This window comes from Globicephala melas, chromosome X, assembly GCF_963455315.2.
Source record: "Globicephala melas chromosome X, mGloMel1.2, whole genome shotgun sequence".
Classification (NCBI taxonomy): domain Eukaryota; kingdom Metazoa; phylum Chordata; class Mammalia; order Artiodactyla; family Delphinidae; genus Globicephala; species Globicephala melas.
This window is the reverse complement of record NC_083335.1, coordinates 19,918,242-19,990,330: the sequence shown is the minus strand read 5'-3', so window position 1 is coordinate 19,990,330 and position 72,089 is coordinate 19,918,242. Positions and strand designations below refer to the sequence as shown.

The following is a 72,089-nucleotide window of genomic DNA, read 5'->3' as shown; positions in this document are numbered from 1 at the left end:
AACTGAGATCCCCCGTGCCGCGGGGCAACTAAACCCGTGCGCCGCAACTAAACCCGTGCGCCGCAACTAAAGAGAAGCCCACAACAAAGAGCCCACGCACGCAACGAAGACCCAGAGCAGCCCAAAAAAAAAAAAATGGACATTATATATTACATTTACATTACTGACATTAAAAATTTGTTAATGGCTGGAGAAAAAAAACAAAAATTTGTTTTTGCCTCCACATCAGCACTGCTCAACCGCCAGTTTCTTGACTTTCAGTGTAGGGCTTTTGAGTTGTCTTCATGCCTTCAGATCCAGGCCATTGGGATGTGCTCACCTCCAGAGGCTAGTGTGCTAATAAGAGGAGAATCCAAAAAAGAACCTTCTTTCCTAATGTCCAGAAACTCTTCTCCCTCCCTCTAGGCCTTTCTGAAGCCCAGAATAACAAAGCCTGTTGAGAAAGGTAAACTGGCCCAGAGCAGAGAAGTGGCTCATATCACAGAGCAAGAGTGCCCATCCAAGCTCTAAGGTCCTGTTTCACCTGCACACCATTTTCACACCAGTTCCCCCTACTCCTCCACAACACTTCACCCCATCCAAAGATCTTGTACCCATTCATTCTTAAAAGACTTTAGGGCTATCCCTGGTGGTGCAGTGGTTGAGAGTCCGCCTGCCATTGCAGGGGACATGGGTTCGTGCCCCGGTCTGGGAAGATCCCACATGCCGCGGAGCGGCTGGGCCCGTGAGCCATGGCCGCTGAGCCTGCGCGTCCGGAGCCTGTGCTCCACAATGGGAGAGGCCACAACAGTGAGAGGCCCACATATCGGAAAAAAAAAAAAAAGACTTTAGAGATAGGAAAACTCACAGTCAAGTTCCTTCATTTTATAGATGGAGATATTTCGAGCGAGGGAAAGCATCTTCTCCAAGGTCACACAACAGTACAGTAAATGTTAGATCTGACGCAAGACCCATGTAATAGGTAAAGGGTTAGAAAACTGGGTTCTGTAATGTGATAGACACAGGTTCAAATCCCAGCTTTTCACTCCCTGAACCTTTGCTTGCTCAGTTGTAAATGGAGCAACCTAAGGTTGAACTGAGGACAAATGAGATCGTACGGGTACATGCTTTAGTGTACAGTGCCTGGCACATGGTACACACCAAACAAATGACAGTTGCATTATTATTATTATTACCATTAGAGCTTACGGAAAAACCCGAACAGACTTTTTGGCCAACCCAATACTAACACCTATACTAACACTAATACAACAGTACTATTATATTGTGATGTACATTTGCTGCTTTTAAAGGTACATCAGCTTCCTCTAGACTCTTGCTGTAAGTAGCCCTTTTCTAAGATGACCTCACATCTTTGAAGGTTTTTGGTCACTCTGGCCAAATTAAATATCACTCATTAACCTTAAGTGCCTTGTGCAAGACCTGTCAATTTACAGCTGACATACTGACACTTGCTCTAATTTCAGTTGTGATGCACCCACTGCAGTTCTTCTTTTTTAAAGCATTTCATTTATAGTCACTTGAGTACATTGTGACACCCTGTGATTTTTAAAATCAAATAAATAATTGATCAATTTCCTCCTGAACTTTGATGAAATGTCAAAATCAGTACAGAAATTGATGAGAATTTGTGAAGGTCTTGTCAATAGCCCACTGCATCACCATTACTATCATCCCTAGTCAAACTCTAGGTGATTGGGCTTCCCTGGTGGCGCAGTGGTTGAGAGTCTGCCTGCCGATGCAGGGGACACGGGTTCGTGCCCCGGTCCGGGAAGATCCCACATGCCATGGAGCAGCTGAGCCAGTGAGCCATGGCCGCTGAGCCTGCGCGTCCGGAGCCTGTGCTCCGCAACGGGAGAGGCCACGACAGTGAGAGGCCCACGTACGGTAAAAAAAAAAAAAAAACTCTAGGTGATTTAAAGAGCACATTTTGACCCAAATTCAGGTTTTAATTATAATAATTGGGATACAATGATACATTGACTGTTTATTTTTGTTTGGGATTAATTTGGATGGCACAGTCAGTACTAAATTAGGACCAGGAGAACGTGGAGGGGGGAAATACCCAGATAATTTTAAAATGAGTGCTTGTCCAATAACTTCGACCTCTTCTCTAAAATATTCTATGCAGAGTGATGAAAAAGTATCACATTTTAGGACTGAAATTGGTCACCCTCTCTTCCCCTTGCTGGGTTTCCTTCTGATCAGAATTCTAGCTCACCATGACATGTACAAAAAGTGGGCCATAGCAGAAAGGGAAAAGACCAGCCCAACAGAGACCCTGGAAAATCCACAATTTCAAAACTTAAGAATTGGCTTCATTGAAATGGAGAAATCCCAAACCACGCATCGCTCTGGGCAGGTGCCATACTCTAACTACACTCGCTGTTATACTGAAAGATAAGATAATGCTGTCAAAGGTGCAGATGGAACCGGCTGTAAAGTAGAGAATCAATAATGTCACTCCCAGAAGACTTACATAGTTTACAAAGTCAAATCTCTTCTACAACCAGAACTGCATGAACTACCTAGACTAAAGTACCTTTTTGATAGTGCCCAGATTACAAAAGGTCTAATCACACAGTGAAAAGAGCCACAGACTGCAAACCTGCAGACTTGTGTAATAGTTCCAACAGCTCCACTAACTGTATGGCCTTGGGAAAGTCACTGTTCCTCCCGAAATCTCAGTCCTGTGGCAATATAAAAGCGGAGGTACACCATGGATAATAATGTATGTGAAAATGCTTTAGCAACTATGAAGCACTATGTTAATGTAATTGATAATTATAAAAACAATAACTGCTCTAAATATTTATTATACACGCAGCACTGTAAGGAGATTAAAAAAAACTTTAAAGTTGATCTTTATCCTCAAGGTGCTTACAATCACATTGGGGAGACAAAAGTGCTAATGTCAATGAAACAACTAAACTTCAATACTAGACAGCATGTAGCTGCTCAGTGCCTTGAGTTTCCAAAAAACATTTGTAAGAATCATCTCATTTAACCCTCATAACAACCGTATGAGGCAGGTAGAATTATTACTACCATACCCATTTAACAGACAGGAATCAGAGTAAGTGAGTTACTTGCCCAGTGGGGCCACATGGGCACAAACCAAAATCTATGTCTTTGAACTCCTGATAAAGTACACTTCCTTGAGTCATACCATTCAGTCTGCTTATTAAGCTAGGTTAAGTAGTGTGGGCCCTATAACTTCTGTAGAAGTTCAGAGAAGGGATGAATGGTCCATGAATAAGAAATAACAAAGGTCTGAGAAGTCTTTATGGAGGCACTCCCAAAAGCTAGGTAGGATTTCAGTAGCCTGAGAAGCTATGAGAAAGCATTCATATTAAATTCCGGGCTTTTCAAGCTACACACCTGAGACCCTTCAGAATTTTATACGGCTCCATTTCCACACTGACTCTGCGAATCACTGCATTGTGAACCATCATTACTAAGAGGAATCTTCTACCTCAGGTCTGTTAAAGTACAAAAAGGCAAACCACCTAATCAGAGTCTAATTCCCTTGTCTGTCTCTCTCACACATTTATCCTTCCCCACAAAATAGGTTCGATGCCCTTTTCCTGTAAGCCTGAACTTGTACATTTTACAACAGTAAAAACAACTTTATTTCATTGAAAAAATATTAATATAAAGACAAATAAGCATTAGTGACAGATCCTTCTGAGAAATTATTTATGCAGTTATTAAGTTAATGAAGCCAAATGACCTAATTTAATCACATGGCCTTCAACTCTTGACATTCCAGAATCTCTCCTTACAGACTGATGATAAGCTAACTGGAAAGGGAAAGAATATTAACAACACTATAAAAATTCAAATATTCCTTCAGTTCCCCAACCAAATTTTGATGAACACAGCAATTGCATTTCAACTGGAGAGCAAAAGGCTATTGCTTTATTTCCAGGGGCTGTGCCCGAGATAGTTGGCAAAATGCACATCCATGTCATGAACATTGCAGGAAAATTCCCGTAATGCCTCATTGCCAGGGCTATCCAGGCCATACCTGCCTACACCACCAGAAAGTCAGCCCACCTAAATTTGAGGTAGTTTAGGGTGAAGCATAGTGCTAGAGGGTTTGGATTACCAACAGAGTTTTACAGAACCCTTGGACTGCTTTGAAGTGCTTCAAGGGTACAGATATTTTGGATTGAATTTAATTTTAGAAAAGCACTTTAAATTGTTTGTTAAACTATAGTAAACGTAATAAGCTCACTCAAATGCACCATGTTTGAGCATATTGAAAGCCATAGATGTATTTCCTTATGTAGTACAGAACAGGTTTTGGGGGCAGATCTCAGAATATAACTCTTCCTGTCACATCTAGCATGGATTTGAACTTCTTGGACATATATCACTGACTGAAGAAGTTATAGGTTTCCACTCACCATTTTATTTCAGGCCTGTGTGGGTTCACTCACACAAAATTGTACAAATAAGAAGTGGATCATAGAACACACATACTGGACCCAATGAAATGCAAGACAAGGCACAGTCACGTCATCAGTGCTTGGTCTCACTTTCCGCATGGTAGTCAGTTGTGCAACTACAAAGGTACACATAACATGTTGCATTATGAAAGTATTATCGTACTTATAAGTGCTGCAGCAGGTTTTCCATACGGGCTTCTTGTCAGACTTTTATATTAACGGCACAGCATGGCAGTTAACAGTTAGATGTTGTTAGTGATTCAAATTTAAAATAAAGATATCCTTTCCTAATCCTCAGGATCAGTCGAGTTTAAGCATACTGAGATGGCTGGCACACTATTTAACACCTGTTACCATTTTCAACTATTATACTTCGTAAGGTTCATCTGGATTTTCTCAATACTGGGCATTCAAAACAAAATTCCTTAATAAATTGGATGGTGAGACTGTCTTATGACGGCCACTATCATCCAGGCACATGATGTCTAATTTCTGTGTCCATCAAAACAACTGTCATCATTCTCAGTGACTGACATAATAAATCCTATAACATTGAATTTATAAAATATTTATAATGTATTGATAACTGAAGTTTTTGTTTCCATATCCAAGTGAAAAAAATTTTGTTTGAAAACAAAGGGTTTTGCTGCTTGAAGGAAGGAAAGAGAAAAGGAAGGAGGAAAAGGAGGAAAAAAGGGAGAAGAGGGGTGGGGGGGTGGGGAAGAGACTTGAAAATCACTGGCCAAGTTATAATATTGGCCCAGGGGATGAGAGCCATGAATTCTAGATGATTCTGTCATGGACATGCTGTGTTCCCTTGAGCATTTAAGTCCTTTCCCCTCAAAGCCTTGAGTTTCCAATCTGTTAAACCCATGCATTCAACAAAGATTTACTTAGTACTTCTCTGAACTCAAAGCTGTGCCTGATGCTGGGGGTGCAGTGGTAGGAGAACAGGTATGGCCCTGCCCTCATAGCGCTTATCATCAGGGGAAAGAGAGAGAAAATAACCAGGTTAACTAAGCACAGTGGCAATAAGAGTACCTGCCTCATCGGGCTATTGTGAGGACCAAATAAGGTGATTCTTGCAAATGTGATTTGAAAACTCAAAGTGCTGGTCAACTACATACTGTCTAGTATTGAATTTTAGTTGTTTCATTGACATTAGCATGTTTGTCTCCCTGATATGATTATAAACACCTTGAGGATAGAGATCAACTTTAATGCTTTTTCCTTATCTCATATTTAGAGCATTTATTGTTTTAGTATAAATTGACCAGTTTCCCCATTTTGGTCTCCTTGCATTTCCTGGAAAACACCATACTCTTTCCTGCATTTGAGTTTCTGGTCATGGTGTTTCCAAAGCCTGGAATTCTGTTTCTCACTCCCCCCATCCTCACCTTCACATGGCTTGCTCCTCCTTATCCTTTAGATTTCAGCATAAATGTTGCCTCTTTAATAAGGACTGCCGTCTCATCCGTAAGTAGGTGTTCCCCTTGATTGTCCACCAAGTCTGTCTGTTAGGCTATAGTTCAAGTCTCATTTAATTTCTTCTCTATTCTTTTAACCTTTAGCTCAGCTGCTTTGAGTCTACCCTGCACACATGTGATTCAGCCAGAGATGCAGAGGCTGTAATTGCCCAGACTCTGTACTCTAATTCTTTAGGCTGGAAAGACTACAGGTTTTCAGTCAGAGTTCTAGCCACTTTGTGGTGCTGCATTCAGCCTGCTCTTGGGCTGAAACCTGAGAATGGGACTCTCACCCGCCCTGCCATTGCTTTTTCCAAGTGTCAACCCCTCCAACATGTCCCCCAGCCCTGCCTTTTGTTCACTTTCCTGTGCATTCAATTTTTTCCAGAGTTTATAGTTGTTATGGAGAACCCGGTCCAGTAGGAAGTACTCAGGCTTACCAGAAATAGAACTCCCAGAGTGATCCTTTTAGACACAAATCAAGCCATGTGATACCTCTGCTCAAAACCCTGCAATAGCTCCCCAAATTATTCAGAATAAAAGCCAAGTGACCTATATAACTCTATACAATCTGGCCCTCTCGATTACTACTATGCCTTCATCTCCTTTTACTCTCCCCTTTATTCAATCCATTTCATCCTCATTGATTTTTGTTGTTCCTTCATGATATCAGACATTTTCTTTATTTCTTTTCCCCTGCCTATAGCAGTTACCCCAGCTATCCAGAAGGCAGACTCTCTCACTACTTTAAACCTTAGCTCAAATTGTCACCTTTTCATTACCTTCCACCCCTAACCTTCATTGCTCCCATTCCCCTTCCCCACTTTACCTTTTGTTTTCTTTGTAGCACTATATCACCTCCTAACATACTATTTGTTATTTATTATGTTTATCGTCAATTGTTTATCTCACCTCTCCTTTCTATAAGCTACATGAAGGCAGAAATCTTTGTGTTTTTTTCTTTACTCCTGCATCTCCAGCATCTAGAGGAAATCTGGAAAATAGCTATCAGTATAGTTTTTCAAGTAACTAAGTGGATGAATAAATGAATAAATAATACACATATTTTTTACATGGGGAAGCTACACACATTTCAGGGAAGCAACTACTGCACAAAGTATTTGGGGGGATCTTCATTAGGATCTTCAAACACTGGGGACATAGTTTGACCTTCTTTTGTTCTTAAGGATGAATTTACCTTTTGGAAACTACCAAAAGTCTTTCAGAGCCAAGCATAGTCAAAGAGAAAGTGAATAAACCAGACATTATCTTTTTAGGTTAAAAAAATAAATTATATTCCAAGACTACGTTTAATTCTTTAGCTCATAGGCATTCTATGAAGCAGTTCTCAGGAAGGAATTCCAAAAATATTTCATTTGCCTGCTGCATATTTTGAATTAGAACAGTAAGCTTTCTGATTTTTTAATTTAAGTACCATATTTGTCCATTGCAACACCGCTGAGATAAACGTATTCACCGAATTTATATAGTCTACCAAAATCCAGCTCTTGATTTCCACCAGATGTGAGCACCCATTTATGATAAAAAAAAAAAACCCTCCAGAAAGTAGGCATAGATAGAGCACTTTCACCTTAGTGTGCTTTCAGAAAGTGTAGGGCTACTGAGGTTGGTGGAGCTGGAAAAGACAGCTGGATCAGAAAAGTCTTGATTCCATTGATGTTGATGGTTAGTGACATAGTTGTTGTAGCTCAATAATGGGTAAGTAAAGCTTATTTAGGGTTAACATTAAAGGACATTGTTGAGTTTGGATTATTTCTTGCTTCTGGTATACTCTTTTTTTGCAACGTGGCTTGTGGTATCTTAATTCCGTGACTAGGAAACGAACCTGGGTCCACGGCAGTGAAAACAGAGTCCTAACCACTGAACCGCCAGGGAATTCCCTGGCTTCTGGTATTCTTTTTTTCTTTAAACATCTTTATTGGAGCATAATTGCTTTACAATGGCGTGTTAGTTTCTGCTCTATAACAAGGTGAATCAGCTATACATATACGTATATCCCCATATCTCCTCCTTCTTGTGTCTCCCTCCCACCCTCCCTATCCCACCCCTCTAGGTGGTCACAAACCACCGAGCTGATCTCCCTGTGCTATATGCCTGCTTCCCACTACCTATCTATTTTACATTTGGTAGTGTATATATGTCCATGCCACTCTCTCACTTCATCCAAGCTTACCCTTCACCCTCCCCATGTCCTCAAGTCCACTCGCTACGTCTGCGTCTTTATTCCTGTCCTGCCCCTAGGTTCTTCAGAACCTTTTTTTTCTTTCTTTAGATTCCATATATATGTGTTAGCATATGGTATTTGTTTTTCTCTTTCTGACTTACTTCACTCTGTATGACAGACTCTAGGTCCATCCACCTCACTACAAATAAATCAATTTCGTGTTTTTTATGGCTGAGTAATATTCCATTGTATATATGTGCCACATCTTCTTTATCCATTCATCTGTTGATGGACACTTAGGTTGCTTCCATGTCCTGGCTATTGTAAATAGAGCTGCAATGAACATTCTGGTACATGACTCTTTTTTTTTTTTTTTTTGCGGTACACGGGCCTCTCACTGTGTGGCCTCTCCCGTTGCAGAGCACAAGCTCTGGACGCGCAGGCTCAGCGGCCATGGCTCACGGGCCCAGCCGCTCCGCAGCATGTGGGATCTTCCTGGACCACGGCATGAACCCGTGTGCCCTGCATCGGCACGTGGACTCCCAACCACTGTGCCACCAGGGAAGCCCACATGACTCTTTTTGAATTATGGTTTTCTCAGGGTATATGCCCAGGGATTGCTAAGTCATATGGTACTTCTAGTTTTAGAATTTTAAGGAACCTCCGTACTGTTCTCCATAGTGGCTGTATGAATTTACATTCCCACCAACAGTGCAAGAGGGTTCCCTTTTCTCCACACACTCTCCAGCATTTATTGTTTACATATATATATATATTTTTTGTTTTTTTTTTTGTTTTTTTTTTTGCTGTACGCAGGCCTCTCACTGTTGTGGCCTCTCCCGTTGCGGAGCACAGGCTCCAGACTCACAGGCCCAGCGGCCACAGCTCATGGGCCCAGCAACATGTGGGATCTTCCCGGACCGGGGCACAAACCCGTGTCCCCTGCATCAGCAGGCAGACTCCCAACCACTGCGCCACCAGGGAAGCCCTGTTTGTAGATTTTTTGATGATGGCCATTTTTTGATGATTTTTTGATGATGGCCATTCTGACTGGTGTGAGATGATATCTCATTGTAGTTTTGATTTGCATTTCTCTAATGATTAATGATGAACATTCTTTCATGTGTTTGTTGGCAATCTGCATATCTTCTTTGGAGAAATGTCTATTTAGGTCTATTGCCCATTTTGGGATTGCTTTCTTTGTTTTTTGCATATTGAGCTTCATGAGCTGCTTGTAAATTTTGGAGATTAAACCTTTGTCAGTTGCTTCATTTGCAAATATTTTCTCCCATTCTGAGGGTTGTCTTTCCATTTTGTTTACGATTTCCTTTGCTGTGCAAAAGCTTTTAAGTTTTATTAGGTCCCATTTGTTTATTTTTGCTTTTATTTCCATTTCTCTCGGAGGTGGGTCAAAAACGATCTTGCTGTGATTTATGTCAGAGAGTGCTCTGCCTATGTTTTCCACTAAGAGTTTTATAGGGTCTGGCCTTACATTTAGGTCTTGAATCCATTTTGAATTTATTTTTGTGTATGGTGTTAGGAGGTATTCTAATTTCATTTTTTACATGTAGCTGTCCAGTTTTCCCAGCACCAATTATGGAAAAGGCTGTCTTTTCACCATTCTATACTCTTGCCTCCTTTATCAAAGATAAGGTGACCATATGTACGTGGGTTTATCTCTGGGCTTTCTATCCTGTTCCATTGATCTATATTTCTGTTTCTGTGCCAGTACCATACTGTCTTGATTACTGTAGCTTTGTAGTATAGTCTAAAGTCAGGGAGCCTGATTCTTCCAGCTCCATTTTTCTTTCTCAAGATTGCTTTGGCTATTTGGGGTCTTTTGTGTTTCCATACACATTGTGAAATTTTTTGTTCTAGTTCTGTGAAAACTGTCATTGGTAGTTTGATAGGGATTGCATTGAATCTGTCAATTGCTTTGGGTAGTATAGTCACTTTCACAATGTTGATTCTTCCAATCCAAGAACATGGTATATCTCTCCGTCTGTTTGGATCTTCTTTAATGTCTTTCATCAGTGTCTTATAGTTTTCTGCATACAGGTCTTTTGTCTCCTTAGGTAGGTTTATTCCTAGGTATTTTATTCTTTTTGTTGCAATGGTAAATGGGAGCGTTTCCTTAATTTCTCTTTCATATTTTTCATCATTAGTGTATAGGAATGCAAGAGATTTCTGTGCATTAATTTTGTATCCTGCTACTTTACCAAATTCCTTGATTACCTCTAGTAGTTCTCTGGTAGCATTTTTAGGATTCTCTATGTATAATACCATGTCATCTGCAAGCAGTGACAGTTTTACTTCTTCTTTTCTGATTTGGATTCTTTTTATTTATTTTTCTTCTCTGATTGCTGTGGCTAAAACTTCCAAGACTATGTTGAATAATAGCGGTGAGAGTGCAAAACCTTGTCTTGTTCCTGATCTTAGTGGAAATGGTTTCAGGTTTTCACCATTGAGAATGATGTTGGCTGTGGGATTGTCATATATAGTCTTTATTATGTTGAGGTAAGTTCCCTGTAAGCCTACTTTCTGGAGGGTTTTTATCATAAATGCGTGTTGAATTTGGTTGAAAGCTTCTTCTGCATCTATTGAGATGATCATATGGTTTTTCTCCTTCAGTTTGTTAATATGGTGTATCACGTTGATTGATTTGCATATATTGAAGAATCCTTGCATTCCTGGAATAAACCCCACTTGATCATGGTGTATGATCCCTTTAATGTACTGTTGGATTCTGTTTGCTGGTATTTTGTTGAGGATTTTTGCCTCTATGTTCATCAGTAATATTGGCCTGTAGTTTTCTTTTTTTGTGACATCTTTGTCTGGTTTTGGTATCAGGGTGATGGTGGCCTCGTAGAATGAGTTTGGGAGTGTTCCTCCCTCTGCTATATTTTGGAAGAGTTTGAGAAGGATAGGTGTTAGCTCTTCTCTAAATGTTTGATAGAATCGGCCTGTGAAGCCATCTGGTCCTGGGCTTTTGTTTGTTGGAAGATTTTTAATCACAGTTTCAATTTCAGTGCTTGTGGTTAGTCTGTTTATATTTTCTATTTTTTCCTGGTTCAGTCTCGGAAGTTTGTGCATTTCTTCCAGGTTGTCCATTTTATTGGTATGTATTTGCTTGTAGTAATCTCTCATGATCCTTTGTATTTCTCCAGTGTCAGTTGTTACTTCTCCTTTTTCATTTCTAATTCTATTGACTCGAGTCTTCTCCCTTTTTTTCTTGATGAAGCTGGCTAATAGTTTATCAATTTTGTTTATCTTCTCAAAGAACGAGCTTTTAGTTTTATTGATCTTTGTTATCTTTTCCTTCATTTGTTTTTCATTTATTTCAGGTATGATCTTTATGATTTCTTTCCTTCTGCTAACTTTGGGGTTTTCTTGTTCTTCTTTCTCTAATGCTTTAGGTGTAAGATTAGCTTGTTTATTTGAGATGTTTCTTGTTTCTTGAGGTAGGATTGTATTGCTATAAACTTCCCTCTTAGAACTGCTTTTGCTGCATCCCATAGGTTTTGGGTTGTCGTGTTTTCCTTCTCATTCATTTGTTTCTAGGTATCTTTTGATTTCCTCTTTGATTTCTGCAGTGATCTCTTGGTTATTTAGTAGTGTACTGTTTAGCCTCCATGTGTTTGTATTAAAATCTGCCTCCATGTGTACAGATTTTTTCCTGTAATTGATATTTAGTCTCATAACATTGTGGTCAGAAAAGATACTTGATACCATTTCAATTTTCTTAAATTTACAAAGGCTTGATTTGTGACCCACGATATGATCTGTCCTGGAGAATGTTCCATGAGCACTTGAGAAGAAAGTGTATTCTGTTGTTTTTGGATGGAATGTCCTATAAATATCAATTAAGTCCATCTTGTTTAATGTATCATTTAAAGCTTGTGTTTTCTTATTTATTTTCATTTTGGATGATGTGTCCATTGGTGAAAGTGGGGTGTTAAAGTCCCCTACTATGAATGTGTTACTGTCGATTTCCCCTTTTATGGCTGTTAGTATTTGCCTTATGTATTGAGGTGCTCCTATGTTGGGTGCATGAATATTTACAATTGTTATATTTTCTTCTTGGATTGATCCCTTCATCATTTTGTAGTGTCCTTCTTTGTCTCTTGTAATAGTCTTTATTTTAAAGTCTACTTTGTCTGATATGAGAATTGCTACTCCAGCTATCTTTTGATTTCCATTTGCATGGAATATCTTTTTCCATCCCCTCACTTTCAATCTGTATGTGTCCCTACGTCTGAAGTGCATCTCTTGCAGACAGCATATATATGGGTCTTGTTCTTGTATCCATTCAGCCAGTCTGTGTCTTTTTGTTGGAGCAATTAATCAATTTACATTTAAGGTAGTTTTTGATATGTATGTTCCTATTACCATTTTCTTAATTGTTTTGGGTTTGTTATTGTAGGTCTTTTCCTTCTCTTGTGTTTCCTGCCTAGAGAAGTTCCTTTAGCATTTGTTGTAAAGCTGGTTTGGTGGTGCTGAATTCTCTTAGCATTTGCTTGTCTGTAAAGGTTTTAATTTCTCTGTCAAATCTGAATGAGATCCTTGCTGGGTAGAGTAATCTTGGTTGTAGGTTTTTCCCTTTCATCACTTAAATATGTCCTGCCACTCCCTTCTGGCTTGCAGAGTTTCTGCTGAAAGATCAGCTGTTAACCTTGTGGGGATTCCCTTGTGTGTTATATGTTGTTTTTCCCTTGCTGCTTTTAATATTTTTTCTTTGTATTTAATTTTTGATAGTTTGATTAGTATGTGTCTTGGCGTGTTTCTCCCTGGATTTATCCTGTATGGGACAGTCTGTGCTTCCTTGACTTGATTGACCTATTTTCTTTCCCATATTAGGGAAGTTTTCAACTATAATCTCTTCAAGTATTTTCTCAGTACCTTTTTTCTTCTCTTCTTCTAGGACCCCTATAATTCGAATGTTGGTGCATTTAATGTTGTCCCAGAGGTCTCTGAGACTGTCCTCAATTCTTTTCATTCTTTTTTCTTTATTCTACTCTGTGGTAGTTATTTCCACTGTTTTATCTTCCAGGTCACTTATCTGTTCTTCTGCCTCAGTTATTCTGCTCTTGATTCCTTCTAGAGAATTTTTAATTTCATTTATTGTATTGTTCATCATTGTTTGTTTGCTCTTTAGTTCTTCTAGGTCCTTGTTAAACATTTCTTATATTTTCTCCATTCTGTTTCCACAATTTTGGATCATCTTTACTATCATTACTCTGAATTATTTTTCAGGTAGACTACCTGTTTCCTCTTCATTTGTTTGGTCTGGTCAGTTTTTACCTTGCTCCTTCATCTGCTATGTATTTCTCTGTCTTTTCATTTTGCTTAACTTACTGTGTTTGGGGTCTCCTTTCCACAGGCTTCAGGTTCCTAGTTCCCGTTGTATTTGGTTTCTGCCCCCAGTGGGTAAGGTTGGTTCAGTGGTTTGTGTTGGCTTCCTGGTGGAGGGGACTTGTGCCTGTGTTCTGGTGTGTGAGGCTGGATCTTGTCTTTCTGGTGGGCAGGACTGCATCCAGTGGTGTGTTTTGGGGTGTCTGTGACCTTATTATGATTTTAGTCAGCCTCTCTGCTAATGGGTGGGGTTGTGTTCCTGTCTTGCTAGTTGTTTGGCATAGGGTGTCCAGCACTGTAGCTTGCTGGTCATTTAGTGGAGCTGGGTCTTAGCATTGAGATGGAGATCTCTGGGAGAGCTTTCGCCGTTTGATATTACATGGGGCCAAGGGTCTCTGATGGAGCACTGTCCTGAACTCGGCTCTCCCATCTCAGAGGCTCAGGCCTGACACCCAGCCAAAGCACCAGGACCCTGTCAACCACACAGCTCAGAAAAAAGGGAGGAAAAAAAAGAAAAAAGAAAATAGAATAAAGTTATTAAAATAAAAAAATTATTAAAAATAAAAAAGTAATTAAAAGCAAAAAGAAAGAAAGAGAGCAACCAAACCAAAAAACCAATTCACCAATGATAACAAGCGCTACAAACTATACTAAAAAAAAAAAGGACAGAGAAACCTAGGACAAATGGTAAAACCAAAGCTATACAGACAAAGAAGCATACACATACACACTCATAGAAAGAGAACAAGGAAAAAAAAGTATATATATGTAAAATAAAGTAAGAGAGCAACCAAACCACTAAACAAATCTACCAGTAATAATAAGCTCTAAATACTAAACTAAGATAAACATAAAACTAGAAACAAATTAGATGCAGAAAGCAAACCCCAAGTCTACAGTTGCTCGCAAAGTCCACCACATCAATTTTTGGATGATTCATTGCCTGTTCAGTTATTCCAGAGATGCAGAGTACATCAAGTTGATTGTGGAGATTTAATCTGCTGCTCCTGAGGATGCTGGGAAAAGTTTCCCTTTCTCTTCTTTGTTCAGACAGCACCTGGGGTTCAGCTTTGGATTTGGCCCTGTCTCTGTCTGTAGGTCGCCTGAGGGCATCTTCTGGGAAGTCTGAGGTCTTCTGCCAGCATTCAGTAAGTGTTCTGTAAGATTTGTTCCACATGTAGATGCATTTTTGACGTATTTGTGGGGAGGAAGGTGATCTCCACATCTTACTCCTCCGCCATCTTGAACATCCCCCTGGTATTCTTAATAGGATATTTTTATTGTCAATTATTTGTATTATAAGCCCATAGTGTAATAGGCTTTCTAAGCATGCTGTAGTATGTTTTATTTTATGCTTGTAATCACCCTACGTTTCCTCTAGGTGTTGAGTGGCCATATAATTGCACTTTCTTGCACTTCTTAACTGGTCACTTTTTATCAAATGGGATAACAACCTATTGATTTAATACTATGGGTGCTTATTCAGCAGTACTTCCTAGTACTGGGTGAATTAGAAAAACCTTGCCCTCGTTTAGTAAATAGCTTATTTTGCTCTCTGGTCTACTGCCTTCACCCCACGTGTATTTTTTTTGTCTCCTAGCATTAGACTATATAGACACAACTGTTTACCCTTATACTTTTGCTGTCAGCCTACTAAGAAATGAGTGAGCAGGTGATCAGGCCTTCCTATAGTTGTTTCTAATTCTTTTTCCTGATACTATAGACCCGAGACATCAAATAGATTTCATCTCAACTTCCAACCCAAACAATTTGTGGTAGCTATGTAACCGGTCTAGCTCAATAGGAAATCATGCCATAATTGATTAGTGATGTCTACCATCAGCATATGATAGGAGAAATTCAGGACACAGGCTAACCTCATTACAGGCCATGGGAGCAAGGACAATAGACCTCAGCAGAGGAATAGAAGGTGGTAATTAAGGGGTGAGAATAACTATATTTCCTTAACCTGAGCATTCTGTGTTTGTGGACTTTTAGATGACTCTATTCTTTCTCCAACACACCACATGGTTCTGAACACAGTGACAGGAGGTAGGGGTGGGGTGGAGGCAGGGAGGAAACAGGAATTTATATCCTCTTTGGCTGAAAGTCTCTTCCTACCTGGAATCCAAATTTAAAAGATTTTCGTTTTGTAAAGTGCTCTGATACCTCCTGGGTAACACAATGAAATATAGACCACCACCATCCAAGGCAAAGTAGTTTGGGATATTACTATTTAAATACTTCATGCTCAATATTGTTTGCATTAAATATGCATAAAATATATAATTCATAAGACTTTATAAACACCATTTTTCTGGTACCTATCAATACTCCTGGTAGTCAGCTATTTACTATTTAGGATGTTTACCTGGGTGGTATGATCCAATTTTCATTCCTGAGGGATCTGAACTCTCAGTGCCCTACCTGCATAGTTTCATTAATGGACCATTATGCTTTACCTGTGAGCATACTTGTAGAACAACAGAACACCCAAGGAGATTCCCCCAAGTTCCCTTCATGGTCATCTCTGCTGCACCATGTTTCAGCACCTTTACTCTTCGACATGTCAATCACCCAGCAAAAACCATAACTTAATTTTTTGCTTGGTTGCCTAGTGGGCCCCAGATGGCCAAGTGTCAAACTTAACTTCCAGCCACTGAAGGCACAAATAAATTGCATGAGCAGAGTGGTAAGTGTCTTGATCGGCCTCTTATCATACTACTATGTTTCCCTCAACCTGCACCTATGATCTCTTGAGGATTTTCCTATGACTAGGTGAGTAAAGGGAAAATTTAAGCCTAAGTTATAGATGCTCGTCCCAGTCAAAGTGGTCTATTACAGTATTATAGCCTCACTTGGACCTGTTCCCCCTCTTCCTGAGACCTCTTTGGTATTATCTGCATCTCACATGTTGCCTCTTCCTATGGATTTTAGTCTCTAGACTACTGTTCTCAAGACCTGCTTTTTTCATTTTTCTTCTGTCCCTGATTCTGACTCCCACTGCTTTCTGGCTTGATTCTTTGTATATCATTGAAATTTGATTGTAATCATCTTACCCCTGATCCTGCGTTAGCCAACAGAGCACTCTAAAAACTAACCACAAGGTTGGAAAGGCTCCTTGCTATACTCTCCTGGCTCCTGAAAACTATATCACAACTAATTTGATTACCTGTTTAATGATATCATGGTCTATCTTTTATTTTCTGCTAACCACTCATCATTTAGGAAGAAAGATTTCATGTTACCAGACACTAAATACTTTAGAGTTATTCATCATTTATTATCAGTAAGCAATTTACTCTCAAGATGATTTGTTAAGGCCCAGACTAGCTATGGAACCAGGCCTGCCAAGAATTTACATGTTAAATTAGAAGTCTAAAAGTGTTCTTGTCCTCTTTCCAAATATAGAGATAAACATTCGTGATAATATGGGCATACATTCTAATTAATTAGTCAAAAGTTGTATTGTATAGAAACAGCAATACTTTTTATCCCAGAAAAAGTACTGATGGTAGTTAATAAATAAGAATTATATTCTCATTTTCAGTAATCAGAAAAATAGCTTGAATAGAACAGATGAATGGTTTTCCACAGCTGAATAAAAATCAAAATAATTAACATAGTGTTATAAAAGTTCACTTCAGAAACTAGCTATTTTTAGGACTCTGTCCTTGCAATTAACTATCCCAAGATATCCTACACAAAATAAATAAATAGAAGAATGAATGAAAACTGCCATGAACAGCTCCAACTACTTATTCTGAATAAGAATGAAAGATGCATGGGCTTGGGGCTTCCCTGGTGGCACGGTGGTTAAGAATCCGCCTGCCAATGCAGGAGACACAGGTTCGAGCCCTGGTCCTGGAAGATCCCACATGCTGTGGAGCAACTAAGCCCAAGTGCCACAATTAATGAGCTTGCGCTCTAGGGCTCGTGAGCCACAACTACTGAGGCCTGCACGCCTAGAGCCGGTGCTCCACAACAAGAGAAGCCACCGCAATGAGAAGCCTGCGCACCGCAATGAAGAGTAGCCCCTGCTCGCTGCAACTAGAGAAAACCCGTGCACAGCAACAAAGACCTAATACAGCCAAAAATAAATAAAATAAAATAAATTAAAAAGATGCATGAGCTTGGAAAAACAAAGTGTGAAACAGACCAAAATATTATTCAAGCCACTGTCTACATAAAGCATACCAGCAAAGTGTACAAACCACAAAGCTATGTCTTGAAGAGCAGGGATTCCCTACATTAAAAACATCGTCAGGAAGTCCTGGCTAATTGAAAAAGGTAAAAGAATTCTTTGCAACAACCTGAAAAGAACTGAGTAAAATCTGTTGTCACAGAAAGCATTGAGTTCATTAATTTCCCATCTCCTGAAGGTAGAAGTCAATTGACTGTAAATAGGTCTTCCAAGCTTAAAGATTTATTATTTACCTACTTCTTCTAAATAGCTTAGCATCGTTAAACAGAGTAACAAGGCACAAAATTCAAGACTAAATTAGGTCATATAAACAGTGTTCTTCTGGATATTGGTTCATATAAATACACATCAATCAAATAAGTACCAAAAATAGGGGTATGACCCTGAATCCATCAATGAAGTGACATTTTTTAAATACTATCATCAACCAACAAGAGAGAAGAATGTTCCAGTTCAGAACAGCTGCTCTAATGCTAAAATGGATTTTGGACACATTGCACGTTACAAGTTTCTTTGGAGAAACATGGCCAGGTAGAAAACTTTTGAAAACACAAATTGTAATTATGTTGCTGTGGGAAATTCTGGATTCTATAGCCATAGATGGAAACCAAAGTATGATCTAGAAATGCATTTCCAGATGTTTGCTGACCATCTCCACTTATGTGTCCCAAACATATCTTTAATTTAGTATGCCCAGACTGGACTCACTGTTTCTCCCCTCAGAGCCAACGAATGAAGAATATTTTTAAATGGCTCAGGACTTCCTTGGTGGTGCAGTGGTTAAGAATCCACCTGCCAATGCAGGGGACATGGGTTCAATCCCTGGTCTGGGAAGATCTCACATGCTGTGGAGCAACTAAGCCTGTGCGTACTGAGCCTGCACACCTAGAGCCCATGCTCTGCAACAGGAGAAGCCACCACAATGAGAAGCCCGCGCACCGCAACAGAGTAGCCCCCACGCACTGCAACCAGAGAAAGCCCGCGCACAGCAACAAAGACGCAACAGAGCCAAAAATAAATAAATTAATTAATTAAAATTTCTGCTGTACTGCAAAGTGACTCAGTTATACATATATATACATTCTTTTTAAAAAAATTTTAAATAAAACAAACCGCTCTTCTCCTCCTCATTTGTTTCTTACCTGGGTGTATGGCGTCAATATTCATCCAGTCACTCACACCAGACACCTGGAAGTCATGCTTGATACCTCCCTCTCTCTTGCTGCCTATATTCAATCCATCACTATTGATTCTGCCTTCAAAATAGCTCAAATTTGTCCTGTTTATCAGCATCGACCCAAGTTCATCAACATCTCTGAGTTCCTCTACTGCAAAAGCCTCATAAGTAGTCTCTGTCACCCACTTCAAACCCCTCCTATTTATTCTCCGTGCAGCAACCAGTGTGATTTTTTTTTCCAAAAACAAAAATTTGGTCACATCACACTGTTGCTTAAACTCTTCTCTGGTTCCCCATTGCTTTTACAGGGGGAAAAAGCCACATTATTCCAATTCCATCAACTCAAATGACATAAAAAGTTAAAACCAGTTATAATAAAAAAAATTAGGTAATGGTGAAACCTAGAAGACACCCGAAAGAATCCATGATGTCCATGGCTGCAAAACTATATCCGAGTTAAAATGCATGGGCTTGGGGTCACCATTGACATAGCAGGTCAAATTCAGGTAATTTGAAATAGCTTATCATGTTAAACTGTGACTTGGGTAGAATCATCCATGAAGTAGAACCCAGGTCTCTATAATTTCTGAGTAAGATCCCTAATCTGTAACCATATTATAGTCATGAATCTTTGACCCTGTAACAATATTATGACCACAAATCTCTGACCAAGTAAGTACAGCCCACCAGAAATGGTCTAACTCTGCTCTCCTAGTAGGGTAGGTGATTTTGCAAACCCAGTAGGGCTGCCAGATAAAATACAGGACACCCATTTTAATTAAATCTCAGTTACTAAAGTTATTTGTTGTTCACCTGAAATTCAAGCTTAACTAAGTATCATGTTTTTATTAGCTAAATCTGGCAACCCTAATAGCCAATAAGATACAGAAATAAGTATATAAATATTGAAGCAAACCAAACCCTCAGTAAATAACTGTTCTCATTTTAGGAATACACTTTGGTATTATCTTGATAATCTGTGTTTGCAAGTTAAGGTATTTGAGACATTTAATAAAAATTAACCTATTAGAGATTCTAAAATTATATTTGTAATTTGAAATGTTTAAATATCATTAAACTACTGAAAGGAGTAAGAAAATTTTGTTACGTGTATATACAAACTTTGAATGCTTGTCAGAATGTAATTTAGACCATTATAATTTGGGGTTATTAAATTTATCAGCATTACTATAGGACTTAGAAACATTTTGCTTATTAGGTATGTAAGATTACCCTGTCAAGTATTTGAAATGTTTATGGGAATCAATTTATTAAATTTCCAAATGTATTTAAGGTAAAAAATTTAAGGGAAAATCTACTGAGCTAAAGAACAAGTAAAAGTGTTTTTTTTTAATTTTATACAAAAATACCAGGTTTATGAATAGAACAACAAAGCTTTACGTTGAACTTAAAGGCTTAAGGAAAAACTTGATTTTAAACTTAGAGCTTTAATTAGTGAATATTAATGTAATCACAGCTATGTGTAGCTTCACTGTATACCCCAGTCACACTGGCCTTCTTTCAGGCTTCTCTAGACAGCTTCCCACCCCAGGTATTTGCCACAAGTTGTTCCCTGTCTTCCTTGAGGCTACCTATGCTCCCACCCCACCGTCCCCTAATTAACTCCTTTTTTGCGTTTCAGATCTCAGCTAAAACTTCCAAACTTTCTAATTAGGTCAAACCTCTCATTACACACTCCTCCAGGATAGGAATAAGAGACTATTAGCTGTTATGGTTATTATGGCTGTTGTTTTTATTTTTACCTCTTGTTTTTCCTTCTTAGCACTTGTCTTACTTATAAATTTACATTAATTTTTGCCATTAATTAGGTTCTCTTTATAAGCTCCACAAAGGTAAAGACTACATTTGTCTTTATTCACCATTTTATTCTAGGTAGATGGTAGAGTCTGCAACATACTAGCCACTCAATAAATTTTGTGGGAAGAAAAGAGAGGCAGAGGTAGGCAAAGACAGATCCTGTTCTGTTTTTCTCAGGAGGCGAACTGTGGGATTGAAAACCTGCATAAGAAACACATCTACCCACCCCTCTCCTTTCCCTCCTTACTTCTCTCCCCTATATGGACAGAAGGGAAGTTTATATTTAGACTCTGAAGAAATTAAACAATTTAGGGACACCAGACTGAAAACAGAGGACTTGAGTGAAAGTCTAAATACTGAGAGGGAACTTCCCTGGCAGTTCAGTGGTTAAGGCTCCCTGCTTCCACTGCAGGGGGCACGGGTTCAATCTCTGGTGGGGGAACTGAGATCCCACATGCCACGGTGCAGCCGGAAAAAAAAAATGTTAAGGCCATTAAAGAGAAAGACTGAGAAACTATTCAAGATTAAAGGAGACTAAACAAAGGTAATGAATTATCCTGAAGCAGAAAAAAAAATTAATAATAAATAAATGGCAAGGAGCCCCAGCAGTCCCCTTTCGCTGCTTGGCTCCAAGAATGCTATTAGCCAAGTTTATATCTATCACCCAGGAAAAATGGGGCACTTCTCTCTGAAGTGACAGATACTGACAGCTGGGCCCTTCATAACTCTCCTACAGTGCAGACTACCAGTCAAAACCACCACTGATAAACAAGGAGCTTATAAGTTTTTTGTACATAGCCATTAAATACAATGAGAGCAAATCTAAAGAAAGTCTCCAACATAAAGACCAAGATAAGCAAACAACTCAGTGGAACTAGAAAACCCATAAAGTAGAAAAAAACTTCAAAATATTTATAATTAATAGCCTGAGAGATTAGAAATAATTGTTGAATCTATGAAAAATTGAATCCAGGATATTTTTTTAAAAGAAAAACAATGATGATTAGAAATTAAGAGTGAGCTCTTGGAAACTTAAAGCATCCTGGCCACATTTTAAAATCCATTACAGGTGGTAAAAGATAAAGTTGAGAATATTTCCCAAGAGTAGAACTGAAGAAAAAGAGAATAAAGTGAGTAAATGTAAGAAAATTAAAGAATCATTTGAGGGGAACCAACACCCAAATAATAGAAGTTTCAGAAATAGAAGACAGGAAAAACATAGGGGTAGGAAATCAAAGAAATAATACAAGAAAAATTCCCAGAACAGAAGGATATGTTTCCATATTAAGAACACCCACTTAGTGCCCAGCGTGAACTATTATACCAAGTGATAAATCAGAATACTTTCTCAGAGATACAAAGTACCAGAAAAAGTTATCCCCCATAAATCCTTCCAAGTTGGAAAAACTCAAACTCATGCTCTTCCTTCCTGTTTTTCTCCTTTACTCTCACACTACTACCACACTCACACTTCTGACACCAGAAATGTGGCTTTTCCCCACACCACCGAGCAATTCTCGCACAGGAGCCCAGCATTTTACAATTCAACTCAATTCTGACACCATCCACAGGGAGATAGCAGCAGATCCCACAGGTTAAGAGCTCAGTCCCACAAGACTGCCCCCCACTTCAGATGCCAACAGCAAGTCCAGGTTGTCACCTATGCTTCTGACTGTTTATAAACCAGAGAGTCCAAAGACTTTGGGTTCAAGTAATTTGCTAGAGCAGCTCACAGAAGTCAGAGAAACATTTTACAGTGGTTCCCCCCTTATGTGAGGGGGATATATTCCAAGATCCCCCCAGTGGATGCCTGAAACTATGGATAGTACTGAACCCTATATATACTATGTTTTTTCTTATACATACACACCTATGATAAAGTCTATTGTGTAAAGTAGGAACAGTAAGAGATTAACAGCAATAACTAATAATAAAATTGAACAATGTACTGTAATAAAGCATAGTCTCAATGAAGCCCAGAGAAAAACTCAATGGGGGAAAGAATTTTAGAAAAAAAGACTTCTTTTTATTTTATTACTATTTTTAATTTCTGAATACAGTAGTCACTCCTTATTCCCAGGGATGTGTTCCAAGACCCCCAGTGGATGCTTGAAACCATGGATAGTACCGAACCCTATATAGACAATGTTTTTTCCTATACATACACACCTATGATAAAGTTTAATTTATAAATTAGGCACAGTAAGAGATTAACGACAGTAACTAATAATAGTAAAATAGAACAATTACAGCAATATACTGTAATAAAAGTTATGTGAATGTGGTCTCTCTCTCAGAATATCTTATTGTACAAATATAATGCCTTTACCATCTTAACTAAGTACTTACTTCACACTGTGGCCATAACTTTTGTAGTTTGAAGTGTGACAGAAAAACTAGCATGAATTTCTCTTTTCTTCTTCACAATTTCACGGATAGAATATTTGTTCTTACTGTAGATCTTAGCAACCTCAAGCATACGATGTTATTTCTTTCCTTCTTAAGTTGAGAACTTTCACCTTTTCACATAAAGGAAGCACTTTGTGGCGTCTCTTTGGTGTATCTGAATTGATAACATCACTACTCTTGAGCTTTGAGGCCATTATTAAGTAAAATAAGGGTTACTTGGGCACAAGACTGTGATACCTCTACAGTTACTCTGATAATGGAGCCAGCTACTAACTGACTACAGGCAGGCGGGATACTCTGGGCGAAGGGATGATGCATGTTCTGGGCGGGACAAAGATCAATAATGCGAGATTTCATTGTGCTACTCAGACCGGTGTGCATCTTAAAACTTATAATTGTTTACTTCCTGAATTTCTCCATTTAAGATTTTCAGACTGTGGTTGACCCCGGGTAACTGAAACCACGGAAAGTGAAACTGCTTATAAGGGTGGAGGGGACTACTGTACTTATTAGATTACCGATTTATTACAAAGGATATTAGAGGATGCGAATCAACAGCCAGATGAAGAGATACTCAGGGCAACACCCAGAACAAAAGAGCTTCTATCCCAGTGGAGTTTGGGGCCCCGGCTGGGCGGCATATGGATGCATTCTTGTTCACCAAACTGGAATCTCTGTAAATCCCATTCTTTTGGGGTTTTATAGAGGCTTCATTACACAGGTGTAATTGATTCAATGATTGGCCATTGGTGATTGAACTCAATCTTCAGCCCATCTCCCCACCAAGAGGTCGGGGCAGGACTGAAAGTTCCAACACTCTACTCCCAGGGTTGGTTCCCCTAGCAACAAGCCCCCACCCTTTCGTGAAACTGGGTCTTTCCTAAATCACCTTATTAACATAACAGAAGACACCATTGTTGCTCTCAACACTTAGGAAATTTGGGAAATTCCAAGGGTTTTAGGAGCTCTGTGCCACAAAAAGGGGATAAAGATCAAATATAAATTTATTATTATAAATCACAACATGACACCTTCTTAGCAAGCTATTTAAGATGGGCTGCACTGGAACAAATAAGTAAACCAAAACTGAGCGAGAAGTGGAGTCCAGGAAAGTGGGGATCAACACAAGAAAGCGATGAAGAAAATTCCCCCACACAATGATGAAGGAAAGCCTGCAGGATGGCAGTTGTGGAACTGGCTTAGAGAGGAACCAGTCCAGATCAGCATGAAGAAGGTCTGAGCCAGGAGATGCAGGATATGAAAGGTGGGGAGAAGAGTGGAGCAAGGGAGAGATCGGGCTGCAAGAACACCGGTCAAGGGGTTTTAGCTATCTGGTAGAGAGACTAGGGAAAATGTACGGAGAAATATATAAATAAAACAAAGAAACAGAAAACAAGGGAATTGTTAACTCTATGGAAAGTAAAACTGTATAATTTTTTTTGAATTTTATTTTATTTATTATTTTATACAGCAGGTTCTTAATTAGTTATCTATTTTATACATATTAGTGTATATATGTCAATCCCAATCATATGAATTTTAATAGTCACAGTACGCTGTATGACTCAGCAATGCACAATAATCAAAATAATGTTTGCATAGATAATATTGAATTTATTTTTTTTATTGGAGTATAGTTGCTTTACGATATTGTGTTAGTTTCTGCTGTAGGGCAAAGTGAATCAGCTATACATATATCCTGTCATTTTTGGATTTCTTTTCCATTTAGGTCACCATACAGCATTGAGAAGAGTTCCCTGTGCTATACAGTAGGTTCTCATTAGTTATCTATTTGATACATAGTAGTGTATATATGTCAATCCTAATCTCCCAAATCATCCTACCTCCCCCCTTCCCCTTCCCCCCCACACCCCGGTATCCATACGTCCATTCTCTAAGTCTGTGTCTCGATTTCTGCTTTGCAAATAAGTTCATCTGTATCATTTTTCTAGATTCCACATATAAGCAATATTATATGATATTTGTTTTTCTCTTTCTGACTTACTTGTCTCTAGGTGCATCCACATCTCTGCAAATTGTACAATTTCGTTCCTTTTTATGGCTGAGTAATATTCCATTGTATATATGTACCACATCTTCTTTATCCATTCTTCTGTTGATGGACATTTAGGTTGCTTCCATGTCCTGGCTATTGTAAGTAGTGCTGCAATGAGCATTGGGGTGCATGTATTTTTTGGAATTACGGTTTTCTCTGGATATATGCCCAGGAGTGGGATTGCTGGGTCATATGGTAGTTCTATTTTTAGTTTGTTAAGGAACCTCCGTACTGTTATCCATAGTGGCTGTACCAATTGACACTCCCACCAACAGTGTAAGAGAGTTCCCTTTTCTCCACACCCTCTCCAGCATTTATTGTTTCTAGATTTTTTGATGATGGCCATTCTGACCGGTGTGAGGTGATACCTCATTGTAGTTTTGATTTGCATTTCTCTAATGATTAGTGTTGTTGAGCATCCTTTCATGTGTTTATTGGCAATCTGTATATCTTCTTTGGAGAAATGTCTATTTAGGCCTTCTTCCCATTTTTTGATTGGGTTGTTTGTTTTTTTTAATATTGAGCTGCATGAGCTGTTTATATATTTTGGAGATTAATCCTTTGTCCATTGATTCATTTGCAAATATTTTCTCCCATTCTGAGGGTTGTCTTTCATCTTGTTTATGGTTTCCTTTTCTGCACATATAATATTGATTTTAAAATTATAACTAATGAGAGAATAGGGATATAGGTTTGGTGGGAGGGAATAAGAAACATAAATCCTGTTTTCCATAGTTGCAACATAATAGCTGCATAAATGTAAAAATGATAAACAGATGTAGATGCAAATTGTTTAAAAAATATGGAAATGAAACTGAGTCCCCCTAAAACCCAAGTTCTCCTGCCAAGTTTAGGATTAACCTCTCTATCCAAAGTTTTATTCCCTTTCTTGTCCCCTCTGACCTCAATCCTGCGTTACCTAAATACTAACCAACCAGAATCAGATGACTACAACTGCTGTTGTCGATAACATCGTTAACATACAGACTAAGGTTGTTTCTCCAGGACAAGATGAGCTAACAGAAACCCCCCTGCCACCCGTCATAGACCACCAGACCAGAGACTTGTAAAGCATAGGCATCTTGACTGCCAAAACTGTGATTAAGAAATGTCACAAGACAATGATTAACCACAGTTTCTTGTTTCTTCCCCATTAAAGAACTCAAAGACCAACTTGGAAACTTGGAGTGGATCTAAGGCTGTCTCCCACTCCTTTGCTTGGCACCCTACAAGTAAACACTGTTTTGTTTTGTTTTGTTTTGTTTTGTTTTTTTGCGGTACATGGGCCTTTCACTGTTGTGGCCTCTCCCATTGCGGAGCACAGGCTCCGGACGCGCAGGCTCAGCAACCATGGCTCACGGGCCCAGCCGCTCCGCGGCACACAGGATCCTCCCGGACAGGGGCACGAACCCGCGTCCCCTGCATCAGCAGGCGGACTCTCAACCACTGCGCCACCACGGAAGCCCAAACACTGTTTTTTACTTCATCACAACCTGGTGTCAGTAGATTGGCTTTGCTGTGCATCTGGCGAGCAAACCCGAGTTTGGTTTGGTAACAACAGAAATATATACCAGAGCAGGAAAAAATGCTGAAAGAGATAAAAGTGGTTGCCTCTGGAGAACAGGACTGGACTAAGGCATGGGGGTAAGGCACTCCTGTTGTTCTTTTCAAGACTTGTAATACAATTTAGTTTTTTAAATTGTGTAATTGAATATATGATTTTTTGGAAGAATTTTGTAAAATAAACTGAGTGCCTAACACTGTGCATGACAACCTTTTACTGAATGATGAATAATGGACATGTTCCCCATTGTAGTGAGCAACATTCACATTGCCTGTTACCTCTACAACCACCTAAGGACTGTGTTTGGGAACCTGAGTTCGAATTCTGACTATGCTAGGTACTGGCTAGGAGACCTCAGGCACAGGACTTCATCTCTCTGAGCCTCAGTTTCTTCAGCTGTAAAATGGAGATAATACCACAACTGTTAAAGGGTTGTTGTGAAGAATTCATGAGTCACTAGTGAAAGCAAAAGTAATGATGCCATGTTCCTTCTTAGAAGACCTCAAAGACTTCTGTTGCCTTTGAAACAAAGTCAAGCTCCTTCAAAGAACTCCACTGTCTATACTCAGCTCTCTTTTTTTCTAATGTATCTCCCACTACAATCCTACAGGCATTTTACAATCCAGCCATATCAGATTATTTGCCATTCCCCAAGTGCTTTCACATATGTACCTTTTTGCTTGCTAACCCTCCACCTGGAATGCCTCCTCTCACCTCCTCTCTGATTCTCCCCACCCTGCTACCTCACTATATCCACCTGTAGCAGTCCTGCCCTTTCCTCATTGCCCAGCTCAAACCAGCCTTCTTTTTGCAGACTTCCTTAAATTTCACCAGTCACAAGTCATTTCCCCATCCCCAATACTCCCGTTAGGCTCTGTAGCTCTACTGTTACCACAGTTCTTTGTACATAACTGCTGCTTCCTCCAGACCAGTGTTTTGTAGTGTGGATCAGAATTACCTGGAGTTCTTGGTAGCAATTCAGACTCCAGGGCTCCACCCCAGCCCTGTGGAATCAAAAGCTCTGCAGATGAGTGCTGAAAATCTGCATTTTCACCAGCTCTCCAGGTGATTCTTAGGCTTACTTAAGTTCTAGAACATTTGCCCTACACTGAGACACCCCTCAAAAGAATCATACCTCATACTTCTGTGGATTCTTTCTCCCTCTGTATCTGTTGCCCTGGATATAGTAATCATTCAATAAACAAATTTACATATTAATTTAATGTGGCCACAAGGGGATCTTGGAATGTAAGTCAAAAATGCAAATCCCAAGAATTTTACAACACCTTCTCCAACTTAGTTTTCAGTGAATTTTACTCTAAAGGCAAGGGAAAGCACTCAAGATCTTAAGGATATCACAATGTATTATTCTCTCTTCTCTCCACATTTCCTAATCCACTATTAAGTTTTCAGAAATGTAAAACAAAAGGTATAGCTTTTAATTTCTACTATACTAGAAAAAGAACTCTGTATAGCAATTCTTAATCAGAATGAGAATAATGTTCTTGCCCTTCATCCCTGCAGCTTTTAATATCTGTACACTATATTTAATCATCTAGGCCCCTTAATTTACTGACATTTAAATGATCTCAAATTAGATTTCCTGGAGCACTGTTCCAAATAAGTAACTTTTTCAGATAACGCAAGGTCTTATTAGTCGCAAATCATGCCACCGGTTGCCACTTGCAGTTCTACACCTTCTTGAAAAATTACCCTATTTAAAGGATTTTTTTTCCATGTGGTAAGAGTCTATATAACTATGTAACCATCTGAGTTTTTACATTTTAGCCAGAATAATATCAAAATAGTGTAACATAACAGAGAAGAGGCTTCTTTCTCATCCTTAGTGCAAAGCAAGTTTGAGCACTTTAAATACTTTACATTTAAGTATGCGATAATATTTTTATATTTATGCCATATTATTTTCACATATATCATTACATTGGCTCCTCAAAATATCCCTGTGAGGCTAATAGACTTGCTATGTATGCAGCTATGGTCAACTTATCCATGACAAAGGAGGCAAGGATATACAATGGAGAAAAGACAGTCTCTTCAATAAGTGGTGCTGGGAAAATTGGACAGCTACATGTAAAAGAATGAAATTAGAACACTCCCTAACACCATACACAAAAATAAACTCAAAATGGATTAAAGACCTAAATGTAAGGCCAGACACTATAAAACTCTTAAAGGAAAACATAGGCAGAACACTCTATGACATAAATCACAGCAAGATCCTTTTTGACCCACCTCCTAGAGTAATGGAAATAAAAACAAAAATAAACAAATGGGACCTAATGAAACTTAAAAGCTTTTGCACAGCAAAGGAAACTATAAACAAGACGAAAAGACAGCCCTCAGAATGGGAGAAAATATTTGCAAATGAATCAGCAGAGAAAGGATTAATCTCCAAAATATATAAACAGCTCATGCAGCTCAATAGTAAAAAAACAAACAACCCAATCAAAAAATGGGCAGAAGACCTAAATAGACATCTCTCTAAAGAAGACATACAGATGGCCAAGAGGCACATTAAAAGCTGCTCAACATCACTTATTATTAGAGAAATGCAAATCAAAACTACAATGAGTATTACCTCCCACTGGTTAGAATGGGCATCATCAGAAAATCTACAAACAACAAATGCTGGAGAGGTGTGGAGAAAAAAGAACCCTCTTGTATTGTTGTTGAGAATGTAAACTGATACAGCCACTATGGAGAACAGTATGGAGATTCCTTAAAAAACTAAAAATGGAACTACATATGACTCAGCAATCCCACTACTGGGCATATACCCTGAGAAAACCATAATTCAAAAAGAGTCATGTACCACAATGTTCACTGCAGCACTATTTACAATAGCCAGGACATGGAAGCAACCTAAGGGTCCATCAATAGATGAATGGATAAAGAAGATGTGGCACATATATACAATGGAATATTACTCAGCCATAAAAAGAAACGAAATTGAGTTATTTGTAGTGAAGAGGATGGACCTAGAGTCTGTCATACAGAGTGAAGTCAGAAACAGAAAAACAAATACCATATGCTAACACATATATGTGGAATCTAAAAAAAAAAATTGGTTCTGAAGAACCTAGGGTCAGGACAGGAATAAAGACGCAGACGTAGAGAATGGACTTGAGCACACAGAGAGGGGGAAGGATATGCTGGGACGAAGTGAGAGAGTAGCATGGACATATATACACTACCAAATGTAAAATAGACAGCTAGTCAGAAGCAGCTGCATAGCACAGGGAGATCTGCTCAGTGCTTTGTGACCAACTAGAGGGGTGGGATAGGGAGGGTGGAGGGAGATGCAAGAGGGAGGGGATATGGGGATATATGTATACGTATAGCTTATCACTTTGTTATACATCAGAAACTAACACAACATTGTAAAGCAATTATACTCCAATAAAGATGTTAAAAAAAATAAGACACATGCACCCCAATGTTCATTGCAGCACTATTTACAATAATGAGGTCATGGAAGCAACCTAAATGCCCACTGACAGATGAATGGATAAAGAAGATGTGGTGCATATATACAATGGAATATTACTCAGCCCTAAAAAGGAATGTAATTGGGTCATTTGTAGAGATGTGGATGGACATAGAGACTGTCATACAGAGTGAAGTAAGTCAGAAAGAGAAAAACCAATATCGTATATTAACACATATATGTGGAATCTAGAAAAATGGTACAGATGAACCAGTTTGCAAGGCAGAAATAGAGACACAGATGTAGAGAACAAACGTATGGACACCAAGGGGGAAAAGTGGTGAGGGGTGGTGGTGGGATGAATTGGGAAATTGGGATTGACATATATACACTAATATGTATAAAATAGATAACTAATAAGAACCTGCTGCATAAAATAATAAATAAAACTTAAAAAAAAAGAATGTATGCAGCACAAGAATAAAACATGAATGCCAGCTCAGAGGCAATGAAGTATAAAACCAGAAATTGCTTCTTAATTCCTTTGTCAATTAAAAATAAATAAAAGTAAGTTAAGAGCTTGGCCTTACAGTTTTTCATTTTTTTGGTTTTTTTAAACAAAATTCACATTTTATTTAGGTTGAAATGAACTATACAAAATTGATTTTCTTCACCAAAAATAACAGCAATATTTTCTGTATTATTCCTAGATAAACCACAAAACACTTATCTTTGTAGGTTTTCCAGGTTTTGCTTGTAAATCAAGATGAGGCAATAGATACAGTCATGGAAAAAGACAGAAGAAAACAGATGTATCAATTGTCACTATCAATGACCTCTGATCCTGTCTTGACCATGAAACAGAAGTGTTCAACATATACCTGCCAAAAAGCTTATGAAGATGTAGGCTCAATAAAGGAATGTAAACAGCAAGAACCAGATGTGGAACAATGGCAGGCTCTTCCATTCAAACTTTAACTATAACTTGTTCCTTTAACTTCATTTGATAAAGACAAAATCTACACTGAAATCCTTGTATGGTGATCTCACACGTTTCTCTTACAGTCTGACAATTTTCTTAATGGTCCCTTACAGATTTTTAACAGCATACTAAAAACTCCTACTATTCAAAGATCAGTCATGAGCTTCATTGTAACGTTTCATAAAATGTATTCCTTCCTCCCATACTCCTCAAAGTTTATTTTTTCAAAGAACTGATAACTCAATACCTGACAATTGGATCCACAGTGATAAATTTTATGTCTAAAATGACTTAATTAATACAATTCCAAACTGCCATTAGCAAAGATCACACAGAGTGTAACATGGTACTTTCAGTGCTATCTTCTGGAAGAAGAGTTAGGTCTCCAAAGCATGGGAGTTCAAACGGGCCATTTAAACAGGCAGATTATCAATGACTAATGTACTCAATGGGAGGCCTACAGGTCAAGATATTCAGTGATTAAGTGGCCTACGTTCACCTTACAACTTTTCTGTAAGATATTTTCAAATTTCTTACAGATTTTTTCAAACATCAAATATAAGAAAAAGCCTAATTTAAAAGTCTCTTATGGGGCTTTCCTGGTGGCACAGTGGTTGAGAGTCTGCCTGCTGATGCAGGGGACACGGGTTCATGCCCCAGTCCAGGAAGATGCCACATGCCGCGGAGCGGCTGGGCCCGTGAGCCATGGCCGCTGAGCCTGTGCGTCTGGAGCCTGTGCTCCGCAACGGGAGAGGCCACAACAGTGAGAGGACCGCGTACCGCAAAAAACAAAACAAAACAAAAAGTCTCTTAAGTATTTAAATGGTCTCTGAATTATCTGTAGGAAGCACTTGTATAGAGTTTGATATATGTATCCACCATTAAATCCAAATCATGTTTTATATCAAAATTTATGTTAAGCAAAGCCAAGTTACTTGAATTTTGGTCTGTCAAAGTGTTCCTCGGGTATGCTTTGAGATGCTTTTGCCCATTTTCTTAGCATTCATTCTCAACCTTCATCACAGGAAGAATACATAGGACCTTCAGCAATGCATAAACATTAGGAAAAAACTTGATGTCTAGCCGATGAAGGGCTTCATAAATAGTGGTGGAAGTTTTATATCTTTCCCTCTGTGTTTCCACTTGATTCTCCATCACTGCAGCTCAGCAGACAGCGTGTCAGGATTAGGTAAATCACTTCTGTACATGTCAGCATGATGCTCCTCTGATGTATTAAATTTGAGCTGTCCCATGATAGAGGGTACCAGAGATAAGCATTTAAGAGCTTTGAGGTGCTGTTCTAAGAATATATCTTTCAGTTCCTGAATAATGTGTTCCACTGTTGGAACACTTAGAGTTTCTTTATAGTAACTCTCAGAGGTTAGCTGAGATTCCAGGTTACTATGCTGAGCTCTGTGAAATTTCCCTGGGAGTTTCATCTGAATACCAAGTTTGGTTGCCAAATTTGTGGCTTCCTCAAACGAAAATTCATGATAAACTTCGATATTTTCCATCACTTCATTTAGTGAATGCAGCACTGCAGTCAAACTGCTGGCCTCAGAGAAGACATCAGAGGTTTGCCCCTGAAGATTTTTCCCAAAGCCTCTTGTAAAACATAGAACATTTTTAAGAACAACAATGGTAACGATGAAATCACAATCTGTTACCACACTACAGAGTACAAATGCTAGGCCAGCTATACAGTTATTCCATTTAACATTTGTGTCATTATTTATACCATCTAAACACAAAACAAGTGCTTGTAGGAGGTCCACTAAGATTTCAAAAGCATCATGCCTGCCTGTCCACTGAGAATGGCAAATTTCCTTCAGTTCTATGCCTGTTTCTTCATTGTTCTGAAAGAAGACAGAAATTATATTATCAAACTCTAAAATCAGTTCTAGGGGCTTCTCTGGTGGCGCAGTGGTTGAGAGTCCGCCTGCCGATGCAGGGGACACGGGTTCGTGCCCCGGTCCGGTAGGATCCCACATGCCGCGGGGCGGCTGGGCCCGTGAGCCATGGCCGCTGAGCCTGCGCGTCCGGAGCCTGTGCTCCGCAACAGGAGAGGCCACAACAGTGAGAGGCCCGCGTATCACACAAAAAAACTAAAATAAAAAAAAATAAAAGCAGTTCTAGTGATCGATGGAAAAAAGAACAAACTTCCTCAGCTGTTCCTAATGCGACAGATACTCCCATAACAGGCACTGATTTCGCCAACCACATATTTAAGGCACAGGAAGAGCAGAGTGTGTAGGTAGCTTGGGGATATTTCCCTAAAAGTCTAGAAGCAACAACTTTCATTTTGGAAGAAAATCCACTGGGCACAATGTAAGCCTGGCCACGACAGTACTCCATGTTTAATCCCCACTTCTCAGTTATCGTAGTGTGAAATTTCACAGCCAAAATTTCTGCATCAGCTTCATAAGGCAGAAAGCCCACAAATTCCTCTCTCAGATTGTGAGCTTCATCAACAAATCTCACCAACACAGGCAGGTGCTCTTCCCCTGCTATGTCCACCACATTGTCAGTGATGATGGAAAAGAAGTGAGTCTCTCACTTCCCTGAGGATCTCTTCCTGAATGCAGTTCTCACAGATCTCTATCATCTGTTTCTGTTGTGTTTGTGAACAGAACAATGTGTTAACTGCTGTTGTCTCAAAGCGCTTTCTCAGAACCTCTTCACCAGAATTGATCTGGCACTCCAGCAGTGCTTGAAAGTTATCAGGAGTAAAGAGACCTTCTGGGATTTCATCAGCTTCATGTCCATCCAGAGGTATGTTCTGTTTTCCCATAAGAATCAACTTTCAGGGCTTCCCTGGTGGCGCAGTGGTTGGGAGTCCGCCTGCCGATGCAGGGGACACGGGTTCGTGCCCCGGTCCGGGAAGATCCCACATGCCGCAGGGCAGCTGGGCCCGTGAGCCATGGCCGCTGAGCCTGCGCGTCCGGAGCCTGTGCTCTGCAATGGGAGAGGCCACAGCAGTGAGAGGCCCGCGTACCGCAAAAAAAAAAAAAAAAAAAAAAAAAAAAAGAATCAAAATTTCAAATAAAGATTTTTTTTTTTTTTTTTTTTTTGCAGTACGCGGGCCTCTCACAGTTGTGGCCTCTCCCATTGCAGAGCACAGGCTCCGGACGCGCAGGCTCAGCGGCCATGGCTTACGGGCCCAGCTGCCCTGCGGCATGTGGGATCTTCCCGGACCGGGGCACGAACCCGTGTCCCCTGCATCGGCAGGCGGACTCCCAACCACTGCGCCACCAGGGAAGCCCTCAACAGCTATTCTGACACAATGCTGTCCTTGAAGGACACCTCAGCCTTGTATAATCCTTCCTTAGAACTTTACATGATGCTGTAAACCAAGACCAAGCTCCTCACTCACATTATCAGGGCATTTTGTCTCGTAGCCTTATCAACTAAACGTGCAGTTTGTTGCTTTTTCTTTGCTTACATCTCCCACTTACTCAAATGAGCTGACTTATTTGCCCACTTATCAGATTTTATCTAGATAGTAGAGTTTAGAGGAGAGCTCCATGCCAACCCCCTTAAGGGAGAGCTGCAAGCTATAAAACTTCTCAGCTGTGGTGTGGAATTGGCCCCTCAGCAACAATGTACTCCGCTACTTATATTGCCTGTCACTTTCCCCCTTTTGTTTCAGTGTTTCTCTGTGGCACAAAGGGTATGGGGAGCTGACACTATAGTGATCTTGCTTTTGTTGACTATGTAATACATTGTCTGAATCTATTTGGGTTAATTGGGTTTTTTTCCAGCAGAATCTGTCATGGAGTCTGACATACTGTGTATCAGTAAACGCCTCAAACTCCAGAGTAAGACAACCTGAATGTAAATCCCAACCCTCTCACTTATGAACTGTGTGATCTCGGGCAAGGTGCATAAACTTTGTGTCGTCATTTCTTCATGTTATGTATCATCTAAGTCTCCATGACAGTAAAAGAGCAAGTTGCTGTGTCAAAGTCCATTCAGTGTCATAAAATGAGCTATGCCACTTTTTTCATCAGCCATCACATATTCATTGAATAACTATGCACTAGACTTTACAGAAAATACAGCTTTAAAGACACGGAATCTGTCCCCATGAAACCACTTCGTTGGGAATACTGGAGTAAAGGACATGCACTTAATGAGTAATATGCAAAATAAACCCTCCAAGAGTTCAGAGGAGAGACAGACCACTTTGACCTGGGGCCAGAGTGTGGATAAAATCTAGATATCTTCTCCATTTAATCCCTAATATGTTTTAGCAAAACCATAGTTGTCTTTCCTCACTATTCCAGAAATGCATCAACCATTCTTTAGTTAAATGATTTTAGACACCAACATTATAATGATAAACTCATAACTTACACAGTATGAGCACAAAAAGACCTATTTTTTTGTTCATCTTGTGAAACTTATTTTTGTTCAACTGTTTATTTTCTGCTTAGAAAATATTATATGCTCACTAAAGATATTTTAAAATACAGAAAACATTTTAAAAACCATCTATTACTCTGTTATTACCATTAACATTTTGGGATCTTTTCTCCCATTTTTTTCTATGCATTTTTACACTATTGAGCTAACATTGCATAATTTGCTTTTTAAATAACTTTCTTCCTCTTAGTTTAAAATATGTAAGACAGGAAACAAAAGTTCCACATAACTGTACTATCAGTTAACCCCAGATGACATTTTTTTTAAAGTTACACACATGATTAGAAAACTCAAACGGTATAGTAGTGCATCCTTCCACTGCACATATATCAATATATATGCTGTATAATATGCCAAAATATCTTCTAATATGTTTTCAATCATTTGAAATTGCAAACTATGCTGTGTTGAATATTTTTATCACCACATATCACATAAAAATGGCTGGATAAATTTTCACCAAATTTGCAGGACATGTTTAGAATAGTCTGACTCAAAATATAGGCTATTTGAAATACAGGAGCTTCACTTTTTGTGAAACTTCACTTCATAAAAACATGCTTCGAAGCAGCTATAGCAGAGGCCTCTATGACTGCTAATCAGGAAAGCACTGTCATATGCATTAAGATGCCAAGGAGAAAAAATCAAACAGTGCTTAAAGAGAAGCCCCTTTTTGAAAGTCACAGAGGCAGATACTCCAAATTACAAGCACTGCTTTTCTATTGAATTATTTCTCAAATAGATAACTCGATGTTATGTGATCCAGAGTAACAACAGGGATAGTATTCATATTATGATCATTGATAATTAACTTGAGCAGTTCAGAAGAGGCCAGCTGAAAAATAATTGCCCATTGCCTGAAGATAATGACAGCATGAAAAAGTGATGCAAAGCTGAATAGAGGTTACTAACTCCAAAGGATTAATGCAGGAAACAGAAGAAAACTTTAGAAAAAAAATCCTTAGTGATATTCAAGAAAATTTTGTGTCCATAAAAGAGTAGAACAAGCTACTGTGATAAAAGCAAACAGTTTATGAACATTATAAATATAATTGCCGGATTAAAAAAGAAAATATTGCCTCAAAATAAGGCCTAATAGCAGAATGGACATAGCAGGAAATCAAATTAGATGTCTGGAAGATTCCATTAAAGCATTCTTTTAGAATATTTGGGGAGGGGTGGAAGGAGAGATAGGAAAGCTAAGAAAGAAAAGTTGTGAGGTATGGAGAATAGATATAGGTGAGTCAAAAGTCTTTCTAATAGAATTTCCAAATGGTGAAGGAGAGAAAGGAGAGATGGGAAAACATAATTTATGGAGTAACAGAAGATACACCTCCCCGAGCTGAAGACTACTGTTTTGAAGCAAAATACTGAAAAATAGCACACTATGGTATGTTGCTTGCAAGAATGACCACAATTTTCCCCCTCATTGTATCCGTGCCCCTTTGCAGTGTGACTTTGAAGTTCCTCCCATCAAGGAGCACCTTGAATCTGACTTGGCCTTGTTGCTTGCCCAAGATATCCCACATTCCACTAATAGAATGTGGTGGAAGTAACATTGTGTTAGTTCCAAGCTGTATCTCAAGAGGCCTTGTGTGCTTCTATGCTTGCTTGGGACCAACCCTCTGATTACTATGCGAACAAGCCCAGGCTACTCTCCTGACAGGTAAGAAGTGATGTGGAGCAGACACAAGCCATCACAGCTGAAGCCTTCCTAGCACCCAGCTGACCTACCAGATTCTCACAGACACATGAGTGATCCCAGCTGAGACCAGAAGAACTGCCCAGCTGAGCTCAGGACAAATTGCCAACCCACAGACTTGAAAGAGCCAAAGGAACTACCTATGCAGATACCTGGTGGAACAGTATTTTAGGCAAATGGATCAGTGTGTACAAAGGCCCTGGGGTGAGAGCATGCCTGCCATTTCTCAGACAAAGCAAGGAGGTCAGTTTGGCTGGAGTGGAGTAAGTGATGGAGGGAGGGGTAGGAGATGAAATGAAAAGAGGAGTATGGTAAAATTGTAAAAACAGCCACATATTATTCCCCTTTCTGTATCTTCACCCTTGCAGTATGATATCACAGATCCTTCCCTCAAGAAGTAGACTCTGTATTTCCACTCCTTGTACCTGGGTTGGCCATGTGGCTTGCTTTGGCCAATGGGATATTAGCAAATATAATACAAGCAGAGGTTTGAAAAGCATTTGCATACAAAGGCTTGCTCTCTCGATGTTCCTGAAGCCCCTGACTGCCATGCAAGAAAATCCAGGCTATTCACCTGGATTATGACACTCAGTCACTCTTGTCATCCGAGACAACACCTAGTCAGCCCCCAGACATGTGAGACCATTCACTACACCTGCAGATGCATGAGTGATTCCGGCAGAGATCAGAAAAGTTGCCCGGCTGAGCCCAGCCCAAATTGCCAAACCACAGAATCGTGAGCTCAATAAATAATTTAAGCCACAAAATGTTGAAGTGTTTTGTTATACAACAAAAGTTAATTGATGCACATACTTTAAATTATGAGAATAATGTGAAAATCATGGAAGATTTCAGAGAGAGGGAATAAAAGTTTAGCTGTAATAGCTGGCATTGAATTCTTTATCCATAATATGGAATAATATTAGACATTATGATAATGTTTATAGAGTTCTGAAAGGAAAGGATTTTGAACTTAAAATACCATTGCAAAGAAATAGGCTTTGGGGATACCAGAAAGCTATCATCACCTAGGGGCAGGGGCAATTTCTTTTTTTTTCTTATTAACATATTCTGCAATTAAAAATTGTCTGCATTTAAGGTATATAATTTGATTATTTGATATGCATATACATTGTGAAATAATCACTCTAATAAAGCTGATTAACATTTCCATCACTTCAGATAGTTACCACTTTTTTCTTTCATTTGTGTGAATGTGTATAAGAATAAAGATCTACCTTCTTAGAAGAGTCCAAGTATACAGTACAGTAAAATATTGTTAATCATAGTCACATTGTTGTACATTATCCTCAGAATTTATTCATCTTGCATAACTGAATCTTTGCAGCCCTTGACCAAAGTTTCTCCATTTCTCCCTCCTCCAGCCCCTGGTAACCACCATTCTACTCTCTGCTTCTATGAGTTCAACTATTGGGCTGGCCAAAAAGTTCATTCCGGTTTTTCCGTAACATCTTACCTGAACGAACTTTTTGGCCAACTCAATATTTTAGATTCCACATGTAATTGAGTATTCATCTTTATCTGGCTTATTTCACTTAGCGTAATGTCTTCCGTATTCATCCAAGTTGTTGCAAATAGCAGGATTTCCTTCTTTTTAAAGTATGAATAATATTCCATTGTGTGCTATACAGGCATACTTGGAAGATATTTCGGGTTTGGCTTCAGCCCATCACAATAAAGTGAATATTGCAATAAAGCAAGTCACATGAAATTTTTAGTTTCCCAATGTATATAAAAGTTATGTTAACACTATAAACTATTACATGTGCAATAGCATTGTCTTAGAAAACAATGTACATACCTTAATTTAAAAACACTTTATTGCTAAAAAATGCTAACCATCATCTGAGCCTTCAGCAAATCATGATATTTTTGCCAGTAGAGGGTCTCACCTTGATGTTGGTGGCTGCTGACCAATCAGGGTGATGGTTGCCAAAGGCTGGGGTGGCCGTGGCACTTTCTTAAAATAAGATAACAATGAAGTTTGCTGTATTGATTGACACTTCCTCTCACAGTTTCTCTGTAGCATGCAATGCTGTCTGATAGCATTTTACACACAGTAGAACGTCTTTCAAAATTGGAGTCAATCCTCTTAAGTCCTGTCACTGCTTTATCAACTAAGTTGATGTCATATTCTAAATCCTGTGTTGCCATTTCAACAATCTTCACAGCTTCCTCACTAGGAGTAGTTCCACCTCAAGAAACCACTTGCTTTGCTCATCGTTAAGAAGCAACTCCTCATCCCTTAAAGTTTTATCATGAGATTGCAGCAATCCCGTCACATCTTCAGCCTCCGCTTCTAATTCTAATAGTTCTCTTGCTATTTCCACCACAAATGCAGTTACTGCCTCCACTGAACTCTTGAACCCCACAGAGTCATCCATGAGGGTTGGAATCAACTTCTTCCAAACTCCTGTGAACGTTGATATTTTGACCCATTCACATGAATCACGAATGTTCTTAATGGCATCTAGAATGGTGAATCCTTTCCAAAAGGTTTTCAATTTACTTTGCCCAGATCCATCAGAGGAATCACTATGTATGGGCAGCTATAGCCTTACAACATGTATTTCTTTTATATTTTTTTGAATTTTATTTTATTTTATTTATTTATTTATTTATTTATTTATTTATTTATTTATTTATTTATTTATTTATTTATTTGCGGTATGCAGGCCTCTCACTGCTGTGGCCTCTCCCGTTGCGGAGCACAGGCTCCGGACGCGCAGGCTCAGCGGCCATGGCTCACGGGCCCAGCTGCTCCGCGGCATGTGGGATCCTCCCAGACCGGGGCACGAACCCGCGTCCCCTGCATCAGCAGGCAGACTCTCAACCACTGCGCCACCAGGGAAGCCCTTTATTTATTTTTTATACAGCAGATTCTTATTAGTCATCAATTTAATACACATCAGTGTATACATGTCAATCCCAATCGCCCAATTCATCACACCACCACCCCCAAAAATGTATTTCTTAAATCGTAAGACCTGAAGGTCAAAACTTATCCTTGAGCCATAGGCTGCAGAATGGATGCTGTTAGCTGACATGAAAACAACATGAATCTCATTGTACATCTCCATTAGAACTCTTGGGTGACCAGGTTCTTGTCAGCGAGAAGTAATATTTTGAAAGGAATCTTTTATTCTCATCAATAGGTCTCAACAGGTGAGCTTAAAATATTCAGTAAATCATGTTGTAAACAGATGTGATGTCATCCAGGCTTTGTTGTTCCATTTATAGAGTACAAGCAGAGTAGATTTAGCATAATTCTTAAGGGCCCTAGGATTTTCAGAATGATGATTGAGCACTCGCTTCAACCGAAAATCACAAGCTACATCAAACAAGAGAGTCAGCCTTGTCCTTTGAAGCTTTGAAGCCAGGCATTGACATCTCCTATCTAGCTATGAAAGTCCTAGATGGCATCTTCTTCTAATAGAAGGCTGTTTCATCTATTGAAAACCTGTTGTTTCGTGTAGCCACCTTCATTAATTACCTGAGCTAGATTTTCTGGATAACTTGCTGCAGCTTCTACATCAGAAAATGCTGCTTCACTTTGCACTTTTAAGTTATGGAGACGGCTGTTTTCCTTAAGCCTCATGAACCAACCTCTGCTAGCTTCAAACTTTTCCTCTGCAGCTTCCTCACCTCTCTCAGCCTTCATAGAATTGAAGAGTTAGGGCCTTACTCTGGATTAGGTAAGGTTATGGCTGGTTTGATCTTCTATCCAGATCCCTCAAACTTTCTCCATATCAGCAACGAGGCTGTTTTGCTTTCTTATCATTTGTGTGTTCACTGGAGTAGTGCTTTTAATTTCCTTCAAGAACTTTTCTTTTGCATTCACAACTTGGCTACCTGTTTGGTGCAAGAGGCCTAGCTTTTGGCCTATCTCAGCTTTCAACGTGCCTTCCTCACTAAGCTTAATTATTTCTAGCTTTTGATTTAAAATGAGAGACTTGTGACTCTTCCTTTCACTTGAACACTTAGAGGTCATTGTAGGAATATTAATTGGCATAATTTCAATATTGTGTCTCAGGGAATAGGGAGGCCTGAGAAGAGGAAAGAGATGGTGGAAACAGCTGTTCAGTGGAAGAGTCAACACACACACATTTATTGATTAAATTCACTATCTTATTTGGGCACAGTTTGTGACACCCCAAAACAATGACAATAGTAACATCAAAAGTCACTGATCACGGATCACCATAACAAATATAATAATAATGAAAAAGTTTGAAATATTGCAAGAGTTACCAAAATGTGACACAGAGACATGAAGTGAACAAATGCTGTTGGGAAAATGGCACTGATAGATTTGCTTGATGCAGGGTTGTCACAAACCTTCAATCTGTAAAAAAGCACAATATCTGTGAAGCGCAATAAAGTGAAGAAGAATAAAACAAGGTATGCCCGTTACTACACACACACACACACACACACCACACTACATTTTCTTTATCCATTTGTTCATCCGTGGACACTTAGGTTGTTTCCATATCTTGATTATTGTGAATGATGCTGAAATGAATGTGGGAGTGTAGATATCCTTTTGAGATCCTGATTCCATTTCCTTTGGATATATACCCAGAAGTGGGATTGCTAGGTCATATGGTAGTGCTATTTTTAATTTTTTGAGAAAACTCCATGCTGTAGTGGCTACATCATTTTGCATTTCAACCAACAGTATACAAGGGTTCCTTTTTCTCCACATCCTCACCAACACTTGTTGTCTTTTGTCTTTCAGTAATAGCCACTCTAACAAGAGTGAAATGTTATTCCATTATGGATTTGATTTCCCTGATGATTAGTGGTGCTGAGAAACTTTTCATATACTTGTGGGCCATTTGTATGTCTTCTTTTGAGAAATATCTATTCACGTCTTTGCTCATTTTTCATTGAGTTATTTGCTGTTTTGTTTTTGCTGTTGAGTTGTATGTGTTTCTTATACATTTTAGATATTAACCCCTTATCAAATACATGATTTACAAATATTTTCTCCCATTCCATAGGTTGCCTTTTCACTCCATTGATTGCTTTGTTTGCTGTGCAGAAGCTTTTTAGTTTAATATAATCCCATTCATTGATTTTTGCTTTTGTTGCCAATGCTTTTCCTGTCATATACAAAATATCCTTCCCCAGACCAATGTCAAGGAAATTTTCTGATCCTTTTCTTCCAGGAGTTTTATGGTTTCAGGTCTTATATTTAAATCTTTAATCCTTTTAGAGTTGATCTTTGTATATCGTGTGAGATACTAATATGTATTCTTCTGCTCTAAATGGAAAGTTCTGTATATATCAGTTAGGCTCATTTGGTCTAGAGTTCAAGTCAGCTGTTTCTTTATTGATTTTCTGTCTGTATTTTCTATCCATTATTGTAAATGGAGGTATTGAAGTCTTTTGCTTTTATTTATTGCTCTCAATTTCTGCCTTCAAATCTGTCAGTATTTGCTTTATATATTTAAGTGTTCTGATGTTGGGTGCATATACATTTATAACTGTTATATCTTCCTGTTGAATCACCCTTTTAATCATTATGTAAAGACTTTCTCTGTTTCTAGAGATAGTTTTTGACTTAAAGTCAATTTTGCATGATATAAATTTAGCCACCCCTGCTTTCTTATGGTTACCATTTGCATGAAATATCTTTTTCCACCCCTTCACTCTCAGCTTATGTATTTAATTCTAAAGTGAGTCTCTTGTAGGTAGCATATGACTAGATCATGTTTACTTATCCATTCATCCATTCTATACCTTTTGTTTGGTAAGTTTAATCTGTTTACATTGAAGGTAATTATTGATAAGTGAGAACTTACTGTTGCAATTTTTTTAATTGTTTTATGTTTATCTTGCAGTTGTTTTGTTCCTCTCTTTCAGCTTCTTTATTGTACTTCTTTTTTGTACTCTGGAGCTCTCCTAGAGGTATTCTTATTGGCATGAAGTTCACTGTTTTTGTTGTTTTTGTGGGAGGGATGAGTGTTGGGACCTCCTAGTTTGCCGTCTTGCAACAGGACAGAGACAATTTTCAGTAACTCATCAGGACAGGGACATAAAGGCAGAGACAATTTTCAATAGCTCAGGGATTCTATTTGAATATATTCTCTGAAATGGAAACATCCATTCATGAGGGCTTTACCCTCATAACCTAATCATATCCCAAAGGCCCCATCTCCAAATACCTGCACCTTGGGGATTAGGTTTCATCATATGAGTTTGGAGGGGGACACAAACATTCAGTTGATAACACCCTGTAACTTGATTTGGCCAATAGAATGTGGCAGAGGGATGATGTGCCAGTTCCATCTCTAGGCATCAAAAGGCTTAGTCCTTTTAAATCCTCTCTTGGATCCCTGCCACGTCTTGAGAACAAGACTGCTGAAGAACGAGAAAATGTGGAACAAACCCCAGTTGTCCCAGCTGAGGTCATCCTAGGGCAGCATAAGGCTAGTGACCCCCAAATATGTAAGAGCACAGTGAAGAGCTCATCCACAGCTGATGGCCACCATTAACACACTCCCCATATCCATACCTGCTGCAATGTGACTTTGCAGTTCTTCCCATTAAAAGGTGGAGTTTATTTCCCCACACCTTGAATCTGGGATCCATTGCAACTTCCTTTGGCCAGCTGAATGTGGAAGAAGTGATAATGTGCCAGTTCCATCTATAGGCCTCAAGAGGACTTGCACACTTCTATTCTCCTTCTTGGAAGTTTGCCATGCTGTGAGAACATACTTGGGCTAGTCTGATGGAGAAGGAAAGGCCATGTAAATGGGAAACTGATTATTCTAAGAAATTCCCAAATATGAGAGAGAACCCAGCCAAGATCAGCAGAGCTGCTTCCTAGCTTACCCATAACTGACTGCAGACACATAAGTGAGTCTAGCATAGATAAGAAGGCATGCCCAGCTAACTCATAGGCTCATGATAATAGAAGATTATCAACTTAAGCCACTGTATTTTGAAGTGGTTTTTTATACCACAATAAGTAAGCAATACAGGCCCTATCAGCAAAGTAACCCAGAGAAGAGTGACTTTGTATATCTTTTCTGTAGTGATCAAGTTACCACTGAACTCAAAATTGGGCTTACTGAAATGAGACATCTTAATCCATGTTGATCTTTGCACTAAAACTTTAAATAGCTATTTTGTCCTTGTTTTAATAAGAAACCATGTAAAGAATGTCACTACTTGGATTAGTGGGAATCAGCGGAGGGTGAGAAAAAGGAGGGTAAGTAAATGTGACTTGGACATAAAATTGCAATTGAAGTTTGCTATCTTAATTTTCTGGCATTTTATGTTTTGGTGCTTATAGTAAACAAACAGAATTGTGAATTATACAGGCATACAGAAATAAGCCCACTTGAACTTTCTGGATAAAATTTAAGTTTGATGATTTTTTATATTGGCTACATTTTCTGATATTCTTACTTGCTATTTGCAAAGATGCACTGGTACAGTACTGAGATAATAAATATCTGTATTTATCTAAAAGCCTTTAAGAAACTGGAGCTCAATATTAAAGCTGCCTGCAACAACAGAAAAACACTAGTTCCCATAAAAATAAAGCATTAATGATAACTTTTAGACAACTGCTTGATAATCTATTTGAGCTAGTCATGTCCCACACTTCTGGATTCCTTTGGTGGGGATGGAGATTTTTCTTTTCAGATCACTGGGGTTTGAAGACTATTGATGGAGATTGTCTGGAGCTACACAAATTGTGGCCTTTTCTTTATTTTTAACATCTTTATTGGAGTATAATTGCTTTACAGTGGTGTGTTACTTTCTGCTGTATAACAAAGTGAATCAGCTATACGTATACATATATCCACGTACCTCTTCCCTCTTGCATCTCCCTCTCACCCTCCCTATCCCACCCCTGTAGATGGTCACAAAACACGGAGCTGATCTCCCTGTGCTATGCGGCTACTTCCCACTACCTATCCATTTGACATTTGGTAGTGTATATATGTCCATACCACTCTCTCACTTCGTCCCAGCTTACCCTTCCCCCTCCCCATGTACTCAAGTCCATTCTCTACATCTGCGTCTTTATTCCTGTCCTGCTCCTAGGTTCTTCAGAACCTTTTTTTTTTTTAGATCCCATATATATGTGTTAGCATACAGTATTTGTTTTTCTCTTTCTGACTTACTTCACTCTGTATGACAGTCTCTAGGTCCATCCACCTCACTACAAATAATTCAATTTCGTTTCTTTTTATGGCTGAGTAATATTCCATTGTATACATGTGAATTGTGGCCTTTTCAAAGAAATATAAGGCTTCCAGTGCTGTCATTTGAACTCATAGTTTTATAACACCTATCATGGTATAATAAAGCCAGTAGAAAAGGAAAAAAAAATTAGTAGCTTAAAAACACAACTGAAAAATTGGATGAATAAGCCCTCATTAAACCAGATAAAAAGAAACAGTGGCTTAAAAGCAATAACATGAACTTGGGTGTTATTTTGGAAAAAAAGTAATTTTTTTTTTCTTTGTGGTACTCAGGCCTCTCACTGCTGTGGCCTCTCCGGTTGCGGAGCACAGGCTCCGGATGCGCAGGCTCAGCGGCCATGGCTCACGGGCCCAGCCACTCCGCGGCATGTGGGATCTTCCCGGACCGGGGCACGAACCCGTGTCCCCTGCATCGGCAGGCGGACTCTCAACCACTGCGCCACCAGGGAAGCCCAAAAGTAATATTTTTGATTCATCATGAAAGTGAATAGTAGCCACCACGCTACTGTGTTCTACCCCAAGCAGTCATGTGAAACTATTTTCACTCTTAGCATCCTGAGTTTGGTCTCTCTGTTTTTCAATAAAAAGGAACTGGGGTCCTTAGATAGTAGCATACTTTAAAATCAACCTGAAACATCCTGTTCCTGGAGGAAGCAAGGACACTTTCGAAGGTGTCTGAGTTGTGGAATAAGAGTCAGCTTAAAGTCATCACCACTGGTCTATGAAAATTTGAACATTAAAAAAGTGATTTTGGTCTCCTGGAACCAATGGAGTCTGTGAACGGCCAAATGTCCATGACAATACTCAACAGGGGCGACATAAAGTAAGCAGGCAATACAAAATGCATATATGATCACAATCCTCAGACAAACTGTGTATTAGGACCATCTGAGTCTGGATATTAAATTGAATCTGTGGGCTTTCTCACCTGCTGGGGACTTGGGGGCAGATACAGCATGAACACCTGAGCTCGTCCTCATTTTTCACAATGCTGATGAGGATGGAAACTTTCTGATGCTGAGCTTGGTTCAAAATGGAGGCACCAATTTTGCTGTGTTCTTCAGGAATAAGACCCACGTATAAAAAGGTGGTTGCTGTAGTGCGTTTATACATGTCAGGACCTGTGTGGACTTTTGCACCTATATGTTCCTGGTGATCTAGGTACCCAAGACAAGCTTGGTTGCGATATGAAAAAGCTGAGACTTTATACCACACTCCAGGGAGGGAAAATGTGTTTTATTCACGAAAAATGAGAAATGCATGCAAGAAGGGAGACGACTTGGTGCTAACAATGGTAACCAGGAAAACATATGGTCTCAATAATTACTGGTAATGTGGTTATGAAATTAAGTCAACTATTAAGTTAAAGTCATAAAGTAGAAAGAGCATAGTGTAAACAACCAAAAATATTTTGAAGTCTAGAAAAGGGGCAGTGGTTCATCAAGAATTCAGCTTTGTTGATCCAGAGAACACCACATCATGAGGATAGCATTACTTACAGCTGTACTCCTTTCTAGGAACTTTGGGGGCAGAGTGATCTGGAGGAGGTGGTAAGGGAAATAAAAGTACAAAGTATGCTAAAGACCTTGTCTTTTGGGGGTGGGAACACTGTAGATGAATGATTATTTCTTGGCACTGATAAGAAAATGTTTCCTCAGTGCCTAGAGATTTGGGGCCCCATTCCCAGCTCCATTCTGGGGAAGGAAGGGTCACACTAACTGAAATGGAAGCAAAAGCTCTGTTGAGGAATCAGGCCTGGAGCAGTTGACAGAAACTTCCAGAGGAGCTTAAGGTCATGGACTAAATGCTGACATGCCCCCAAATAACTCTCAAGGAAATGAGAGACTGACTATCCTCTGTTAGAGAGGATCCAGAAACTACAGAAACTCGGGAAAGGTTTACATTGAGGTGATGTTGTCCGGCACTGTTATTAAGGAAGAACTGTAAAGAAACCTTTGGTTTGGGTGAGGGGTTAATATCAACCTCAATGTTAAAGCATTTTAGAACACAGTCAAAATTGTCCCTCTTCAATAGACATCAAATGCTTTAAGGTTTCCTGGTCAAAAATGAAGTCTGTTCCCACAGTTTTGTGACCAGAATGTTGCATCCCTGAAGACATAGGTCTTCCCTAATGGAAAACTATCATGACAGAAGAATAACTTATCTTCTAAGACAGGTATCTACACTCTTTGTGGTTGGGTAGGACTCCAGGTAAACATAGGAAAAAAGTAGGAAACAAAATAAATGAAAGTAGAGGAACAAATGCTGATTTATAAGGGAGTGAGGAAACCAGCCTGCCTGGAATAGATGGTCCATGGTCAAGTAGAGAACAGGAACGGTTATGGTTATAGGGATAAGGTCATGGAGAACTTGGATGTCAGGTGTAGGAGTTTAGATTTAGTTAGGAATTGAGTTGTATGGAGAAACTTATATTTTAAGGAGATGATCTGGTAGCAGTATACAAGATGGACAGGTGTAGTGAGAGACTGAGAGGTTTGTGGAAGGATATAAAATCTAGATGATGAAAGCCTGAGCAAGGAGAATGAGACTGGTAAGGAATGAACAAATACTGGACACATTTAAAAGCAGATGCTTTTTTTTATTACAGAAGTATTATATGCTCACCTTAAACATATTTTTAACATATAAATTTTTAACAATATAAAAATACATGAACTAAAATATGTATATATCAGTGCAACCACTCTTAGAAGCTATATTTCAAACTCCTAAACCACTATATAGGAAAAAGGAGGAAACACACTTTGACAAATCTAGGAAGAAGAAGAAAACCAAAAAAATTTAATTGACAGATTAATAATAAATACTTTACAGTTGTAATCTATGTAAAGGGTTTAATTATGAATTAAGAGGCAGACATTCTCAGATGAAGTTTAAAAAAATCGCATCACATGCTGTTTTGAAAAGATACACCTAAAACAAAACACAAAAATGTTGAAAATATGGGAGTGGATAAAGATACACCAGAAAAATGCTAACAAAAATCAAGTGGCGGGGGGAAGAAATGTAAGGCAAAAAGCATTAAATGGGTTAAAGAAGGTTTCTTTATGTTGTGAATTAACGCAATGCAGTAAGAAAATCATGAAATTTAACACAATGAAAAAGAAGTTCAAATATGTAAAGCAGAAAACGTTAAAAATAGGAGGCTGTGAAAAAACAACAGTGAGAGATTTTACATACTTTTATCTGAAAAATTAGATCAAGCAGTTAAAAAGGGAAAATCTAAATAACAACAAGTTTGATTTAATATGTAGAAATATAATATTACCAAACAAAAAGAAAATACACATTTGCTTTAATTGCTATGATTTGAAAAAGGTAAGGAGGCACTGCTCTAGGGACTTATTAATACAGAGATTTATATTCTAAATGAAATATCAACATAGTCAAAACATCACTACCAAGTCAGTTTTATTCCAAGAATGCAAGAATAGATCAACACTAGGAAATCTATTAGTGTAATTAATACATTAACAGGTTAAAAAGAATAACAATATTATCACCTTGGCAGATACCAGGAAAGGTCTTTGATAACATTCTATATCTGTTCCTGACAAAACTATAAGTCAATCAGGAATAAGGACCAGAAGGGCATTTCCATAACTTGAAAAAGTGTATCTATCAGAAACAATGGCAATCATCATATTTTAGAGTGAAACAATGAGTTACTTCTATTAAGGTCAAAAACAAGAGAAGGATGCCTACTCTTTTTTTTTAAATTAATTAATTAATTAATTTATTTTTGCTGTGTTGGGTCTTCGTTTCTGTGCGAGGGCTTTCTCTAGTTGTGGCAAGCGGGGGCCACTCCTCATCGCGGTGCACGGGCCTCTCACTATCGCGGCCGCTTTTGTTGGCGGAGCACAGGCTCCAGACGCGCAGGCTCAGTAGTTGTGGCTCACAGGCCTAGCTGCTCCACGGCATGTGGGATCTTCCCAGACCAGGGCTCGAACCCGTGTCCCCTGCATTAGCAGGCAGATTATCAACCACTGCACAACCAGGGAAGCCCCCCTACTCTTTATTAAGCCATATAAATCTGCACTGTCTTGGAAGTCATAAGATCTTTACCAATGTGCTAAAAATGAATAAAATTAGATGTAAACATTAGCAAGGAAAAGACAAATGTTTCATTATTTACTGCTGACATGATTGCATATCTAAGAATTCAAGATAACTAACTGGAAAAACCCCCACAGAACTGAGTTTACAAAACTCTATATTGTAAAGATGCCAATTTTGACACATTACTCAAAAGGTCCAAGGCACTTCCAGGGATTTTTTAGTTTTACAGAAGTTGATGAGTTGATTCTAAAATTCGTCTGGAAAAAGAAAATGTACAAAAACAACCAAGTAAATTCTAGGAAAAAAAAAGAATAATGAAGGGTGGACAGATTTCAAAAATATATTACAATGCTACAATAATTAAAGCAGTGAGGTACTAGCTCAGTAACAGACAAAAATTGAATAGAAAAGAAACATAAGCAGCATACCCATAGAGAGAATTCCAAATCAGTGCAGATATAATTCAATACAATAAATAAGTTGGGAAGACTAGCTATCTCTTCTGAAAAAATAAACATAGGTTCCTACTTTCCACCATACACAACATATATGGATTAAAGCACTAAGCTATACAAATATATAAACTAGTAGAGGAAAATAATTTTGGGTACAGAAGCCTACCTAAATATAAGACAAAACCAAGAAACTGTACACAAAAGATTACAATGTTTGCCTTTTTACATAATTAAAATCTATGCCAAATACCATCATAAATAAACTTTTAAAAAGACAAATGACAGGGGCTTCACGCAGTGGTTGAGAGTCTGCCTGCCGATGCAGGGGACACGAGTTCGTGCCCCGGTCCGGGAAGATCCCACATGCCGTGGAGCGGCTAGGCCCGTGAGCCATGGCCGCTGAGCCTGCGCGTCCGGAGCCTGTGCTCCGCAACGGGAGAGGCCACAACAGTGAGAGGCCCGCGTACCGCAAAAAAAAAAAAAAAAAAAAAGACGAATGACAGACAATGGCAACATATAGCAGACAAAAGGATACCAGCTCTAATATCCAGAGGCCTCCTACAAATCAAGAAGGAAAAAAGACAAATGATTCAACAGAAAAAATAGGCAAAGGATATGAACAAGCAATCTCCCACAGAAGAAATACAAATAGCTAATAAATATATTAAAAGGTGCTTAACTTCACTGGCGATTAGGGAAAAATAAAGGAATGAGATTCGATTTTTCATCCAAAGTGCTGACAAAAATTAAAAAGAATAATAGTGTCTAGCATGCTGGGAGGCAATTTAGCTCAAACTCTTTGATCTATCAATTACACTTCTAAGGTACTGGCCTATGAAAATACTTCTAAATGTGCAAAAGATAGATTCAAAAGACCATTTTTTATAGCATTATCTGTAATAGAAAAAAAAACTGCTAACAACCTAAAGATGTATCATGTGGAAAGAGTTGAATAAATTATATAGTACACCCTACTATAGAATTCTACTAGCTGTTACAATGACTTTCTATTGATCTGGGGATGAGAGGTATGGGTTGATCAAGTTGTAGATAGAATAACATGCATAGGATAATTTCGTTTTGTAAGACACACAAGAACACATAAACAGAAAAAGTACTTGGAAGATACAAAACAAATAATCATGCCTGTCTCTGGGCTGTGGGACTAGGAGAGGGATATTTTCACTTGCTACCTTATAAACCACTGTACTTTTTACTTTTATAATAAGCATGTATTACTTTTCTAACAGAAAAAGTAACATAAGCTCACTGTATAACATTTGGATTTTTAAAAAAACTGTAAGGAAACAGAAGAAAAGCGATATGAATTCTCACCACACAGAGGCATTAGTGTCACCACTTGTCTTTTCAGTCCCTGTTATGCATTTTTAACATACTTGAGATCTTACTCTACATAATTTGGGGCTTGTCTTTCAACTAAGATAATATTGTATTTTCCCTATAGAAAATTCAGAGAATAAAGAGACACAGAGAATAAAAAGCCCATGTATTTCCACCACCCAGAGATAATTGCTTAAGAAAATGTGAAATTCAAGTGCACAGAACTGAATTATGAGTCATGCATCCACACTGTCATAGAACATGCACACTGTTTCACTGACCCATGCCCTCTTTTATTTTGATCCAAGAACTTGTTCTTTTATTTAATTTTCATAATACTCATACAATCACTAAATAGTCAATGATATGTTTTTAGTTATAGAATGAATACCCACCTACCCACCCACCCATCAAATCTGAGCACTAGAATACTGACAATAACTTCCACCTACTTCTCTGATCCCCTCCTATTCCAACCCCCTTTCCTCAGCCCCAGTGGCCATTATCCTGAAGTTTTCCTTGCTATTCCTTTGATTTCTAATAAAATATTTTTAATCCCAAATATATATGTACACCTAAATAATATAGCCTTCAGTTTTACTTGTTTTTGAATAGTAAAAAAGGAATATTCTATTATATGTAGTCTTCTGGGACTTGATACCTTAATTTAACATGATAGAAGTAAAATCTACCCATATTATTATTATTATTTACCTGTAGTGCCTTCATTTCTCTGCTGTATAATATTCCATTGTGTAAATATACCACAATCCTTTTTGAACTTTCACTACTAATACTTTAGTGTATATTCTACTGGTCATTTTTCTGAAGACATTTATATAGTTTTCTTTCTACAAAATTGGAATATTATACATACTTTCATGTGACCTGTTTCTCTCACTACTGAGATCTTGTGAACATATTCCCATTTCAGTAAATATTCTTCTGAATATTAAATGACTGCATAATATGTCATCATATTGTTGCAACATAATTTTAGTTAACCACCCCCAACTGTCGGACATCCAGATTGCTTTTAATTTTTTTGCCATGATAAGCAATATGGATGCATATACCCTTTGACTCAGCAACTCTCCTTTTCAGAATTTATCCTAAGTAATATCTGAACATTTATGCACACAGTTATGTACAGGGCTACCACGTGGGACAACACAGTTTGTGTTCTGCACAACTTACACAATGTATGTGCTCATCACAGCAGTTTTTAGAATACAAAACAAATTGGAAAGAATTTAATGCCCACCAGTAGGAGACGAAGTAAATAAGCTATGTATTAAAATTATAATACAGATGCATGTTTACTGACATGAAATGTTTACAATTTATTAAGTGGAAAAAATAGGATAAAAGGCAGTATGATTCCATTTTGTAAAAAAAATTAACATACATAGAGTGTGGAAGAGCATACACCAAAAATTTTACAGTGTTTGTCTGAGTATTGAGTTTATTTTTTTAATTTTTTCACTTTGCTTACTTATATTTCAAAGTGTTTTCAACAGTAAAACTTGATTACATGTATAATAAAAAGATGAATAAATAATGAATTTTATGCACAATCATTTAAATATTTTTCCTGAATATAAAATACTTTCACACTGTAAGAACTTTCGCAGAAAATAAGAACATAGAGAAGTAAACAAAAATCACACATAATCCTACCCACCTAGAGATAATTAGTTCACAATCTCTAATGTGTGTATTTCTAGTCATTTTTCTCTGATTATATATATTTAAAATAATTGCAACCATACTCCATATAATCTTATATGCTGATTTCTCACTTAACATTATATAATATGAACATACCATAAATATTTTAATGGAAGAATAGTCTATCACACGGAAATAGCACATTTACTTAATCATGTCCTTAAAGTTAGACCCTTAGGTTTTTCTGTTTTTCACTATACCAAGTAACTATGGGAGGAATATCTTTGTGCATGAATTATCCATATTTTAGATCATTTCCTTGAGTAAATTTATTGAAGTGAAAATACTAAGTCAAAGAGTACCAACATTTTCGTATACCTTGATATATATTGCCAAAACTGTATTTACTATATATTTTAAGGCAGCATGGAGAAGTAGAAAAAAAAAGTCAAAATATGTGGATCCCATGCCCGTCTTTAGTACTTGCTGTTTAAGCTCTAGTTAGGTAAAAGTGATATAAAAACATCTGTCTTAGCTTAGTCACAAGGTTATTTTGATAATCAAATAAGAAAATAGATCCTCCAGCAACCATATATGTTACTTCCTCAGGAATGCTTTTCTTAACTTTCTGGACTCTTACAGCATCCTATACTTAATTTTCCTTCATGGCTTTACAACAACTGATAAATAATTGTTCAATTATTTGTACATTGTCTGTTTCCCCTAAATGATTTTAAGCTCCATTAAAATATGCCTGGCACACAGTTGACGCTCAATAAATATTTGTTGAATGAAAGAAAAAATGGATGGATGGAGATGGAGGAATGAAGTGACAGCACTTTGTAAACTAAATCATTAGACATTTATTTGGAAGGTATTTCAATTATTATTATTACTAATTTGTATAGATGATTCTAGATCTTTAGAGGTTCCTTGCCTAACCATAATTTCATTATGTAGCGTTAATGCTTGCCATGCCAGCCAGAGGCACAGGTAGCAACGTTGCTGGAAGCACCTGGTAGGAGCTGAGACTTGGAGAACCAAGTAGTTAGTTCTCTAGGTCACCAAGCTGGGAGTTAAGGAGTTGTAGTTACCATTAATCAAACACAAGGCAGTGGTCAGGAATCCAGGATGTCAGTGATATTTGAAGAAGCAGGTGGATCCTGGAGGTCAGAAACAAACTAATGGTAAATGGTCTAGATAGTAAGGTGCAAACTGGAGAATGGATTAAAGTAGATGGGAGAGTTAAATTCCAGGCATCAGTGCTCAAATCATGGAGTTATGAATATGATTCTAAAGCAAAGGGTACTTGAATTCAGTTCTCCCTTGTGTTATTTCTGCCCAAACTGAAAATGATATCAGGAAATGTTTGTGCCTAGTTCCATATACATGAGCAAGGAAATGATAGTAGCTAGTTGAGGAATGAGATTTGAGGAACACAAATGGGTTCTGATAAGTGACAGGATAAAGTGAGACCATTTATATATAAGATCTTATAATAATTTACACATAAAATGGGAGCAATCAAGCTTCGGATCCTCTAATTCTCATCTTGATTTTCAATAGCAGATATTATGGCATAATGGATAGGGTCATAGACTCTGGAAACAGGCTAGCTGTGTTCAAATCCCAGTGCTGTACTTTATTAGTTGTGTCCTTTGGACAAGTTACTTCACCTCTGTGTGCTAGATTCCTCATCTGTAAAACAGGGATGATACTATCTACCTCAATGAGTTCTTGTGAAGATTAAATGAGTTGATGCATGTAAGGACCTTAGAACAGTGCCTGGACATAGTAAATGCTATGTTAATGTTATTATTATTATTATTTATGTCACATAAGACCAAACAACAAAAATTGATGTTATAAAAAATGGATAAATACACTGTATGTCAGCTTTATCTAAAATAATAAAGTCTCTAAACAGGAATTTTTCTCATCAAAATAAGAATTTTACTTGTACCTAAACAGAGTTGACTGTATAAAATATATGAGCATTAGTAAATTAGCAAAATTTGTCACAGCAATCCCATCTATGTGTTTATTCTATAGAAGCTGTTTTACGAACACTATCTTTAAAAGTTGTAAAGAATGAATGCACATTTCCTAGTAGCAAAAACACTATTGAGCTGAAGTACAGTTGATCCATAAGATCTGGTCTATAAGAAGGAATGCCCTATTCAATTTTTTGAAGCTAATTCAACTAGAAGCAGAAATATTTGAGTTGGAAGGCTTGTATATGGAAAAATCTGAACATGGAAAGGCTCGAACTTGGGAAGACTAATTTTGAAAACGTCTGGACCTGGGGAAAGGTCGGAAGGCCTGAACTATGGAACATGTTAAAATACCTGGATATCGTAGACACTGGAAGACCTGAATGTTAGAAGACCGGTACACTGGAGACGTTGGAAGACGTGGATATTGAGCCTGCTTTTGGAAGACTGAGTAGCTGTTTGGAAGACATGGAGATGCTGGAAGACGTGGAGATGTTGGAAGACGTGGAGATGCTGGAAGACACAGAGATGCTGGAAGACGAGCAGATGCTGGAAGCCCTGGAGATGCTGGAAGACCTGGAGATGTAGGAAGACATGGATTTTCTGGAAGACATGGTTTTTTTGGAAGACGTGGATTTTCTGGAAGACACCCCTTTGTTGGAAGACATGGATTTTCTGGAAGACGCACCTTTTTTGGAAGACGTGAATTTTCTGGAAGACGCACCTTTGTTGGAAGACATGGATTTTCTGGAAGACACGGCTTTGTTGGAAGACGTGGATTTTCTGGAAGATGCCGCTTTGTTGGAAGACGTGGATTTTCTGGAAGACGCACCTTTGTTGGAAGACATGGATTTTCTGGAAGACGTGGATTTTCTGGAAGACATGGGTAGGCTGGAAGACATGAATTTGATGGAAGACACAGTTTTGTTGGAAGACAAGGGTTTGCTGGAAGACATGGATCTCCTGGAAGACGTGGATTTTCTGGAAGCCAGGATTTGATGGAAGACATGGATTTTCTGGAAGACTTGGATAGGCTGGAAGACCTGGAGGTCATTGGAAGACATGGATTTCCTGGAAGACATGGCTTTTCTGGAAGACATGGATTTTCAGGAAGACCCGAATTGTCCGGAAGACCTGGATTATTTGGAAGACATAGATTTGCTGGAAGACTTGGACGTTACTGGAAGACATGAATTTTCTGGAAGACGTTAATCTCTAGGAAGACATAAGTTTGCTGGAAGACCTGAATTTAGTGGAAGACATGAATTTTCTGGAAGACGTGGCTTTATTGGAAGACCTGGATTTAGTGGAAGACATAGAGTTTGTCTGGAAGACATGGATTGATTGGAAGACTGGATTTGGTGGAAGACATGGATTTTTCTGGAAGATCTGGATTTGATGGAAGACGTAGATTTTTCTGGAAGACGTGGACTGAGAGGAAGACCTGGATTTCTTTCTGGAAGACATGGATTGACTGGAAGACTTGGATTTTTATGGAAGACGTAAATTAGCTGGAAGACTTGGATTTGGTGGAAGACATAGATTTTTCTGGAAGACGTGGATTGGCCGGAAGACTTGAAATTGTTGGAAGACATGGATTTTCCTGGAAGATATGGATTTTGTGGAAGACCTATAATTGCTGGAAGACTGGATTTGCTGGAAGACATGGATTGTCTGGAAGATGTGGATTTTCTGGAAGACTGGGTTAGCTGGAAGACCTTGATGTTGTTGGAAGACTTGGAATTAGTTGGAAGACTTGGAGTTGCTGGAAGACTTGGGAGTCGTTGGAAGACCTTGACACTGGCGCCATTGGAAACCCTGGACATTGGAGACATTGGAAGCACAGGATGTTGGAGACATTGGAAGCCTTAGATTTTGAGGACATTCGTTATTCTGGACATTGGAGACTTTGGAGGCCCTGAGTGTTGGAATTAATGGATATGGAAGCCATGGATACTGGAAGCCCTGAACACTAGAGACATTGCAAGTCCTGTACCTTGGAAGCCCTAAACATTGGAAGGTATGGACAGTAGAAGACCTAGACATTTAGAAATCTTAAATCAGAATCCCTGGATATTGGGAGACACTAGAAAACCTGGATATTGACATATTCATGTTAAAAGACACAGAATTTGGAAGATGTACTTTTCAGGATTCTGGAAGTCAAGAGTGTTGGCAGCCCTGAACATTAGGACACCTGGACACTAAAAGATCGGGATATTAAGAGAGACCTAGTTATTCAAACACTGGGGATGTTGGAACACCTGAATGTTAGAAGACCAGGCTCTTGGAGATATTGAAAGACTTGGGCATTAGAGGAACTTGTGATGACAAGACTTTGTAAAATCAGGATTTAGAAGATACTATAAGTTGTAGGAACTGAATTATTTATGTGCTGGAAGATATTAGAAGAGCTAGACTTGGACACAATGAAATAAATGGACTCTAGAAGACCTGTAGCTAGGAGGTATTGGAGGATTGGGAACATAGAAAAATTGGAAATTAGAACTCTGGCCCCTGAAAGACAAGACCTGGAACTTGAAGATTGATTCTTGGAGTTATTAGAAGACCCAGACTTTTAATGACTCTGATATTGAGGAGTCTAAAAACATTAGCACTGGACATGCTGCAAGCCAGAGAGTAGAAGACATGGATATTGTAACATTTAGAAGATCTGGCAATTGGAGATATCAGAAGCTATGTAGCTCAGAAGACCTGATATTAGAGACACTGAAGAATTGAAAGGCCTAATCTTAGAGCTATTGGAAGGTCATGTTGAAAAATATTGGCAATGTTGAAAGACTATCATATTAGGACCTGATGTAACATTAAAAGACATAATAAGGCTACTCAGTCTTTATGACTATGGCATCTCTTTCACTAAAAAGTAAAATACAGAGAAAGGACTTCTTAGGAAGATGACAAAGAGGAAGCAGGGAAATTCAATTAAAAGTGAGTAGTTTCAGTGGGTTGGAACCTACTTCATAGTCTCAACGAACTGGGATTCTGGGGGTTTATTGATTGACAGCATGAGGAATGAGGAATTATCAAAGAATAAGCAACAACATGGCAGGGGAACTACTTGACTTTAGGTCAGCAAAAGCTTTCTGTAAAGGATCAGATAGTAAATATTTAAGGTTTTGCAGGCCACATGGTTTCTGTTGCAAGTACTAAACTCTGGCATTGTAGTGAAGCCTTAGATAATACGTAAATGAGTTGGGCCAGATTTGGCCCATGGGCCTTAGTTTACCAGGCTCAGCTCTAGATGCCAAATCTAGGGAATGGTAAACTTAACTACTTCCAGGCTAGCATTCACATGCAAAAGAATGGATAGAGCAATCTGAAGCCCAATGGTAAATAAAGATAGTATTTATGTGATGATATTTGGAGATGAAGCTGGCAAGAACCTAAGAATGTAGTTTAGATCTCCAATTAATTGTTTCAGGGCCCTAAACAAAGAGATTTGTATTCAGAGCCAAAATTAAGTGGGTAGCATTCAAGGCCCCTGGCCAGGGGCATAAGGTTCAGTGAGGATGCCCTAATTTAGTAGGTTGGAAGCTTAAGAAGAAACTCACAAAAAATATTTTTTTAAAAAAAAGAAGAAACTCACCCCTAAAGACTGGGGTTATCCTGCCAAGACTAAGCACCACTCACCCAAAGAGAGACAGAGTCCCCAGCCAGTGAGAGACAAGAAGCCAGTGGCAAAGCCTTCATTCTATGTCCCATGTTCTTGTCATCATACCACTGCCAAATAATCAAGAGCCAACTCTAGGTGCTTGCAGTGATGGAGAACAGGAAGGAGATTACAGCTTGGTAGGCTCATCTCAGGCACTCTGGCTTCAGATAATCTGATTTCTGATCTTACCCATCCAAGACTGACAAGCTTAAGAGAGCAGGATTGAGCTATAGGCCAGAAGATCTTTAGTACTTAGATAGGGCTGAGGAAGAGAGGTACTATCACATATATTGCATAAAAGAGAACACTGGTAGATAAAACTGGTTAAGGTACACTGGGATTAGGCCTGGACTTAGGTTAAATAATGGAATATATAGACAAGGGGCAGCCATTGATGATTTTTGAACAAGAAAGTACCAGAATCAGAATTGGGCATAAGGAAAGTTAGTCAAGCAGCAAGATGCTGAATGCCAAAGACCACTAGATAAATACACTAGAACACCGAAGACTCCAAATTAGAACACTTAAAAGGTTGGGATGTGAGTTATAACATTACAGTTGAATTAAGGTTGAACTAAGTTGAATTACAGTTCTGTTGCTCAGCACATATAGCGTCAGAGTTATGATGAATACTCAGAATTCTGAATACCACTATTTCAAACTTCTTGATTGCCAACACAGAATACATGAAATATGAGGAAGTTCAGAAGTTAGTTATAAGGAATTGTCTTGTTCTCACCTAGTAAGATTACTTAGACATCCAATTTTTCTCAAAGGCAGCTGAGCTAATACTTTGTGGTTTAAGCAAAGTAGGTCCTATATAGCTTTATCTTTGGCTCCTATAACACAGAGTGACTTTATCTTAAAAGTGGGATCAAGTGGATGAATTAGTTTCTAAAGAATAGGAATACATCCATGTGAGAAAAGTCATTACTTCTAATCACTATTTAAATAAATAACCACATTATAAATATAGTATATAGAATCTGTAGGTCAAGGTGTAACAGGGACGGAGGAATTATTGTTTCAGGTATCTCTCATAAGCAAACAAAGAAAAATATTTAACATCAATTTTTAGTCATTCTCTCTTCTTAAAACCATCATGCATAACTTATTTTGAGGGAAATTAGATAAAATATCAAAATGGTAAAATTTGGCAAAGAGTAAACGATCATATTCTAATTCTATAATGATTATTCATGTTATAATAATAATAATAGCAACAATTTATTGAGCGCTTACTATGTGCCAGGCACTGTACTAAACATTTCATACAATCTCATAGCAATCCTATAATGCAAGTATTTTTGACCCTGTTTTACAGATTAGAAATTCAAGTTTGAAATGGTTTAAAAACATGGCCACAGTTACATAGCTGGTAATTGGCAGGGAGAGACAGGATTGAAAGTAGGCAGATCTGTCTGATTCCAAAGCCTAGGCCCATGCTGACTTCTCACACCCCAATAGGCCAAGGGTTATCCTACCAGGACTAAGCACCATTCACCCAAGGAGAGGGAGTCCCCAGCCCAGGGCAGACAAGAAGCTGTTGGCAAAGCGCTAACTCTAACTCCCATGTTCCTGTCATTAGGGCACTCATCATACCACTGCCAGTTAATCAAAAGCCAACTCTGGGTGTTTGCAATGATAGATTAATTATATCTTTGGCTTTATGTAGTAATGCAAGAAAAATGAAGTGCAGTGTCTCAAGCACACTAGATTCATATTTAATTTCTCAATATTTGTTATTCATGCTAATGAAATGTACTATTAATCCTTTCATCTATTTCTACTTGATTTTATGGTTCCCAAGAACATATACATTCTGTTCATAGCACATCATATTTATTTCTGAATTCTTAGAAAAACAACCATAACAAACTGACATCAAAGGCCATTAAAAGGTAATAAAAACTATGCAAAGTTCAGTGAGTAATGTATTTCACAGCACAAATATGACCCACACACTCTTAGACTATACACACTGTAGAAGCCCTTTATTAGCATTCAGGTGCCGGCAGCTATGTAATCCAAATGCGTAGTTTAAAGAGCCTTCTCTGCATTTTGATCTTAAAAGATTTTAAGTAAACAAAAAGCTCTTTTTTAATGTAATGCCAGTTTTCTAATATTTTCTACAAATTTCAGCAACCTGGACTGTCCTTTCTCTCTACCCCCTTTTTCTTTCTTTTTTTCTTCTTGCAAGTTTTTAAATATCTGCAAAGGAGGAAATTACCATGCACTTCATAACATTGACCACAAGAATTTACCTGAACCATTTGACAAGAGAAAGATTCTTTCCGCTCAAACTGTGTATAAAATATACTAAAAGAAATTTCAATTTTAGGGACTATTCTTAACTTAAAAAAGAAAAAAGAAACACCCATGTACATGGCACTGTTGTCATTAATTTCTATTTCTACCACTTAGCCTAAACCAACTTTCACATCCTCCTATAAGTTCTGCTGACTTGTTAAACTGAACCATATTAAAATGTTCTTTTACCCTCACCAGTGATACTTCTCAGATTATTTTAACTGGATATTGCCTTAAACAAGAATTAGACCTATCCCAATATTTTATTTCAAATGGCCTGGGACCTAGACAAATGTTTCCATATATCAAGCCAAAGTCCAGGCATTCCTACCACAATCAAAATCATACAACAGTCAGTTTCCCATTGTATTATTTTATACTAATTGGTCCCGATGGATGCTATTCAACTCAAAATTTGATTTATCTAATTCTGGTCAAATTAAGACAAAAAAAATGGCCAACAGAATAATCTCAATAAATGGCAAAATTATCAAGAAACTACATTCTTTAAAAGTATATGGAGGGCTTCCCTGGTGGCACAGTGGTTGAGAGTCCACCTGCCGATGCAGGGGACGCGGGTTCGTGCCCCGGTCCGGGAAGATCCCACATGCCGCGGAGCGGATAGGCCCGTGAGCCATGGCCGCTGAGCCTGCGCGTCCAAAGCCTGTGCTCCACAACAGGAGAGGCCACAACAGGGAGAGCCCCACGTACCGCAAAAAAAAAAAAAAAAAAAAAGTATATGGAACTACTGATTATGCTGGTAAAATAATCATTAACTTAAAAATATTTACCTCTAGGTATGATTAAGAGTACACCGATTATCCATGGAACCTTGAAACAGTTAACACAGATTTCTCTGCTTTGGTTTATGGAAATGACACAAAATGTTAAAGTGCTTTACTCACAATATCTATGCATTATATACATAATGCAAACCCTATAACTCAGAAGAAAAAGAGCCATTATCACACTGAAAAACTCACAGGAGGCACTCTATCTTTCCTTTCAGAGAGTTGATGTTATATTGGTCTCCCTTTTTTCTATGGCATCTATGCCTAACTCTCTTTTCTGAGAGGGACTAAAACATGATAAAGCTTGAACCACAAGAACAATTTTTAAAATAACAACAGTATAAGACAGTAATATTACTACTTACCTTGGTCTCTATGAAAGGGGTTGGGTAGTCTCAAAATCAACCAATGAGGCTGATGCACCTTTCTCTCAAGGTAAGAATGTCAGAGATAGAAGGACATCAGAGACCAAGCGGTCCTATTCTCTCCTTTGACGGATAAGGAAAGAGTAGGGTGATTTGAATAAGACCATCCATTGAGCTAGTGGCAGAGGAGAAACTTGGAATCAAGTTTTCCTAGCCCCTGGGTCCACTATCATTTGTATTACATTTTCTATCATAATTATGTGTAAACTTAGAGCAGTGGTTTGCAACCATAACTATATTAAAACATCATTTGAGAAGCTTTCAAAATAAACAGCTGCTGGCCTCACCTCTGACTCAGCATGTCCAGGGGGCAGGTCCCAGAAATCTGTGTTTTTTGAAGCTCCCCATAATGCTTTTGATGGGCAGTCAGTGTTGAAAACCACCGTGGCTTAGAGAAGAGTGTAAGCTCCTATGGCACGGTGGCAAGTCACTAGATCCCTCTCGCCCTATAATGGGTTTTCAACTCTCATCTGCCTCTTGTGAACATGTTGAGGAATGTCTGTCATCTCGACTGTAACTATGCGAGCAAGCCTTTTAACTTTTGTATTTTTTCCCTTTTCTCTGATCACTTCAAACTCAGATATAGGTAGCCTATCTTTCAGACCTCCAGGCTGGGAGGGAAATTACTGGATTTCCAACATCTTTAGGGAAGAGGATATTCAAGCATTCAAATCACTGGGAAGAGCAGATATGAGAACAGAGAAGATGGATGGAAATGAACTCTAGCAGCTTCTCCTCCTTGATTAGGTGCCAAAGTAAATCCAGGAATCCATTATAAATGTACTGCCTTTCAGGACCTTATACAATTGCTGCAAAACAAATTAACTTATACCAAGCTAATTAAAAGGGGAAGATTTGTATCCTTTCGGTTGAGATAGCAAGTTAGGCTTAAACAGAATTAAAATAAATTTCAGGATCAAGAATACAAAATTTTCCAATCAAGTTGAGTACCCCCTCCCTAGGTCTTAGACTTGAGTTCCTGAAACCCTCATTGTAGGGGAACTTGTGTTGGAGGAATATATAAGGTTTGGGGGGAAATTGGGGGAGAGAAGAGAGTATTATGAAAGCCCAGACAATTGGTTTGTTCACTGAAATAAAACACTAAGTAAAGTGACTCTTGGTGGTATTTCACTAATTTTACATTAGCAATAGTGATTGTTGGGCAATTAATTTCTATTTCTCTCTGAGGTGAGGAATGTCATGCATCAATGAAAATGCTGATCATCACAGTAGTGACAGGGAAAGAATGGAAAAAACAGAATTTTGTCTGAATATGAGTAAGCTCAGTCTCCCGCTCCACCTTCATCCTTCAGCACGTGGATCATCACGTCATCAGAGTTGTCAGTCTGAATCCCAAGGTTCAACTATCTGTGTGAGGTCTTTCTGCCTGCTGTTTGTAGAATGGGTTTGCATGACACAGCCCGATGGTCCAGCCTCTTCTCCCTGTTGAAGCAAGCAGAGAGAAAACACTTACTGGCCTTTGTTTGAAGGTTTCTTATTACTGCTTTATAGGGTTATGGGTAATCATTTAAGCCTTGCCTGAAGGTCAATAAATATTCCACCGAAGGATCTCTTTTCTCTGAATCATCACGGCAATTTGGTTTGCAGAGTGAGTGCTTCAACATTCTTCGAGTTCTGGAAGTTAACCTATACTGACCTCTTTCATCAACTTTTGATGTGATCACATCTCTGAAATATTTCTCAACTGTCTTCTGAGGGTGAGAATCTACAGTTCAGCAATGTCACTTAATTCACTGTCTTCAAATCCTTCACCACCAAAACGTTTTGCAGATACTACAACATTTTCAATTCTTTCTGCAACTGGAAGGAACCTTTCAGAATCAGTTACAACCTCATTCCAAAGTTTCTTCCAGCCTCCATTAAGGTTTGATTGTTTTATTTCCCTCACTGATTCTTCTACCACAGTTAAAGCGTTACAAACGGAGAAATTTTGCCAAGCTACTTTCAGAGTAATTTCTGATGTCTCTCTCATAAGATCTGCCGGGTAGTCAAATATACTCACAAGTGCATGGATTGAAGGAGTGGAGTCGTACTGGGGGGAATGGAGACGACTTCAGCACAAAGATCAGCATTTACTATCACGCTTTTGTCACTGGGAGCCGTGTCCAGAATCAGCCACACTTTGAATTCAAGATGTTTTGGGTTGAAATATTGTTTGACCTCAGTAACAAAACATTTCAAAAACCAGTCCAAAAAGAGTTTCTCAGTGATCCATATTTTATGGTTTCTTTTCAGGTACACAGAAAAGTGTTTCTGGCATTTTCTTTTAAGAGGGCAAGAATTTCGGAATCTGTGAAGCAACATGGGTTTAGTCAGAAAGTCACCAGAAGCATTGGAACAAAGAAGAACTTTGAGCTTCTCTTTCCCAGGCTGGAAGTCTCTGGTCCTTTTCTCATCCTTTGCAATAGATGTGCAAGTAGGCATGCGCTTCCAGAACAAGACCATTTCATCAGCATTGAAGACCTGCTCAGGCAAATAACCATTTTTCTCTATCCGTTTCTTCAGGATATTCTGCAGCGGCTTCATGATCTGCTTCCTCTGCCAGCCACTTCTTTTCATACAGACCATAGCGGTTCTTAAACCTATCCAACCACCCATTACGATAAATGTTATAATTTTCCATCCAGATCAAAATTTAAACTTGCATTTTTGTGATGCTCACTGCCAGATTATACACATGGAAAGAGGCTTATTCAGGCTTCTATGTTTTAGAAGCCACAAATGCAAATCTCTTTCCATTTTCTCTAGTTTGGCATTTCAAGTTATGTCTGATTGTCTCAGTGATTCTGGTGTGCCCCTCGATGCACTGGCCCTAATAGCTTTCTCATTTTTCTTTACTGATTCATTAACACACAAAAAAAACGCCCTACAGAGGTCTGGTTTCACCATTATCAAGCGTTTCAAGAATTCTCATTTTGTTTGCTATAGGCACCACCTTTCTTAACCTCTTCACTCTTCTTGCATTTCTGTCATTTACCTCCTTGGTTTTTTGCTTGGATGCCATTCTCACCCAAACGTACACAAGTTTACAGTTACGGAAAGTTTTCTATCACTGAGCAATACACAACACTGTAAGGAGCAAATGATGACATTCACAAGACAAATAAAAAGGGCAAAATAGCTTTTGCATGACTACACATGTGTGTGATTGACGGCCGCAGAGGGAACAATAGGCAGAAGAACCAGGGTACGAGCAAGCAATCCAAACGTTGGTCTTGTCACATGAGATAGTCAGTAAGATAACATGATGGTAACTTGAATTTGCATATTGTTACAAAACTCTCAAAGGTGCAGACTAGGTAAACTCAAATTTCATATGAGAATGACTTGTAGTTGTGAAGGCACCACAGAACTCAGCAGTCAAGGTCAGGCTAGCAGGCTGAGATGAGAACAAGTATCACCATCTAGGAAAAAGCAGACACAAAAATAGGAAATGGAGTCAGGAACAGAAGCAGTGTGCACAAGTAGGTAATAAGCTAGTGAGGAGAACAGAAATGTGGAATAATAATAATAATATATGCCAAATTGCCCTTTCAAAGGCTGTGCCAATTTGCATGCTCACTGAGAGTGGATGAGAGTCCTTTTCCCCCATATGTTCACCAACATGAAATACTATCGGCTTCTGCAATTTGTGCCAAGCAGAAGGTGAATAACAAGGTATCTCATTTTTGTTTTAATTTTCATTTCTTTAATCATCTTTCCATATGGTAAGCCATTTCTATTTCATCTTTAACTTGTCTGTTCATATCCTTTGCCCAGTTTTTAATGTTTTTCTTACTGATTTGTAGGCACTATTAGCATATTAAGGAACTCTTATTTGTAATTCTATATTGCAAACATTTTCTCGAAGCCTGTCATTTACTTTTTAATTTTATTTTGTCTTTTGCCATAAAGATGTTTCAAATATTTATGTAGTCAAACGTTTCATGCCTTGCTTTGAAAAATCTTCCCTTCCCTAAGAGGATAAAAAACATATAAAAATAAAAATACATACAAAAATACATTTTTATTTTTCACATATTTTCTTTCATTGTTTTCATAGTTCTGTGGTATTATTTTAAGCTGTTGAGTAAAGGATGGACTACTCAATAAATGGTGTTGGAATAACTGACTATCCATCTACAAGAATGTCTGAAGGCCTCTCTCAATGGCATTTCTCCTCTGTGCTAGAGCCATGGAGCTTCTGGTAGAGTCAGAGCCCCAAGATGACCAAGTTGGGGCTCAAGTTGATTGCAGTTGATACTCAATTTCTCTGGAGGTCAGCATAGCTTGAGGAGGGTGATGTTTCCAAATGAATAAATAATTACTATACATTTTGCCGGCTTAAGTTCCATTCTGCTACCAATCTATACTGCTAACTTTTATCAACTGAGTGACAGTACCGAGTTCTCAGATCTCTGATCTTCTGGTGGCACAACAGGAGAAACCTGAATATGAGTTGTCCGTTAGATGAGATTAGGTGATTACTATTGACTCTATTAGGTATAATAAGGAACTGTGGTAATATAGGCAAATATTCACTTTGGCGGGGGAGCTGAAGTAAACACATGTTATGTAATCAGTTTTGTTTTATGGAAAAATGTTAATTGTTAAATCCAGGTAGTTGGTAGGTAGGCATTCATTGCACTATTCTATTTCTCTATAGGTTTGAAAGTTCTCATAATAAAAAGTGTATGTGTGCATACACATATGTGCATAAAGTAATAATCTCATGTTTCATGGCTATGTTTTAGGCACTATCCCATATACATCAGTGGCTTTTCAGGTTAAATACAACATGAAGAGTTACAACTAAAGACCAACTGATCACTGGAGGGAAATCACTTTAAATGAAATATTTTCCCTTGTTTTTAGTCAATAAATTAAATACTAAGGCATTATGAAGCTGAATCCCAATATCATTTTGAAGGTAAGAGACTCAATTTCCAAGTCTTTTTTTTTTCTCTACCAAATTTGAACAGAAGGTTTATAGCAATTTTACTAGAAACTTGATTATTTGAACCTGGGGATAATTCAACTTCATAATACTAATAACTGTTTTCTATACCATTCAAGAGATAGAGATTTATGAAAGGAAATAAGGAGGAAGTAGGAGCTTTAAAACTGATAACTCCAGGTAGGGAGAATGATATTACTCTATGTTTAACTAAATCACTGAGTAAAACTTCATTCAACCAACTTTCCAATGGTAGCTATACTTCTACCCATAAAACTCACTTTGGGTCAGAGTTTAATCCTGTGTTCTCTGACTTTGCTAAAGATACGTCACTTTTGCAAGATGCTGGAGCCAAGTTAATGTGAGGAATAAAGACTGAAATAAACTTCCCATGTTAGCTTTCACTTCTGCAAGCTGTAAGGAGACTTGAAGCTGTTAGGATGCTAATAAATAATGGAATAATCAAGTGCACCTCTTCTCAAGGTATTTTTCCAAAGTACCTTTAGCCAGAGAGTGTAACATCGTGCTTCTAGTCCTCATGAGTCCGAGAATGCCTGGCATCCTCTGTGAGGAGAAATAGAGCCTGGCTGGTTGAGCTCTGCAGTCAAGAGCTGGGGCTCATCCTGCTCAAGTGCCCAAAAGGGCAGAAGGATCTCAGGATGTTTTTCTGTCAGCATTTTAACCAAGAACAAAGGATTTTTTAAAACGCCACACACTGTGAGGATTTGTATGGACAAAGAAGATTGAGTTCACTGCAGCTTTTGTTATGAAAGGACATTTGGTCTTAAGGAGTTTGCTTTTATAAAAGCTGTGCGGAGCTATCATCCTCCTCCTTCAAAAATCTTAAAACACACACACACTCAAGTGGTGAGCTCAAAAAGTACAGACCGTCAGAATCATTTAACATTCTAAAGTATGTACGCATAAATGGTAACCAATGGTGAGGTTTCCATGAGAAATCTTATTTTTTTTTAAATTTATAAACTACCCCAAACGAATTTACTAATATGTTAAACAAAGATGTCATCCAACTGACTTTTGAGACCAGAGGGCAATAGTAGAGCACTTCAAAAGTGCTCATGATCAAAAATTTCAGCCATTCATTCCTTCTCCTCGGTCAACTTATACTGACAAAGAACTTATCATGTACAAGGCCAAGTGATATGAGGAATAAAGGAATGAATTTAAAAACCTTGATCTCAAGGAACTTAGTCTCCTAGGGAAGATAAATAGAACACAATATAAGGTAGAAAGCCACACATTCCAAAAGAGTTGCAAACAATGTGTTATGGGGGCCTAATCTGCCCCTTTCTGTCCATTCCTTTTTTTTTTTTTTTTTCCGGCTGCACAGTGCGGCTTGCAGGATCTAGTTCCCCAACCAGGGATTGAACCCGGGCCACCGCAGTGAAAGCGCCAAGTCCTAACACTGGACCGCCTGGGAATTCCCATGTCCACTCCTACTTAGATACAGGCCCTTCTCATTCCATCTGAAGAGTGGTGTAAATTCCTAAGTCTGCCTGCCACTCAACCCTGTCGACGACACTGCCTCCAGAGCAACCTTTCTAAATAGAGTCTGATCCAGTACTTCCTCCACTTTAAATCACTCCCATGAAAGAAGTCCCCATGGCTTACTGAATAAAGTCCAACTCCCTCTCTACAATGGCACCTGCCTACTTTCCCAGTCCTATCTTTCACTACCTCTTCCCTTCCTCCACTGTAATCTACAAGTCAGCCAGTTAAGGGGCTATTTCAATCATCCAGATTTCCTTAACCTTTAACGCTAGTTCAAGTACCACCTCTTGCAGGAAGCTTTCCCCGCTCCCTCTGGCCATCTCGGAAGCACCGATCGAAGCTCTCAGAGCCTCCCTCCCATGCTTACTCTGATTACAGCATTTATGACATTTCCTGTAGCGCCATCTGTTTCCCTGTGTTTTCATCATTTGTGAATGCCTCGACAGTATCTGGAACAGAAGAGGTCCTCATTTTATTGCATAAATGCTTCCACTAGAGAGAGTAAGAGCTACATGTAACACTCACAAAAGGGTCAGCATTTGAATTGGACCTTGAAGACTGGGTAGGATTTCCAGTGCGTGAAGGGGCAAGTGAGTGGGAGGTGAGGGCGGCAAAGGCAGAGGCAGGAACTGCTAGGGAAGTATGGGGGTTTGATTAGATGAGCCTGAAACAGAGGGTGGCTGAAGTGGAGCGTCAAAAATAAAATTGGAAAAGTCTGTTGAGGCGTATCATGGAGGGCCTCCGATGCCAGATTTCTTTGGTGAGATGGAGTTGCGTTTAACTGTCCCAATATTAATGAAAGCGTTTACGTTTGCAATGAATAAAAAAGCAGGTGTTTAGGATAAATCAGACCTATTCTTCCCTGTTACTAGGTCTCAGCACACACATTCCTAGGAGAAAAAGCCCTAACTAGTTGTGTCCTAAATAATTTAGGGATATCGTGCTGATATTTACTATCACTTAGCTATTATGTTCTTGCTATTTTAATCCTTGATAACAAAGACAGGTATGAAACATCTTCACTTCCCTTTTCTGGTTCAATGGGTATTAATCAAATAGACATCCATAAGTTCTTAATAATAATCTATTTTCCCCATTAAAATTACATGGCGAATCATGCATATTTTTTACTGGATCCAAGCATCCTTTACAGCTCTTAAAATTCTTCCTCCCCCACCCCGCCACCCCAGAAGTCAAAATAGATTCTATGTAGCAATAGTGCCCTCCTCTGGCTACAGAGAGGAACAGTTAAAGCCGGGGAGAGAAGGCACGCAACAGCTCAGGGGTCTGCAGTGCGCTCTGCCTGACAAGGCCCACAATGTCCACACTTCCCCAATTTTTTCCCCTTTTATGTTAAGCAGAATGTTGAGTTAGGAGCTCCTCAAGGTAAGCAAACTCGTCTTAGCAGGGCAGGAATCCGGCAAGTGCTCCAACAAATTTCACCTTTTTTCCTGATCTTTTGGAGGACTAGCCACACCCAAAGCTTCCAAAGATTTTTTTTTTTAAGAAAAGGCACATAAGTTTAAACAGTAGTTTCCTGATCTCCTCCTCCATTTGCTCGTCCTCTTTACCTCATTTTCACTGGCCTGCGTAAGACAAAAGAAAGCTTTTAGTTAAGGAACCCTTTAAGGAATCTGGCAATCATGGACCTAGTGGCCGGCCTCGTCCCAATCTGGAATATAACCAGGCCATCTCCAAAACCCGGGCTAGATGCGCCGTTTGTCCCCTCTCTTAACCTTAAGGACAGCGAACAGTACAAGATCAGCATAAAAATGGTTCCAGGAGGTAATGACGATTAAAAGGCGCTTTTAGCCAGCGCCTAGCAGAGTGTCTGGCCTAGCAGAGTGTCTGAGGTAAGATAGGGGGAGACGCACTGTAAATTATGGAGTGTGATCCTTATTAAAGGTGTTTTTATCATTGCAATTTCAGACTGAATTGCAATACCAGGAAATGCTCATGACAGGCCAGCGTGCAACGAGGCGTCCCCAAGTTCAGAGGCATCCTTCTTTCTGCAAAACCATTTCAAAGCCCTTCCCTGCTACTTGTGGGTCCTTTAAGGTATTTATATTCAACCCAACCCAGTTCTGAATGGGTTCCTAAGCCCTAATTAAGGGATCACCGGTTCCTTTTGTGCCTTACTTCCGTGGGGTTTTTTCGGCGGTTCCAATGCAGAGCTTTGCAACCTGGGGCGATTATGTAAGCGCTCACCTTCCATCTCCTCCAAGCGCCACAGCGTCCCCGCCGCCTCCGTGAGCAAAGCCGGGGCGGGGAAGCAGCAGTCCCTTCCCCAGAGCCAAGGAGGCACATACACAATAACACCCAACTCATTGCAACGGAAGATCAAATAAATAAGTACCACAGAGGTCCAGGACTCGGGACGACGAGAGAGGAGGGAATCACTTTAGAGTTGATTTGCAAAGCCGGGGATTAGGGTGAGGCCCAAGTCAGGGTCGGATCATGTCTTTATGTGATATTTTCATATTTTGTTCATCTTGGAATTTTTTGCGTTTAACTTTGAATTTTAAAGGTAGTGCATTAAAACTTTTATCTTCATTACTGAGTGTCTCGTTGCCCCCTTAAATTTTGTGCCTCACTCAAATCCCCTGGCGATGGGTGTGATCGTTCAGCTAGAGACAGGGAAAAGGCAGCCCGGAGGAGGCTCCTGGGAGCCGAAGCTTGGGCTGCCGCAGGAAGAGGAGGAGGTGGCCGAAGAGGAGGGCTCCGGCTGGCTGGCTGGGAGCCGACGATGCTCCGCTCGCTCGGGTAATTTGTGGCAGCCCCCGAGGGAAACCAGCTTGGTTAAAGGAGAATACCGAAAGGACGTCGGCTTACCTTGTTCTGGATGCTCCAGACCCCCACGATCTCCTCCTAACCGCCAAGGCCCGCTCTGCTCCCCGTGGGGAGGATGCGTCTCGTCTGGGCAGGGCGCCTGCTCTGAAGCAGTGCCCTTCGGCGCAGCCTTTATCCACCGGCTGCTCTCGGGAGAGAACTGCCCCCACCCCCTCGCGCAGGGCCGGCTCATCCTCCGCAGGGATGGGAGGACCGTTTGCTGTCACTTTCGACCTGCTCGCTGGGTGTCAGGACACTTCCTCAGTTACACCCTCGACCCACCCAACCCCGCGCCCCACTCGGTCCCAACAGCTGCAGCCGAGAGGCACGCGATTAACTCGGTCAAGCCCAAAGTGATTAGAGACTCCGTGAGGGTCTGCAATTCCATAGCGGTAACAGTCGCTTGGGCGGGCGGCAAACCTTAAAGCAGGACGGAGCATCAGATTCGGGTAGGATGCAGCTTTCGATGTCGTTCGTGAAAAGTCATCGAGCAAATGAAATATGTGTCAACATTTAGTACTAGTAGTGCATCCTACAAGTACACACACAAAGAAACC

The 72,089-nt window shown here is 39.0% G+C and overlaps 1 protein-coding gene and 2 pseudogenes across 1 annotated transcript; 2 read left to right on the top strand and 1 right to left on the bottom strand.

Annotated features, from left to right (window-relative positions):
- Positions 1-31,933: 31,933 nt before the first annotated feature.
- On the bottom strand, positions 31,934-33,915 carry LOC132594602 (52 kDa repressor of the inhibitor of the protein kinase-like; annotated as a pseudogene).
- A 21,582-nt stretch (positions 33,916-55,497) lies between these two features.
- On the top strand, positions 55,498-56,031 carry LOC115846180 (cerebellar degeneration-related antigen 1-like). Its single transcript, XM_030844675.1, is given in 1 exon segment — positions 55,498-56,031. A coding segment is annotated over 1 exon segment (531 nt). The 5' UTR covers positions 55,498-55,500.
- A 63-nt stretch (positions 56,032-56,094) lies between these two features.
- LOC115846179 (cerebellar degeneration-related antigen 1-like) lies at positions 56,095-56,954 on the top strand (annotated as a pseudogene).
- Positions 56,955-72,089: the final 15,135 nt, after the last annotated feature.